This window comes from Zea mays, chromosome 4 (assembly GCF_902167145.1).
Source record: "Zea mays cultivar B73 chromosome 4, Zm-B73-REFERENCE-NAM-5.0, whole genome shotgun sequence".
Lineage (NCBI taxonomy): Eukaryota > Viridiplantae > Streptophyta > Magnoliopsida > Poales > Poaceae > Zea > Zea mays.
The window spans coordinates 145,587,519-145,659,607 of NC_050099.1; the positions used below are offsets into that span (position 1 = coordinate 145,587,519).

Sequence of the window (72,089 nt, forward strand, 5' to 3'; positions counted from 1 at the left end):
GCTCTCAAACTGGGATCTAGGTCACTGTCAATCTGAAGTTCAGACTGTATCAGCCTGACAGCCTGACTTCAGGCTTAATTATCTCCAATATCTTCTCAACAACTATGCTTACACTCTCAAGCAAAGTTGTTCTCCTTTGTTTGGTCTACAAGTTTGATGTGGTGACCTAGGGCAAATTCTTACTGGTTTGAAAGTTAATAAGCTCCAAAGTTGAGCTTATAACACTGAAATTTAGACTTAGCATAGAACTCAAATGAGGTCCATTTTGCAATTAAGTCCAAAATCCAATATTTGGGTTACAAGTCCACACATTTGTGAACCAAATGACCCAAGATGCTTTAACTTCATAGTTTTTGCACTTTAGTCCAAAAGTGGACTAATTTTGCACTTAACCCCCTAGGGTTTGGATTTAGGGTTTTCCAGGGTCTCAATTAGGGTTCCTGGTATCTTAGGGTGTAAATGTAATGTAGATCCATCTTTGGTAACATTCTATGATTGTTTTATTTAAACCTTAGGGTTTTCTCAATTTGGGTCATGTTTTACCCTTTTGGTCCCTATTTAGGGTTAAGTCCCCTATTCCAGGGTTCTATTAGCAAAATGCCATAACAATACAACTTGCTTGAAATTTTTGCCTAGTGAATGCACTCTAAGTGTATCAAACATATGCAATGCCAATGCTTATGATGTTATGCTCAAATTTTAGTTACAGTAACACCAGAGGTGTTACATCCTTCCCCCCATAAAAGAATCTCGTCCCGAGATTAAAAGTCCTAGGGTAAGTAATGGAAAAGGAAACGCATCACGTCTTTATTTCCTTATTCTTGGTACAAGGCAGGGGTGGTTTGGGAATTTACTCTTTTATTACAGCAGCTATACATGCTTTACAAATTACAAGAGGCTAAAAATCCTGGGAAATTCTTATCTAAAAAGTCTTGAGTTTCCCATGTAGCCTCATCTTCGGAATGTTGGTTCCACTGTATCTTATAAAACTTGAGAGTTTTTCTCCGGGTAATCCTATCCTTTTGATCCAAGACTCGAATGGGATGTTCGGAATATGTTAAGTCTGGTTCAAGGACAACATCTGTCACTTCAATGGTTCGATCGGGAACCCGAAGACACTTCTTCAATTGTGACACGTGGAACACATTGTGCACAGCAGACAAGGTTTCGGGTAGCTGAAGTTGGTATGCCACTGGTCCACATTGCTCAAGTATAGGGTAAGGACCAATGTACCGGGGTGCAAGCTTTCCTTTAACCCTGAAACATGATACCCCCTTCATCGGGGAGACCTTCAGATAAACATAATCTCCAATCAGAAAATACAAAGGCATTCGTCGTTTGTCCGCATAACCTTTTGACGAGCTTGAGCTTTCTTCAAATTATGAATTATTTTCTGAACCTTTTCTTCGGTCTCTTTCACCATATCAGGTCTGAAGAAGTACCTTTCACCAGGTTCAGACCAATTTAGTGGAGTACGACATCATCGTCCATATAAAGCTTCGAAGGGTGTCATCTTGATGCTTTCTTCATAGCTATTATTATATGAGAACTCCGCTAACGGCAAACATTCATCCCATTTTTGTGGGAATTCCAGAACACATGCCCGTAGCATATCTTCCAGTATCTGATTTACCCTCTCAGTCTGCCCACTAGTTTGAGGGTGATAGGCGGAGCTGTGGAGCAATTTAGTACCCAGGGATTTATGAAGTTCTTCCCAAAATTTGGACACGAATTGCGATCCACGATCTGACACTATCGTCTTCGGAATACCATGCAAACTGAGAATACGGGCCATGTATAATGCTGCATAAGTGGCCACTGTGTATTTTGCCCTGACGGGTAGGAAGTGGGCGATCTTTGTGAGTCGATCAACGATAACCCAGATAGAGTCATACCCTTTTGCGGTCCTGGGCAATCCCACAATAAAGTCCATACTTATATCTTCCCATTTCCATGTTGGGATAGGTAAAGATTGTAATGGACCGGCAGTCTTCATGTGTATGGCCTTGACACGTCTGCAAGTGTCACACCTAGCCACATAGCGTGCAATTTCAATTTTCATCTTCGTCCACCAATAATGTTGCTTTAGATCATGATACATCTTAGTGCCTCTAGGATGAATAGAATAGCGACTAAGATGTGCTTCATCTAAAATTTGCTGGCGGAGCTCTTCATTCTTCGGCACCACTATGCGGTTGTTGAACCATACAACACCTTGATCGTCTTCTTTGAAACATTTGGCTTTTCTAGCCCTTATCTTCTCACGTATGTGTTTAATACCCTCATCATCTTTATGTGCGTCAATTATCCTTTGTAAGATGACTGACTCCAGCTTCAAATGATTTGAAGTCCCATGCTGAATCATTCCCAGGTTTAACTTCTCCATCTCCTGGCATAATGTAATGTCAGAAGTCCTCATTGTTAGACAATGGCAGGAAGCCTTGCGACTGAGTGCATCTGCCACTACATTTGCTTTGCCTGGGTGATAATGGATTTCTAATTCATAATCCTTGATCAGCTCAAGCCATCGCCTTTGTCTCATGTTCAACTCTGACTGGGTGAAGATATACTTCAAACTTTTATGATCTGTATAAATGTGACAGATATTACCCAGTAGATAATGATGCCAGATCTTTAGGGCATGAACCACTGTAGCTAACTCCAGATCATGAGTAGGATAATGCTCCTCATGTCGGCGCAACTGCCTTGAAGCATACGCAATTACTCGGCCTTCTTGCATTAACACACAGCCGAGACCACTGCCTGATGCGTCACAATACACATCAAAGGGCTTATTGATATCCGATTGAGCCAATACCGGAGCAGTGGTTAATAATACCTTCAATTGTCCAAAAGCCTCATTACACTTTGAAGACCAATTGAATTTAGTATCATTCTTCAATAAACTTGTGATTGGCTTCACAAGCTTAGAAAAATCTGGTATAAATCAGCGATAATAACCAGCCAGTCCAAGGAAACTTCGGACTTGATGAACAGTGGTTGGGGGGTTCCACTCCAAAATGTCCTTGACTTTGCTGGGATCCACCGCAATCCCCCTGGCAGACAGTACATGTCCCAGAAATTGAATTTCTTCCAGCCAAAACGCGCATTTACTGAACTTGGCATATAACTGATGTTCTCTCAAGCGCGTTAACACGATCCGTAAGTGTTGGGCATGCTCCTCTTCATTCTTGGAATATATTAAAATATCATCTATGAAGACCACCACGAACTTGTCCAACTCGGGCATGAATACCGAGTTCATCAAATAAGTGAAGTGGGCAGGAGCATTTGTCAATCCGAAAGACATTACCAGATACTCAAATAACCCATACCGCGTAGTGAATGCGGTCTTTGGTATATCCTCGAGCCGAATACGGATCTGATGATAGCCCGATCTGAGATCAATCTTGGAGAATACCCTCGCTCCAGTCAGTTGATCAAATAGAATGTCAATCCGTGGAAGAGGGTACTTGTTCTTGATAGTGACCTCATTCAGGGGTCGATAATCCACACACATCCGTAAAGTTTGATCCTTCTTCTTGACGAATATGGCTAGACAACCCCATGGCGACGAGCTTGGCCGGATGAATCCTTTCTCAAGTAGATCTTGTAATTGAATCTTCAGCTCTGCCAGCTCATTTGGAGGCATTCAGTACGATCTTCTAGAAATAGGGGTCGTACCGGGCTTCAACTCAATTACAAACTCTACCTCCCTTTCAGGTGGCAATCCAGGCAAATCCTCTGGAAAGACATCGAGGAACTCGCATTCTACCGGAATATCCTTGATCTCCGGTATAATGGCTTCATAAACTCTGCCAGTAGTTTTGGTTGGAATGGGGATAGGCAAAAGAATTTCCTCTTGGTTATGACTCAACCTGATAATTCTCTGATCAGTGTTGAGAGTTGCTTTATGTTTGGCCAACCAATTCATGCCCAAAATCACATCTATGTCTTGGCCTTTCAGAACAATCATATTAGTAGTAAAGTCCCGTCCGGGCAATGTTATGGGCACCTGGAAAGCCACTTCTCTAGTAAATATTTGTCCCCCAGGTGAGTGAATTTTAAACCCTTCTTTTGATTCATGGTATGAAATGCAATGTTGCTCCACATTGCGGGATGATTGGCCACAAGGAACGTACCCATCATTACCGGCTCACTGTCCGGTGTGGTGGCCACTTGCGTATAATATATGTGTCCCGTCTTCTTTGTATTTTTGCCCATAATATTTCCCTTGGCTTGAGATGAATTCCCAGATCCTTGTGGATTGTTTGCTTGGTTCTGCTTCGGATAAGGGCAATCCTTGATAAAATGCCCAGACTTTCCACAATTGAAGCATCCCGTTGATGAACTGGGAAGGGCAGGGAATCGAGTGCCTAGGGCACCCGGCTGACTTGTTGCAGTGGGGGCAGTATTGGGACGGATAAATACTGGTTGCTTAAAAGGGAAGGAGGGTGGACGAGAGGAAGAGCAATTCTAGTTGAAAGGCCGGATGACTAACCGTTGCCTTTTCACCGGGCCCTGACTAGGCCTGTCACCTCCAAAACCCTTGGATTTTCCGGCGCCTGCATACTTTGCTTCAACTGCCAATGCTGTACTGACAGCTCTTCCATAAGTAAGATCGATGCAAGTTGTCATCTTTCTTTGCAGTCGATCATTTAAACCTCTCATAAAACAATTCTTCTTCTTCAAATCTGTGTTAACTTGATCGATTGCGTACTGGGATAAATGATTAAATTTATTGAGATACTGATTAACAGTATCCCCTCCTTGCTTCAGCTTCATAAATTCCTCATGTTTCAGGTGGAGGACTCCCTCAGGCACATAATGTTCTCTGAAGGCTAACTTGAATTCATCCCAGGTTACTTGATGACCAGCCGGTTGTACGACAACAAAATTTCCCCACCAGGTGCTGGCAGGGCCACGCAATTGTTGTGCCGCGAACAGAGGCTTCTGAGTTTCGGAACAACGAAGAAGTCCAAATTTCTGCTCGATGACGCGGACCCATTCGTCCGCTTCTAAAGGGTCTTCCGCCTTAACGAACAACGTTGGGCGCGTCTCGGAGAAGTCCAAGTAAGAGGTTTCACGGGGGCCCTATTGATAACCCCGCCCTCCTTGTTGTTGGAACTATTGACCCGCCATCTGTCACAGAAAACAGGTATTATCCGATGTCGCGTTTACCAAGGCGGCGATAGCCTCGGCAAGTGTGGGAGGGACTGGAGGTGGATTTGGCGTTGCCTCCCTCCCACGGGAGGTACTAGCTCCGTCCTGTGCACGAGTCCTGGAAGGCATCTGTGGCAACAACATTTGGAAACAATATGACATGCCAAAGAAAACCATCCATTTTACATTACTAAAAAGAGTAATGTTACAGACTCGAATTTTTACAACAGGATACACTACCTATTATACAATAGCACTACCTATTATACAATACACTACTTCTATTTCTACTATTACACCACTACTCCTGCTTTCGGTTGCTCCTGGTAGCCTCGTCGTCAGGTGTGGGAGACCATTCATCGACCAACCTCATAGAGGGAGGGGGCCTGAAAAGGTCCAACTCACCACCAAGCGCTTCTCCCGCTACATGTGAGGGTCCAGCTTCCGTCCCGACAGGATCCGCAATCACTGGGGTGCAGTTGCGAATATAGTACATGAACTTCTTCATGTAAAGTATTGCAATAAGTCAGCAGGTCATCAATGGCCGAGTTGAGCTCTGCTATTTGAGCTTGAGCTCGTGCCTCCTTGGCCCAGGAAAGCGAACGAGATTGAACTACCCAGTCGAGTGCTAAATCTCGGTCCGCGAGCTGATCTCGCAGGTGGCGGACGTCACTTCTCAACTCATTAATTCTGTCGCCATCTGCGACCCATATATCAGTCCTGCGGCAGAGTTCCGCTTGGAGCCGATTTACTTGTGCTTCAAGATCCCCTATCGGATCGTTACTTCCACTACTACTATCATCATGTCTTGGGGCCAGCTGATGACATGGCACACCAATCGGTCCAGTATGCTTGCGCGCAGTTCTCCTCGTGCGCGGCGGCATTTTTCTAAGGGGGAAAATTTTATTAGCATAATTCTTAGCATGATGCATGTGTAATTACAGAATCAACCTTAGTTGATTCACACCTTCTATATGTTGCACTCTTACTATCTGGTCTTTAAGATAAACTCTTCAGAAATACTTAGGTAAGAAGGGAAGAGATTTTCGAGATAAGTCTTTAGAAAATCCTTTTGAAGATGCCTCATAATATCTGCAGAGAAGGGCTTCGCTCCGATACCAGCTGTGACGGAACCTCCCAAGTAATTAGGCCCACCTACAGTTGTCCTTGTCCAACGGACCTCAGACAACCCTGTAGGTGCCCCTGAATCACTTGACAAGTTCGGTATCCGCTTTTCTTACTTTTCCCAAGAGCGTTTCACCCGTCACGCAGACATTACAAGCATCGGAGTTACGAGAATGCGGAAGCAATTACATATACTTACCTTTATTTAAAAGTAAGATAAAGTTGAATATTTACAGACCAAAATATATCCTAGGAGTGCAGAGTAATATTATTACATACCAAGGGAGGCAAAAACTCCTCCCGATAAGTTTTAAACAAAAGTTCTAATGGAGGATCTTTTCCTCCCGCACTTCATTCCTGGCGTTCTTCCTTTGGTACCACCTTAGAACAGAAGCAACAAAAGTTTGTCGCTTCCTCACCTAAAAACAATGGGGAATAAAACCCTGAGTATGGAATTACTCAGCAAGTCTTACTCGACTAAAGAAAAGACTCTCAAGGGTATGCTGGTTAAGGGAGTCAAGGTAAGGCTTCTCAATAATCAAAGACTCTGTTTTGCAGAAATGCTTACTAAAAGTGGATCCTTAAAAATCCAGTTTTATTTGTCAAGTTAAGTAAAATTACCTGCAACTAGAGTTCTTTCTACCCTAGTTCAATCACTTGACCTGCACTAGCCAATTTCTTAACAAACCTTTCATCTTTACTGGAGTTCTACGTATAGGGCAGTGACCAAGTCTTCATAACCGTGAAGGTACGGCGATCCGAATCGATTATACTCAGATGAGGATCTCCGATCACACGACATATGTAGCACTTAACCCTTGCATATGTCAACCCGCCACCGGGGTTCTTAAGACCAGATCAGGTTCACGCGAACCGAGAGCACAGATACACCACCGTCCAGCCTCTTGCCACGGAGGGTACACGCTACTCTCGCCACCGCTCCACGCCCATTCCGTGTTATCTTATTCTGGCATTAGTCTACCCGAGGCAAAGCTTACCCATGATGAGGCATGTGACCAGTTAAAGGGTCCTCGGTCAGCAAGCCTACATCGACACGGTCCTTAATCGACTCAGACGGAGACACTACACCGAGACTCTCTTCTCGTGCAAGTCACCCGCCCGGTCTCAGCTTAATCATTTAAAACCCAAAGCTTGGTACCTGGCAGAGGTACATCTTTTCCGATGTTGAACCCATCAAGGCCTTGATGGATCCACCATCAAATTTTATTTTTGAAAACATCCCACCCACTTTTGCCACATCATCTTTTGTAAAAACATTTTGTTTTCTAAAGCAAGGCTAAGCATCAAAATCTTTTTGTAAAACGGGTGATCAAGGAAGGTAATCAAATTCAAGGAAGGTAATGCAGGAATTGTTTTATCAATCAACTCCTATCACCTAATGCATCAAGCAAGTGAGAAAGATTTTAAAAACATCAAGGAGGGTGGCAAATGCACCGGGGCTTGCCTTCGTTTATAGGTGAGTCAGGCTCGGATCCGCAGATATCAAAGTAGAAACAATTTCCTGCCTGAGATTCCGAAGGTGGTGGTGGTGTCTTCTCTTCGGTTACTTCGACTTCTTCTTCGTTTTCTAAATATAACCATATAGGTACATATATAAGAATGAATGCCATGTAATGCTCATGAGAGTGCAAAGATATAATAGTTTATTATCAAAAGTCTTGAATACAACTTTCCTTCACGGAACTCCGAGAATTTAGGGTTTCCGGAGTCAGTAAAGGAATTCAAAGGGCAGGGGGTAAGGGTTTTGGGTTCTAGTATCAAACAAGGTTCAAATCAAACCAAAATCTACTCAAGGCTTCTAAATAATGTATAGAGCTCAAATAAAAAGTTTGGGCATTTTTGGAATTACCATTTATTTTCTAAAAATCCAAAACTAATGTTTTAAGCTACTTTAAATACCCCAAAATTCCCTATTTGCTCTAAAAATCAGTCAACTATTTTTATTAAATACTATAGAAAATAAGGAACCTAGTAAAATTGGTTTGACAATTTTAGGATTTTTCTACAATTTTCTAGGATTTGTTTATCTCTGGCAGAAAAAGAAAAAGAAAAACTTGCAATAGTTCTCGACCGATTCTAGCGTAGGCGGCCTAGGTCCACGAGGAAACGTGCGCGCGCCCGCGCCCGCGCTGGCGGTTTTATAGAAAGGCCCTTGGGGTTTTGATTAACTAGAACAGGGTTCGCTGCACTATTGCTATGAGTCACTGACAGTTTGCACTAAGGCCCTTGAAGTTCTATTCCTTTACACTGACTGATCCCTGACGGCGTCGAGCGTGGCCGAGCTCCAGCGAGCTCGTAGGCCGGCCGATTGGGGCAAGTACTGGCGCTCTACGTTGGTATAAACCAAATTCAGGCCTAGTGAAGGTTTTCCCTAAGTTAATTTCATAAACAACTATACCAATGTCTCTGACCACGGTGAGCGCGCGGATGAACTAACAATCTACACGTTCCCGGTGATTCATGGGATCTTAGCTCAATTGGGCGAGTTGGTGAGCATCACCAGCACACAGAGATGCTAAAACAAGAACAAGGATGGTATGATTAAACCTGTAGAGGACTGGCCACGGTGAGCTCGGTTCTGCGGTGGCGGAAACTTGATTTGGGGGAAAACTAAAATTCAAGCTCTCTGACGAACGATTGCTAGTGATTTTCGGTGGCTGGGTGTGTGATGACCTTGCGGGGCTGGCGAGGGCTTCAATTTATAGGGCTCAACAGCGGTGGCCGGGAATTTCAGTGGGGACGCGCGGCAGTCGGAGGAGGAAGAAGAGTACTGGCGCAGCGGCTTGGTGTCCAGCACCGTGGCAGTTACTCCGGCGAGCCACGAAGAGTCGCAAAGGTTCACGGTGACACGGTGGAAACACTCGGGTACGTGGCACAAGGCCGGAAGATGGCGGTTCACCGGCGAGCTTATCTGCTCAAGTCGCAAAGCAGGGGGGTACGACGGTGAGTCACCGGAGTGGCGTCCTGCGCACGGGGTGATGATCTTTTACCCCGCGATGCTATCCAGCAACTCCAGGCACGAATCCAGTCGCCAGTGACATGAATCGCGGAGAAGGATCGGTCGTCGGTGGTGGGGGACTGTCGCGCTGGCGTTCTAATCTTTATCAGGCACTATACCATGGGATGCTCCATTCAGTTAACCTGATAGCCATAGTTTAGGGCCAGATTTCTTTCAAATTTCTATGACAACACATCCAGATCTCTACAACAAAATTGTTCCTCTATAATAGCTCTACAACTTTGTTATAGCAACCCTAGGTAAATTCTCACTGGATCATAGTCGGAATGGCTCTCAAACTGGGATCTAGGTCACTGTCAATCTGAAGTTCAGACTGTATCAGCCTGACAGCCTGAATTCAGGCTTAATTATCTCCAATATCTTCTCAACAACTATGCTTACACTCTCAAGCAAAGTTGTTCTCCTTTGTTTGGTCTACAAGTTTGATGTGGTGACCTAGGGCAAATTCTTACTGGTTTGAAATTTAATAAGCTCCAAAGTTGAGCTTATAACACTGAAATTCAGACTTAGCATAGAACTCAAATGAGGTCCATTTTGCAATTAAGTCCAAAATCCAATATTTGGCTTACAAGTCCACACATTTGTGAACCAAATGACCCAAGATGCTTTAACTTCATAGTTTTTGCACTTTAGTCCAAAAGTGGACTAATTTTGCACTTAACCCCCTAGGGTTTGGATTTAGGGTTTTCCAGGGTCTCAATTAGGGTTCCTCGTATCTTAGGGTGTAAATGTAATGTAGATCCATCTTTGGTAACATTCTATGATTGTTTTATTTAAACCTTAGGGTTTTCTCAATTTGGGTCATGTTTTACCCTTTTGGTCCCTATTTAGGGTTAAGTCCCCTATTCCAGGGTTCTATTAGCAAAATGCCATAACAATACAACTTGCTTGAAATTTTTGCCTAGTGAATGCACTCTAAGTGTATCAAACATATGCAATGCCAATGCTTATGATGTTATGCTCAAGTTTTAGTTACAGTAACACCAGGGGTGTTACACCAACGGTCACCTACGGTGTCGGCCCAACGGCTAGGTGCACCAGACAGGGGGCACTAGACTGTCTGGTGTACTGCAGAGAAGGAGCAGCTTTTCTCTAACGGCTAGTTTTGTGTTGGGGGCTATAAATACACGCCAACCGGCCATTTCCTTGTGTGGGAGCCCAAGCAACATACTAAGGCATATAGTAGACATTTCTAAGTGCTCAAACACCCAAGTGCTTAATAGAATCACTCGGTGATTAGCGTATGTGCTTTGCGAAGTACTTAGGTTAGTTAGACCGCATTAGCGCTTGTTCTAGGTGAATCCTAGTTAGTTGAGTGAGTTTAGATAAACCACACAACCCCTCGGCTCTTGCACGAGCCGTTGTAATTTGTACCGAGTGGGGTGAGAGTTTTGCGAGACCGTGACAACCGCGTTTGTGTCACGGCCGCCACCGTGTATCGGAGGGAACGAGGCCCACGACGTTTTTAGCCGGAAGCTCGATAGTAGAGACGGTGGGGAGCGTCCGAGAGGAGCCGGAAACAGAGCACCACTTGCGCGTGGAGAAGGCCTGCGGCTCTCTACGGAGTTACTCGACCGAGGTGCTTGGCCCTCGCGTGGGCTTCCCTTTTCGTAGGGGCACCAACGAGGATTAGTCGGGACCTTGCAAGGTTCCGGATACCTCGGTAAAAATATCGGCGTCGTCCACGAGAATTTGCATCTCTACCTTGCTCTTTAAGTTTCCGCATTTATATTTTACATTTAAGTTTCAATCTTGTATTCATACTTATATAGTGTAGATTGAAACTTAGCCTTTGCGGTAGAAATAACAACATTTAGACGAAATCTAGTTTGCACACTATAGTTTGATCATATGCATATGTTTTGTTCTAGGGATTTATTTATGGCCTAGTTTAGTAAAAGTTTTGGAAGTCCTAATTCACCCCCTCTTAGACGTACATGTTTCTTTCATAGCTTAAAATAGTTGAGAGATAAATTGTTTGGTGGATTATATAATCTAGATATATAAATTATAATAATTCATAAGCAAGTCAATAGGTGCTTATATAATTTATAAACTGGATTATATAATCCCGGAAGGAAACAAACATATCCTCAATCATAGCTTTTAGTGGCTGCACCCTAGTGCTATTTCGGCATTTGTTTTTTTGTTTCTATACTAGCTAAAATTCTGTTTTTTTGTTGTGTGTCTGTAGTTAGAAACTGCAAGCAATCAAGGAAAAAGTTAGAAATGTTAGATCAAATCAAAATTGATTAGAGTAGGAGAAGTGAATCAAACTGATTTAAATCTAGGGAATATGAATATGTACACTAACATTACGGAGAGAAATCCAGAGACAAGCAAGGTCTAGGGAGGAGGAAAAACGCCGCCGGTACCAGTGTCCTGCTCAGTGCTTTCTAAGTTCACTATCCACTTTCTAATTCACTAGGTTTGGTGCATGAGGAACACAGGGCTGATGCTAGCCTGCACTGTGGGACACGAGCCTCTCTGATATCCCCGTGGATACATCAAACTAACTTAATTTTGCATTCGCCCATGCAGCATGAGCCTCCTATGTATAGTCAACCAAACATGAGCTCAAGTTCAATCAAAATATGTGATAGTTCAGGATGAGACGGTGCTGGGAACTAATCACATGGTATGACACTTGGTGAAGGCAGCGTTGAGTTGGGCAAGTGGCATTTCCCTAGGGAACAGAATGCCAGAGTTCTTCACTGTCTTCGAGGGATAGTAATGAGTTCTAAATTTTACACTATAATTTAAAAATCGGTTCGGATTGAAATCAGACTCTATTTCTATTTAATTTGAACTAAAATCAATTAATGATTCTAATTTATTATGAAGAAATATTTAGATGTGTGTCTTTGGGAAGTGGGATTCATGCTCGAACTGAGCAATTCTGTTGGCTTTTGTTAAACAGTACTCGTGTCTCATGGTAGGACCGTAGGAAGGAGGGAGAAGGTCTTGTTTTTGCTTGTGGGCGGGTCGCGTGCCAAATTTGCCTAGCAGGCCCAAAGACTGAATCCTAGAGCCTATAAACGTGGGGCTGAATCCCAGAGCCCATTAACACATCTTTCAGCCCATTAGGGTTTGAGAATCCAGCCTAACAAACCGCTGGGCAAACACCCACGGCGGCTATAAATTGCTGCCCCCTCTATTTCACTCTTGCGCCGCCGCCGTCGTCTTCTTCTGGTTTCTCCTCCTTTCCCGTCGCCAGACTTGATTTCGTGTAGCTGCGCTGCTCGTTTCTTCCGATTGATTTTGTTTTGATATATATATTTTGATACTTTTCCGTCGACACTTCAGTTGGCTTCGTCATCTGGTCGCTGGGATTTTCGGTCTCCGATCGGTTGGTTCCCAGTAGACTCGTTCCCTTGAAGCAACATCACCTGTTGTATCCTGAGTTCGCTCTCAACTTGTGCCCTCGGATTTTTCCGGCGCCGTAGGGCACGCGGCGACTCTTACATACATTATCAATCGAAAACCGAGTCAAACCATCGGCATCTTTGATTTTTTTTCAAAAAAGGAAGCATATTTTGTGGTTCGTGCTGGCAACGGTGATGAGTCCTACAGACCTGTAATGACTCCTGCGGAGATGATCGCATGGTCTATAAGAACATCTAAGGGACTGAGTTGTCTTTGAATTCCTAGTTTGCACTTTTTTGTAGTCAGCGAATGATTACGAATCCCTCTTGTTTTGTCTGTCTGGCTTCTCTTGATTTCGGTGTGCCTGCGAGCCTTGATGGTTTGTCGGCAGTGTCAAGAATGTGAAGCAAAAACAAGCGGTGTTCCTCTCGCTATCCGGCGCGGAATTCTCTGATGCGATTGGACGTCGAGGAACTACACTTAACTACTCTTTTATTTATATTTTTTCTTCGTGTTTTTATGTATTGTCAGAATTTTGTTTCATTAGTAAAACAGAATTGCATTTTCTTAATTGAACAGAGCAAACACTGAACACCGAACTGAATGGAGGAAATAGCATTCATACCTGATAAAAACCAGACTCTTGATTGTTTCTTTAGGACAAATGCTGCCGCCCATGGAGCAAACCTGATTTGTACTGTCTAAGTAGACCTAAGTATTTTAAGTGTATACTGAGACTAACCAGGTAACAAAAACTAACCAGGATAAATAAAAGTAATTAAGGATAAGTATAATAATTGTTTTCAAATAATTTTACAACCTAATGTAGTAAACATTTTAGGCAAATGGTGATTAAATTAATTATTTCAAACCGCATGAGTTTGATGTTGATGCTCACCTTTCTCAAAGGAACTTGGACCTTTGCTCAAAGGAACTTAGGTGGTGGTCAGGTTGAGTTTCTGACGTTCAACCTTATGTTCAACCTTCTTAGCGAAAATCTCCTACAGCTCTTTAGTACCTTCTACTGTTAGTTCCTCATTTAATGCAATATTCTACTGGCAATATCTTCTGGAATCCTATATGATTCTTATGTGCGATATGAGGGTAGATAGTACACGGTGCAGGAAATGCATGATTGTTTACCCTCACTTAATTACTCTCTTAATTACTCTACATTTAGCAAGGTTGGAGAAGTCCCACTTAGGTAAGGCTTATAAAACTTTCTAAACGAATTTACACCATAATTTATTTTCTGTTAGTTTCTAAAGTTTTTTTTTTCTGTTTTTAAATCATAACCCAAACTATTCCACAAAACTTGCACTTCATATCTCTTCCAAGATGACAAATAACATAAATAATGCATACAAAAATTCCCACAATATACTCATGTTGTTTACTATTTATTTCTATATTTCCAAGAAATCATCAACTTCACTTTCTAATTCCCAAAAGCCATTTCATCGATAGTACATACTCATAGTATATTTATCACATAAAGAATCTTATGAGAAATCTAACAAAATCGAAATTATATTTTTTTTGACAATTATTTTAATTACTATGAGTTTTGGAAGAAAACACATTTTCTTTATTTAAATGAAAACCCTATATAAAAGTGTATGGAAATCAACATGCAACATTTTTAACATATAGATCTATTCTCAAGACATCCAACAAAATTTGTTTCAACATTTTTGGAGTTCTAAAACTCAAGTTATTGTTTTCCAAAGCTTTTTTTGCATATAAAACCGAAAATAGAAAAAGAAAAGGAAAACGACTTTGCATGCTAGCCCCTAAACTTTACTCAAAAAAATTTCATAGATCCGCCCTTACTCCACTATTGACTTATGTCATTGACAATGCCAACCCCCTAGACTTCCCAGTCTTCTCACTCGCGGCCCTCTTCTCCTTCTCACATAGCACAGATAAAAAAATGCAGGCAGGTATGGAGCATGACAAATGTGGGCATGGAGAGCACAGAGGAGCCTTGAAACAGATCTTACTGGCAGCGAGCGACATGTTACAAGCTGGAGCAGGGACGCGGTGAACACAACGTTGAAGGACGACGACGAAAGGACGTGGTCGGCCTCGGGTCGAGGGAGCTCTGGCGCGGCGAGGTCACTTGAGGAACTTTGCGGTGGTAATGGAAGAAGGATGGCGACGAGGTCCGTGGAAGAAAGAAGGTGATAGAGGGCAAGGCCCGATCTTTCGTGACATAGGATAACTTGATTGGGTGGAGATCTCGATGTTGATGATTCAAGGCTCCGAACGAACGGATCCTGACAATCACTACACCTCTGCTCCGTTAGTTATCACCCGTGACACACGAGTGACCTCGCCACGAAGGTTTTATCCCTGCAAGCGCAATCAAGAACACAAGCAAGAATAGGAAGAACACAATCAAAACTGTATTGGTCAGGAGGTGGGGTCTCACAAACTGATGAACAACGATACTGTTCGATGACAGATATGATCTAAGAAAAATCCAAACCTAATGGTGGTGGTTGTTGCTGCTAATATAGAGTTTAGGGGCATGAAATCCTCTGGACTCGTCCTTAATGGGCTGCAACGCGATACACGACCATCAGCCCAACAGACGGTGTCACATCACCAAAAAAGAATCTAGACGCTCACATGTTTTTATGATTCCTGTTGACTCCAGATGAATTTTAGCTCAGGACTAGTTTGGTTGGTTAGCTTATCTCCTTAGTTTTCCAACCATAACAAGCCCAACCCAATCGGAGTTTAGATGTGTCATGGGCGTCCCTTTTAGTCCAGACTTGTCATGTAACCCGAGATGAAAGTGCAGTTCACTTGGACTTGATCTCGTCCCTGTTGTGGACGCCCTTGCCTCTCCTCCTTGAAACCTTGGCCTTTCCCAAGTACTTGCTGGTCCTCTCCAAGGTTCCTAATTAACAAAACATCCATGACTCCAAGTCTAAGCCCAAAAACACAATTGACTAAGTTAGAACGAACCTGGAGACTTAACTGTCGTGCATGTGAGCGTGTTATCGGTCCATGTATTGTATGTATTGAAGTGATGTCCTCATCAGAAGGGAGAGTGGGGAGTGAGGGAAATAGAGCAGTGGAGTGTGGAGAAGAGCTCGGCATGCTCCACAAGGGATTAAAGGCGAGTGGGCGCCGCACGGAGGCGTGCACGCGAGGAGAACAGTTGCACACGCCTAGAGCTCGATGACCACGTGTCCAGGTGCTTGACACTTGGTGGTGTTGTCAGGGATAATTTCAAATGGGAAATGACCACGAGATCGTGCGAGCTGGGTCATGTGCACCATAGCAAAGTTATTCTCCACACTTTTGGCTACAAGTTCTATACAACACTTAGGGCGATTAGGGGTGTTGGTCACTTGTTTTTTATTGCTGTGAATCAAGAACAAGGCAACACAATTATTAAATGTAAGGACCTTCGTCTCCGAAGCATTATCTCCTTTCAGGTATAATGAGCCTCAGATGAAGGTCTTGAAGAACGAGTCTTCATCATTCACAGATATAAAAACTTTATTACATATGTAATATTAAGCTATCTGATCATTTTCCATCATATATTAAACAATATTACAATCCATCTCCTATATTAACAAAATGATACAAAATGTACATTACATTTGTACCTTCGGCTTGCTCGAAGGTAGAAAGCGTGAGTACAATTCCAATCCAGCGTGAACAGTATGGGGTACTGTTCATCTATTTATAGGCATGGGACACAACCCAAACAAAAGTACATTTATGACCCCGATATCTACACATTATCCTAATACAAGCACCAAGGATTAACGGGTCTTTTCCTCTCTGGCTCAATGCCACGCCTGACCTTCGTAATCATCTTGAGACGAAGCTATAATCCTTCGGTACTTTGCGTATGTCTGTTGCAGCTTCGGTGCTCAGTCCCTTTGGTTGTAGATGATTTCTTCGTCCCGAGGACCTTCAGCAAAGAAGAAGACCCCCAACAGTAACCCTTCGCGGTGGTAGGTCGTTTTTTTTCATAACAAGCTCGATTCGTGAAACACACGAAGGCTTCTTAATGCCGAAGGTCCGAAAACACCTTCCCTGAGCTTGTTATTAAAAAACGAATAAAAAGTTACGGCCTATGTCAGTCCACCGATCAGTCAGTATGAGCAATGCGGCGGTTTGCCTTCTTCACCTGCAGGACTATATAAACAGATGAGCTAGTAAGAAGTTACCACAACATTCATTGCCATTGCATTGTTGTGCTGTTGAAATTTTTTACCGAAGCCAAAACTTTTTGTGCTTTGTGCATTTGCTGTCTAGTCTTCGAACAATCATCAAGCTAGTTGAAAGTTAGCTTCGTCTTAAGAAATAAAATGGCTCGAATCAGGTCTACTGCTAGGCTGACAAACGAGGGTGAAGAGACTGAGGCAACGAAGACAGCTCCAATTTCAGAAGTTATGAGGCGCTCTGGGTTGGTTGTTCAGGAAGGAGAAGCTTCTTTTGAGAAGAATACCCGTAATGTCGAAGCTGAGAATATTATTACCGAAGCTGGAAGTGATGACGAAGAGGACGATGGTATACTGAGTGAAAGTCGCCTAGAGGGGGGGGGGTGAATAGGGCGAATCTAAAATTTACAAACTTTAAGCACAACTACAAGCCGGGGTTAGCATTAGAATTAAATTCGAGTCCGAAAGAGAGGGCGAAAACAAATCACAAGTAAATAAGACAAATGACATGGTGATTTGTTTTACCGAGGTTCGGTTCTTGCAAACCTACTCCCCGTTGAGGTGGTCACAAAGACTGGGTCTCTTTCAACCCTTTCCCTCTATCAAACAGTCACTTAGACCGAGTGAGCTTCTCTTCTCAATCAAACGGGACACTAAGTCCCCACAAGGACCACCACACAATTGGTGTCTCTTGCCTTGGTTACAATTGAGTTGGAATCAAGAAAGAATGAAGAAGAAAAGCAATCCAAGCGCAAGAGCTCAAATGAACACAAGTCTCTCCCTCACGAGTCACTATTTGATTGGAATGATCTTTGGACTTGGGAGAGGATTTGATCTCTTTGATTGTGTCTTGTATTGAATGCTATAGCTCTTGTAAGGTGTTTGAAGGCTGAAAACTTGGATGCAATGAATGGTGGGTGGTTGGGGGTATTTATAGCCCCAACCACCAAACTAGCCGTTTGGTGGAGGCTGCTGTCGTATGGTACACCGGACAGTCCGGTACGCCACCGGACACTGTTCTATGCGCCAGCCACGTCACCCGACCGTTAGGGTTCGACCGTTGGAGCTTCTGTCTTCTGGGCCACCAGACAGTCTGGTGGTGCATCAGACAGGTCCTATAGACTGTCCGGTGCGCCTTCTGGCTCTGCTCTAACTTCTGCGCGCACTGTAGCACATTAACTTCCTCTGCAGACGACAATTGGTGCGAAGTAGCCGTTGCTCCGCTGGCACACCGGACAGTCCGGTGCTACACCGGACAGTCCGATGAATTATAGCGGAGTGACCACCAGAATTCCCGAAGGTGAGCAGTTTGGAGTTGAGTTCCCTGGTGCACCGGACACTGTCCGGTGGCACACCGGACAGTCCGGTGCGCCAGACCAGGGCACACTTCGGTTTCTTTTGCTCTCTTTGTTTGAACCCTTTCTTGGTCTTTTTATTGGTTTATTGTGAACCTTTGGCACCTGTAAAAACTTATAATCTAGAGCAAACTAGTTAGTCCAATTATTTGTGTTGGGCAATTCAACCACCAAAATCAATTAGGAAAAGGTGTAAGCCTATTTCCCTTTCAATCTCCCCCTTTTTGGTGATTGATGCCGACACAAACCAAAGCAGATATAAAAGTGCATAATTGAACTAGTTTGCATAATGTAAGTGCAAAGGTTGCTTGGAATGAAACCAATAATTATTTCTACTAGATATGCATGGATGGCTTTCTTCTAATTTAAAATTTTGGACCACACTTGCACCACTTGTTTTGTTTTTGCAATGTTTTGGAAATCCTTTTCAAAAATATTTTGCAAATAGTCAAAGGCATATGAATATGATTTTGAGAAGCATTTTCAAGATTTGAAATTTTCTTCCCCTGTGTCAAATGCTTTTCCTTTGACTAAACAAAACTCCCCCTTAATGAAATCCTCCTCTTAGTGTTCAAGAGGGTTTTAGATATAAATTTTGAAGAGGGTATACCAATTTGAAAAATCCATCAATAATAAGATACCAATTTGAAAACACTACTTTAAATATAAATTGAAAAACTAAAATTTTGAAATTGGTGGTGATGCGGTCCTTTTGCTTTGGGCTAATACTTTCTCCCCCTTTGGCATGAATCGCCAAAAACGGAGTCATTAGAGCCCCTTTTACTTTCTCCCCCTATGGTAAATAACATACGAGTGAAGATTATACCAAAGTTGGAGAGTGGTGTGGAGTGACGGTGAAAGATGAATAATTTGATGGAGTGGAGTGGAAGCCTTGTTTTCGCCAAAGTCTCCAATTTCCTTTCAATCTATGACTTAGCATGAAATGCACTTGAAACCACATTAGTCATAGCACATGAAAGAGATATGATCAAAGGTATGTAAATGAGCTATGTGTGCAAAATATCAATCAAAATTCCTAGAATCAAGAATATTTAGCTCATGCCTAAGTTTGGTAAAGGTTTGCTCATCTAATGGCTTGGTGAAGATATCGGCTAATTGTTCTTTGGTGTTAACATATGCAATCTCGATATCCCTCTTTTGTTGGTGATCCCTTAAAAAATGATACCGAATGGCTATGTGTTTAGTGCGGCTATGTTCAACCGGATTATCCGCCATGCGGATTGCACTCTCATTATCACATAGAAGAGGAACTTTGGATAATTTGTAACCATAGCCCCTGAGGGTTTGCCTCATCCAAAGCAATTGCGCGCAACAATGGCCTGCAGCAATATACTCGGCTTCGGCGGTAGAAAGAGCCACAGAATTTTGCTTCTTTGAAGCCCAAGACACCAGGGATCTTCCCAAGAACTGGCAAGTCCCTGATGTGCTCTTTCTATTAATTTTATACCCTGCCCAATCAGCATCGGAATAACCAATTAAATCAAATGTGGATCCCCTAGGGTACCAAAGGCCAAACTTAGGAGTATAAACTAAATATCTCAAGATTCGTTTCACGGCCCTAAGGTGAACTTCCTTAGGATCGGCTTGGAATCTTGCACACATGCATACGGAAAGCATAATGTCCGGTCGTGAAGCACACAAATAGAGTAAAGAACCTATCATCGACCGGTATACCTTTTGATCTACGGATTTACCTCCCGTGTCGAGGTCGAGATGCCCATTTGTTCCCATGGGTGTCTTGATGGGCTTGGCATCCTTCATCCCAAACTTTGTGAGTATGTCTTGAATGTACTTCGTTTGGCTAATGAAGGTGCCCTCTTGGAGTTGTTTGACTTGAAAGCCTAGAAAATACTTCAACTCCCCCATCATTGACATCTCGAATTTTTGAGTCATGATCCTACTAAACTCTTCACATGTAGATTCGTTAGTAGACCCAAATATGATATCATCAACATAAATTTGGCATACAAACAAATCATTTGCAAGTGTTTTAGTAAAGAGAGTAGGATTGACTTTTCCGACTTTGAAGCCATTAGCAATAAGAAAATCTCTTAGGCATTCATACCATGCTCTTGGGGCTTGCTTGAGCCCATAAAGCGCCTTAGAGAGTTTATAAACATGGTTAGGGTACTCACTATCTTCAAAGCCAGGAGGTTGCTCAACATAGACCTCCTCCTTGATTGGTCCATTGAGGAAGGCACTTTTCACGTCCATTTGATAAAGCTTGAAGCCATGGTAAGTAGCATAGGCAAGTAAAATGCGAATTGACTCAAGCCTAGCTACGGGTGCATAGGTTTCACCGAAATCCAAACCTTCGACTTGTGAATATCCCTTGGCCACAAGTCGGGCTTTGTTCCTTGTCACCACACCATGCTCATCTTGCTTGTTGCGGAAGACCCACTTGGTTCCTACAACATTTTGGTTAGGACGTGGAACTAAATGCCATATCTCATTCCTTGTGAAGTTGTTGAGCTCCTCTTGCATCGCCAGCACCCAATCCGAATCTTGAAGTGCTTCCTCTACCCTGTGTGGCTCAATAGAGGAAACAAAATAGTAATGTTCACAAAAATGAGCAACACGAGATTGAGTGGTTACCCCCTTATGAATATCGCCGAGGATGGTGTTCATGGGATGATCTCGTTGTACTGCTTGGTGGACTCTTGGGTGTGGCAGTCTTGGACCCTCATCATCTTTTTTGTCTTGATCATTAGCATCTCCCCCTTGATTATTGTCCTCCTCTTGAGGTGGCTCCTCTTGATCTTCATCATCATCATCTTCAGCTTGATCCTCATCTTGAGTTGGTGGAGATGCTTGCATTGAGGAAGATGGTTGATCTTGTGCTTGTGGAGGCTCTTCGGATTCCTTAGGACACACATCCCTAATGGACATGTTCCTTAGCGCGATGCACGGAGCCTCTTCATCATCTAGCCCATCAAGATCAACTTGCTCTACTTGAGAGCCGTTAGTCTCATCAAACACAATGTCACAAGAAACTTCAACTAGTCCAGTGGACTTGTTAAAGACTCTATATGCCCTTGTGTTTGAATCATATCCTAGTAAAAAGCCTTCTACAGCCTTAGGAGCAAATTTAGATTTTCTACCTCTTTTAACAAGAATAAAGCATTTGCTACCAAAGACTTTAAAATATGAAACATTGGGCTTTTTACCGGTGAGGAGTTCATATGATGTTTTCTTGAGGATTCGGTGAAGATACAACCGGTTGATGGCGTAGCAAGCGGTGTTAACCGCCTCGGCCCAAAACCGTCCGAAGTCTTGTACTCATCAAGCATGGTCCTTGCCATGTCCAATAGAGTTCTATTCTTCCTCTCCACTACTCCATTTTGTTGTGGCGTGTAGGGAGAAGAGAACTCATGCTTGATGCCTTCCTCCTCAAGAAAGCTTTTGATTTGTGAGTTCTTGAACTCCGTCCCGTTGTCGCTTCTTATTTTCTTGATCCTCAAGCCGAACTCATTTTGAGCCCGTCTCAAGAATCCCTTTAAGATCTATTGGGTTTGTGATTTATCCTACAAAAAGAACACCCAAGTGAAGCGAGAATAATCATCTACTATAACTAGACAGTACTTACTCCCGCCGATGCTTATGTAAGCTATCAGACCGAATAGATCCATGTGGAGTAGCTCCAGTGGCCTGTCAGTCGTCATGATGTTCTTGTGTGGATGATGGGCTCCAATTTGCTTCCCAGCTTGACATGCGCTACAAACCCTGTCTTTCTCAAAATGAACATTGGTTAGTCCCAAAATGTGCTCTCCCTTTAGAAGCTTATGAAGATTCTTCATCCCAACATGGGCTAGTCGGCGATGCCAGAGCCAACCCATGTTAGTCTTAGCAATTAAGCAAGTGTCGAGTTCAGCTCTATCAAAATCTACCAAGTATAGCTGACCCTCTAACACTCCCTTAAATGCTACTGAATCATCACTTCTTCTAAAGACAGTAACACCTATATTCATAAAAAGACAGTTGTAGCCCATTTTGCATAATTGAGAAACAGAAAGCAAATTGTAATCTAAAGAATCTACAAGAAAAACATTGGAAATAGAATGGCCAGGTGATATAGCAATTTTACCCAATCCTTTGACCAAACCTTGATTTCCATCCCCGAATGTGATGGCTCGTTGGGGATCATGGTTTTTCTCGTAGGAGGAGAACATCTTCTTCTCCCCTGTCATGTGGTTTGTGCACCCGCTATCGATGATCCAACTTGAGCCCCCGGATGCATAAACCTACAAAACAATTTTAGGCCTTGTTCTTAGGTACCCAAACGGTCTTGGGTCCTTTCACATTAGAAACAAGCACCTTGGGTACCCAAACACAAGTCTTTGACCCCTTGTGTTTGCCCCCAACATATTTGGCAACTACTTTGCCTGATTTGTTAGTAAGCACATAAGATGCATCAAAAGTCTTAAATGAAATGTTATGATCATTTGATGCAATAGGAGTTTTTTTTCTTAGGCAATTTAGCATGAGTGGATTGCCTAGAACTAGTTGCCTCACTCTTATACATAAAAGCATGATTAGAGCCAGAGTGAGACTTCCTAGAATGAGTTCTCCTAATTTTGTGCTCGGGATAACCGACAGGGTACAAAATGTAACCCTCGTTATCCTGAGGCATGGGAGCTTTGCCCTTAACAAAGTTAGATAATCTTTTAGGAGGGGCATTAAGCTTGACATTGTCTCCCTGTTGGAAGCCAATGCCATCCTTAATGCCAGAGCGTCTCCCACTATAGAGCATGCTTCTAGCAAATTTAAAATTTTCATTTTCTAAGTCATGCTCATCAATCTTAGCACTAAGTTGAGCTATGTGATCATTTTGTTTCTTAATTAAAGCTAGGTGATCATGAATAGCATCAACATTAATGTCTCTACATCTACTGCAAATAGTAACATGCTCAACGGTAGATGTAGATGGTTTGCAAGAATTTAATTCAACAATCTTAGCATGTAATATAGCATTCTCATCTCTAAGATTGGAAATGGAAACATTGCAAACATTTAATTCCTTAGCTTTAGCAATTAATTTTTCATTCTCATTTCTAAGGCTAGCAAGAGAGGCATTTAATTTTTCAATCTTAGCATTTGAACTAGCATTATCATTTCTAAGATTGTCAATTGAATCATTACAGACATTTGATTTCTCAACCTTAGCAATTAATTTGGCATTTCCATTTCTAAGGTTGGAAATAACATCATGGCAAGTGCTTAGCTCACTAGATAATTTTTCACATTTTTCTACCTCTAGAGCATAAGCATTTTTAACCTTAACATGCTTTTTGTTTTCTTTAATTAGGAAGTCCTCTTGGGTGTCCAAGAGTTCATCCTTCTCATGAATAGCACTAATCAACTCATTTAATTTCTCCTTTTGTTGCATGTTTAGTTTGGCAAAAATCGTTAATAAATTATCCTCATCATCACTAGAGCTAGCCTCATCACTAGATGTTGCATACTTAGTGGAGGATTTAGATTTTACCTTCTTCTTGCCGTCCTTTGCCATGAGGCACTTGTGGCCGACGTTGGGGAAGAGGAGGCCTTTGGTGACGGCGATGTTGGCGGCGTCCTCGTCGTCGGAGGAGTCGGTGGAGCTCTCGTCGGAGTCCTACTCCCGGCAAACATGGGCATCACCGCCCTTCTTCTTGTAGTACCTCTTCTTTTCTCTTCTCTTTCCCTTCTTGTCGTCGCCCCTGTCACTATCACTAGACAATGGACATTTTGCAATAAAATGACCGGGCTTACCACACTTGTAGCAAACTTTCTTGGAGCAGGGCTTGTAGTCCTTCCCCCTCCTTTGCTTGAGGATTTGGCGAAAGCTCTTGATGATGAGTGCCATTTCCTTGTTGTCAAGCTTGGAGGCGTCGATGGGGACCCTACTAGGTGTAGAGTCTTCTTTCTTCTCCCCCGTTGCCTTGAATGCCACGGGTTGCACATCGGGTGTGGAGGAGGCGCCTTGCTCGATGATTTTCTTGGAGCCTTTGATCATCAACTCAAAGCTCACAAATTTTCCTATTACTTCCTCGGGAGACATTAGTGTGTATCTAGGATCACCACGAATTAATTGAACTTGCGTAGGGTTAAGGAAAACGAGTGATCTAAGAATAACCTTGACCATTTCATGGTCATCCCATTTGGTGCTCCCGAGGTTGCGCACTTGGTTCACCAAGGTCTTAAGCCGGTTGTACATCGCTTGTGGCTCCTCTCCTTGGTGAAGCATGAAGCGATCGAGCTCCCCCTCAATCGTCTCCCGCTTGGTGATCTTGGTCACCTCGTCTCCTTCGTGCGCGGTCTTGAGCACGTCCCAAATTTCCTTTGCGCTCTTCAACCCTTGCACCTTATTATACTCCTCTCGACTTAGAGAGGCGAGGAGTATAGTAGTGGCTTGGGAGTTGAAGTGTTGGATTTGTTCAACCTCCTTCGAGTCGTAATCCTTGTCTCCCTTCTTTGGTACCTGCGCTCCATACTCAACAATATCCCATATGCTTTTGTGGAGTGAGGTTAGGTGATGCCTCATTTTATCACTCCACATAGAATAATCTTCACCTTCAAGCATAGGTGGTTTGCCTAATGGAATGGAAAGTAATGGAGTGCGTTTTGAAATACGAGGATAGCGAAGGGGCATCTTACTATACTTCTTGCGCTCATGGCGTTTAGAAGTTGCGGATGCCGATTCCGAGCTGGAGGTGGAGGGTGACGAAGAGTCGGTCTCGTAGTAGACCACCTTCTTCATCTTGTCACCCTTCCGTTGGGACTTGATGGAGGAAGAGGATTCTTCCTTGTGCTTGTGGGCGAACTCCCTTGAGTGCGTTCTCCCCGAGCTTGCGGACTTGTCGCTGGTCCCGATCTCCCTCTTGGTGGATGCTCCCGACATCACTTCGAGCGGTTAGGCTCTAATGAAGTACCGGGTTCTGATACCAATTGAAAGTCGCCTAGAGGGGGGGTGAATAGGGCGAATCTGAAATTTACAAACTTTAAGCACAACTACAAGCCAGGGTTAGCGTTAGAATTAAATTCGAGTCCGAAAGAGAGGGCGAAAACAAATCAAAAGTAAATAAGACAAATGACATGGTGATTTGTTTTACCGAGGTTCGGTTCTTGCAAACCTACTCCCCGTTGAGGTGGTCACAAAGACCGGGTCTCTTTCAACCCTTTCCCTCTCTCAAACGGTCACTTAGACCGAGTGAGCTTCTCTTCTCAATCAAACAGGACACTAAGTCCCCACAAGGACCACCACACAATTGGTGTCTCTTGTAGGGATGGCAATTTTACCCGCGGGTTCGGGTATCCACGGATATCCGACCCGTCGGTTTCGGGTTCGGGTACGAAATTTAACCCGCGGGTCTCACCCACACCCGACCCGTGATAAAATCGGGTCGGGTACGGGTTTTATCTTTTACCCGCGGGTCCTGGCGGATATCTGAAATTATTTTCAGTTTTCACTTTTCAGCCCACCAGAAACCGGCCGGCCCAATGTCCATCTTTATTCAATAATCCAGAACCCTAGTCTCTCTCACCTCACGTAGTCACGCACGGAGTCACCACTCACCAAGTCACCGGTCGCGGTCTCTCACCGTCTCTCTCTCAGCCTCTCATCCAAGCCTCCACCAGCCGCCAGAAAGGCAGAAATCGAGCGCCCCTGGCTCGCCCAGCCCGTTCTGCGTCCCTGGCTCCCTGCCCAGTGCGGCAGTGCCCCTGCAGCCCAGGTGAGTGCTGTTTTTTCTTTGCTGCCCAACAGTTCAAGTTCATGTAATCATGTCCAAGACCTTTGTTGTTTTGTTGAATTGAATACTTTGAAGTTTGGTTCAAGTGTAAACGCTATGTACTCATATATTGCTTGCTTTTGTAACACTAATCAGATTTATTATGTCTTTTTTGTTCTATCTTGTCATTTGTCAACCATGTGTTTTATTTGTGTGGAGTGTAATTATACCCGCGGGTATCCGATACCCGCCCGATACCCGATGGGTACGGGCACGGGTTCAAAATCCTACCCGCGGGTATAGTCACGGGTGGGTATGAGTAATACCCGCGGGTATTGTCGCGGGCGGATATTTACCATACCCGATCCGAACCCGACCCATTGCCATCCCTAGTCTCTTGCCTTGGTTACAATTGAGTTGGAATCAAGAAAGAATGAAGAAGAAAAGCAATCCAAGCGCAAGAGCTCAAATGAACACAAGTCTCTCTCTCACGAGTCACTATTTGATTGGAATGATCTTTGGACTTGGGAGAGGATTTGATCTCTTTGATTGTGTCTTGTATTGAATGCTATAGCTCTTGTAAGGTGTTTGAAGGCTGAAAACTTGGATGCAATGAATGGTGGGTGGTTGGGGGTATTTATAGCCCCAACCACCAAACTAGCCGTTTGGTGGAGGCTGCTGTCGTATGGCGCACCGGACACTGTCCGGTGCGCCAGCCACGTCACCCGACTGTTAGGGTTCGACCGTTGGAGCTTCTGTCTTCTGGGCCACCGGATAGTCCGGTGGTGCACCGGACAGGTCCTGTAGACTATCCGGTGCGCCTTCTGGCTCTGCTCTGACTTCTGCGCGTACTGTAGCGCATTAACTGCCTCTGCAGACGACCGTTGGCGCGAAGTAGCCTTTGCTCCGCTGGCACACCGGACAGTCCGGTGAATTATAGCGGAGCGGCCACCAGAATTCCCGAAGGTGAGAAGTTTGGAGTTGAGTTCCCTGGTGCACCGGACACTGTTCGGTGGCACACTGGACAGTCCGGTGCGCCAGACCAGGGCACACTTCGGTTGCTTTTGCTCTCTTTGTTTGAACCCTTTCTTGGTCTTTTTATTGGTTTATTGTGAACCTTAGGCACCTGTAAAAACTTATAATCTAGAGCAAACTAGTTAGTCCAATTATTTGTGTTGGGCAATTCAACCACCAAAATCAATTAGGAAAAGGTGTAAGCCTATTTCCCTTTCACTGAGTCCAAGCAAGCCTAGCCATATCGAGTTTGGTAGATCCACTGTGAAACCTGAGGACTTAGTTTTGATGAAAAAACTTGGTTATTTTGGAAAAATGATGATAATTTGGTGAGGTTCATGGGTGAAGAGATAATTCTAGAGCCAAAGGATGATGAGGTGATGGTTTTTAAAAGCTTCTTCCGTGTTGGGCTTCGATTCCCGTTGTACAAGATGATTGGTGAAGTATTAAAGAAGTTTGAGATACATCTTCATCAGCTTACACAGAACACTATAGTCAGGTTCAGTGTCTACATATGGGCTCTCCGAAGCCAAGGAAAGAGTGCCAATGCGGAAGGATTATGCAGAGTCCATGAACTTCATTACCAGACCAAGGCGAGAGCAGATGGTCTGCACAGAAACTTCAGATACTATAATTTTGCACATCAAAAAGATACAAAGGCTCGTGTGATTAGATACCGCACCAAATGGACTACTAGCTGGATAAATGAATGGTTTTATGTGAAAGCTGACGAGAAGAGAAGGGAGAAGCTTATGATTATGGTGACAAGTCTCTTGAAATTAAGCTTCGACATGACAAGACCATTATGCAACATGCAACTCGGCTCTCCATGTCAACTAGCCGAAGTAGAGTTCAGGGTTGTGGCCGAGCACATCAGTACTTGGGACTTAATGCAAGAATACATGGCCTACAAAACTTTTCCCACATCAGGTGGTTGGGGAATGCCGAAGAAGAAAGATGAAGGAAAAAAGTTTGAACTTGTGAGGCTTCCGTACCGCTTTAAGTTTCAGAAAACCTTCAGCGGCCCCTGTGCCGAATGGTTGGAGGTCATTGAAACAATGTGCAATGAAATCCTTGGAAATTACACTAAGAAAGAGGACCAGCTGATGACCGCTGCCTTCGGCACACGAGAGAAGCGAAGGCTAAACCGAGTGATGGATGCCCTTGGCTTCGAGTATCCTGATTATGATAGACTTGACGAAGAGGCCGGGGGAGTGAAGAAGAAAAGAGTTGTGAGCATTCTCAAAAGACAAGCATAGAGATCTATCGAGAAGGACAAATAAAAGGAACTATCAAAAAGACTGAAGTTCACGCTAGAACCTTCGACATCTAAGAAACGGAGGATTGTAGAATCGAGCCGTGAAGAAGAGAAATCTTCTCCGCCGAAGCACTCTACCGAGACCCCTTCGGCAACTTCTATTGGCATAACAGAAATTTTAGAGGTAATGACTGAATCCTTGCCTTTCATCATGCTAAGCCCTCTAGGATGAGATCTAACAAGCTTATTACAGCCAAAAAAGAAAAATGCTAGAGAAACTGCTGAACCAGGGACAGAAAAGGGGCCTTCGGCACCCGATGGGGAAAATGCGCTGAAGAAGCGCCGTATGATGACTGTGTTGAGGGTCGTTCTTGATACGCCCCCACCGATAATTCAAAAGAGGACTGCCCCATCTACCGCTGACGAAGCTACTAAAGCACCTCAATAGGCCAAAAGTAGTGGCGGTCCCCTCGGGACAACTTTATTAGAGACTGATAGATTTTTGCTGACGTGGTGCCTGAGAAAAATACTGAGGGGACGATTGCTCCTGAGTCTTCAGCATCAAAAGGGAAGAAGACTGAAGAAGCTTCGACTTATGACACCTGGAAGGCTAACAACTTTCCAAAGAGGATATATCAGAATTGAAAGAATTTGCTGTGTCTGGTGGTTACCAGCCTGGATTCGTTCTCTTTGGCGGCATAGACGAAGAGATCTTGGGATGCATTCCTGACCGCACTGGAGCAAAAATTGTGAATACCCTAGCTAAGAGTATCAGATTCCCGAAGCTTGAGAGGGACATTAGCAACTATAGACGACAACATATTACCGGCAGCTTGTTTTATTCAAAATTTAAGGTACAATTTTCTGTTGTTTCTCCTTCGTCCAATTGACTTTAGTGTTTTTAAGAATGAAGAGCTAATAGAGCTTCGTCTTTTGTCAGAGAGTCTACGTTTGAGCAAAGCTTTGAAATTACAACAAATAATGAAGACAAAAAGACTGAATTTTATCATCAGTGGTTTAGGGGAAAAGATTGAGAACCTTGAAAATTCTTTAAAGGAAAAAAGACTCTTTGCTTAGTATAGACGAAGGCTCTCTTGCTGAAGCTCGTCTCCAAAACAAGAATCAAGGTATTCAAATTTCAAATCAAAACACAAGAATTTAAAATCTTGGTAAAGAACTAAAAGAAGCAAAAACAACATTGGAAGAAAACACGAGCCGATTCAACCATGAATCCGAAGCCTTAAATATGAAGGTGAAAGCCGAAGCCGACAAAAACTTTAAGCTTAGCTAAACGCTAAAAACTCTTTGAGATAGATGCTTCGGCTTCGCAACGCAATGTTTCGCTCGGTTGAAGAATATTTTTAATTCTGTCGGAGCTACATCCTAGGAAGCCAGTCATTCTGCCGAAGACATTCCAAAGGCACTCAGGTGGATTGAAAAAGTTGAAGATCTTGACGAAGTTATAGTCGGCCGCGGTGACTTATGTGCACTAGTGGCTGCCCATGGAATAGCCGTTGTTTTCGCCAATGCTGGATGCAACCATCTGAAAACCGTCAATAAACCAATTTTCGGCCTTTCAGCATCAGATTTGGACAACATCCCGGCCGATGCTAGAAGTGTGGGCAATAGGTTTATCACTCAAATCTGGACGAAGGGTAGCCGAGAAGTTGCTGGTGACGAAGCTTGGTCTTTAATTAATAAGGTATGAAAATTTTCCCGCTTTTCATGCTTCTGATTTATCAAATTGTGTTCCATAACGTCTTTTTGCTATTTCTAGGGCGGGACTGATGAAGATTGAGAAGCCAAAGCTTATCTAATAATCCTAAAGAATGCTTCTGAAGCTATCTTGCAATTTCACCAGTAGTCCTGAAAGATGCTCTTAGAGCTCTTTTTTTAAATGAAAAACATTATATCCGATAAAAAATTATCGAAGGATGTAATATCTTTACAAGCATTTATGAGTACCTTGTAATAGTACCTTTCTTCTGCTATTACTTGCTTTGCTGTGGACGAAACCAGTGTTACCATTTTTTGAGCCGAAGGAGAAATACACCTTTCCTTCTTTTCGTTCACAACAAAGCATTCTTGAGCCGAAGGCGAAAAACACTTTCCCTTCTTTTTCATTAATGTCTCATGCAATGCGCCATGGTGCAATGAAGTTAAAGATGTCTAATGAATGTTTGTATGAATGCAAAGTATGATGTAATGAAGTATGCAAGTGCATGCCAAAAATAATAAAACCCCCACAAACACGCCCACAGACTCTGCATCCCCTTAGAAACGACTTTGGAGTCTCTTCACCTTCATTTGGTGGTATTTTAGCTCTGTATCCCCTTAGAAACGACTTTGGAGCTAATCTCTGCATCTCCTTAGGAACGACTTTGGAGCTAAGCTCTGCATCCCCTTAGGAACGACTTTGGAGCTTCTTCACCTTTTACTTTGGTGGTATTTTAGCTCTGCATCCCCTTAGCAACGACTTTGGAGCTTTTTTATATTTTTACACTCGATGGTGTAATATTAGATCTTTAAATTTTACAAATGGGTTACATTTTACAAATGGGGAAATTTGCCCTTATATTGGTCACGACAGCGAAAAGAAAATGAAAATTACAACCTATGGGCCCATTAAAAACCTTTCTCTCCTCTTGAAAGGAAAATGGTGTCATAGGAAAAAGAAAACTATATGATTGTTACACATAGTATCTCTGAAGCTCGTCTGTGTTCTAGGATCTTAGAATATCATTCCCATCCATATCCCTTAACCTGTACGATCCTGGCCTTGACGAAGATACTTCCAAGAAGGGGCCCTCCCACTTGAGCTGTAGCTTCCCCACTGTGTTTGGTTTGGATATTCTTCGAAGCACCAAATGCCCTGACTTAATATTCTTTAATCTAACTTTCCTGTCCTGCCACTTTACTGTTTCGGCTTGATATTTATTAATATGATCTATTGCCTGAATTCTGATCCATTCTATAGTCTTTTGATATTTTGTATGTGTCTTCGTCCTCTGCCGAAGCTAGAGTCTTTATTGATCCTGTCTTTGCTTCTTTCGGTGTTATTGCTTCATCACCGAACAAAAGCTTAAACAGGGTGAACCCTGTTGATCTTGAGACGACAAAATTATGGTTCCATAGTACCTTTACTAGTTCGTCTAGCCATTTTCCCTTTGGCAGATTAAAGATTGATCTCATTATTCCTGTGATAATGATTCCATTTGCCCGCTCTACTAAGCCGTTGGATTCTGGATGTCTTACTGATGCGAAGTGTATTTTTGTTCCAATCTGATCACATAAAGTTTTGAACACTTCAGAGTCAAATTGTGCTCTATTGTCAACTGTGATAGCCTTCGGCACGCCGAAGCGACAAATGATATTTTGCCAGAAAAACTTTTGGACTGTGGCCGAAGTTATCGTGGCTAGTGGTTTGGCTTTGATCCATTTTGAGAAATATTCCACTGCTACTACAACATATTTCAAATTCCCTTAGGCTGGTGGAAGTAGTCACAGCAAATTTAGTCCCCATCTCTTCAATGGGCAAGTGGGCTGAATCAGTTATGTTAGAGATGAAGGTTGTTTCTGGTCCCTGGCACACTTCTAGCAATTTTCACATTTTTGCACTAGGTCTGCTGCATCCGAAGCAACCTTTGTCTAGTAAAACCCTTTTCTAAAAACCTTGCCAAGGAGTGGCCTGAATCCAATGTGGGCTCCACATATTCCTAAGTGTATTTACTTCATTAGTTCTTGACCTTCGACTCTGGATAGGCATTTGGGCAATGGGGATCATACTCCTTGCTTGAACAATTCCCCTTCTATAGTCATATATGGCCTTGTTCTGGCATGTATCCTTTTTATGTAAGCTTTATCATCCGAAAGGTAATTGCCTTGGAGAAAGGATACAATTTATGTTCTCCAATCTTCGCTATGCACAGGCGAAATTGTAAGGACCACCCTTTCCATGAGTTCAACCGAAAGTGCTTTGGGAGTTTCAAAGAATACTTCTGGGGGGAGTGGAAGCCCCTGTACCGCTAATTTGGCTAGCAAGTCTGCTTGTCCATTGTTCCCTGTTGGGATATTTTTCACTGAGAATCCTTCGAAGGAGGCTTCCATTCTCCAGACTGTGTCAAGATATTTTTAAATCTTTGGATCCCTTGCCTTACTGCTTTTGTCAACTTGGCCTATGATTACTTGAGAGTCAGATTTAAGTACTGCTCTTCTTATTCCCATGGCCTTAAGATTTTGAAGCCTCAAGAGAACCGCTTTGTATTCTGCAATGTTGTTTGTGCAATAAGATTCCAGCCGAGCTGCATAGCAGGTTTTGATTTTTGATGGTGAAATTAAAATAGCTATTGCACCTATGCCAAAGGTTCCCCAGGAGCCATCATAGAATACTATCCATGCTTCGTCATCTATCAAATATCCTTCTTCATGAGCCCCTGGCGTCCAATCGACAATGAAGTCTACCAGTGCTTGAGATTGGATTGAGGATCTATGAACAAAGTCAATGATGAATTAGTTCAACTCTACAACCCACTTGCCAACCCTTCCTGTAGCTTCTCTGTTTCTTATGATGTCCTTTAAATGTTGAGACGAAGGTACTATTATATGGTAAGACTGAAAATAATGCCGAAGCTTCCTGGAAGTCATCAATACAGCATACAATACCTTCTCCAACTCTGTGTAATTTCTTTTTGATGGACTTAATACTTAGGAGACGAAGTAAACTGACACTTGTTTCTTTGTTTGTTCATCCTACTTTCCTTGAACCACCGCTGCACTGACTGCAGCGTGGGAAGCATCTACATAAAATAGCAGTGGAGCTCTTGATGAAGGTGGAGTTAGGGTTGTTAACTATATAAGATATTGTTTCAAATCTTCAAAGGCCTTTTGCTAAAACGGTCCCCATTGAAAGACTTTGACTGACTTTAATACTTCAAAGAATGTTAGATTCCTTTCTGTTGATCTTGAAATAAATCTATTTAATGATGCCAGCCTTCCTGTCAATCTCTGAGCACCTTTTCTTGACTTTGGTGGCTCTATCCGAAGTATAGCTTCTATTTTGCTTGGGTTAGCTTTAATCCCCTTTGTTGATATTAGACAACCAAGGATTTTCTTTTCTTCATCCCGAAGACTCATTTTTCCGGGTTTAACTTGAGGCTAGCCTTTCTGAAGTTGGCAAATATTTCTTGCAAATCAGCAATGTGATTTTCTTGCTTCGTGCTCTTGACTATGATATCATCAACATATGTTAAAACATTCATGCCAATCTGAGTACAAAGAACCTTGGAAGTCTCCAACATTCTTGAGCCTCTCAGGCATCCGAAGATAGCAATAAGTTCCAGTGGGGGTTATGAAGCTTGTCTTGGGCTCATCTTCCTTTTTCATCCAAATCTGATGATAGCTAGCATCAGTAACAGTCCAGTAGACTCATGAGCTCCGAAGTGGCTGCCACATCTATAAGGGAGTCTATTCTTAGCAAAGGAAACTCATCCTTCGGGTATGCCTTGTTGAGATCCATGAAATCAATACACATTCTCCACTTTTTGTTGGCCTTTTTCACCATCACAGTATTGGCTAGCCATTCTGGATATGTCACTTCTCTGATTACTCCGACACTCAGAAGTCTTTTGACTTCATTTCTTGCACCTTCGGCTTTGTCATCTGACATCTTCTGAAGCTTCTGCTTCCTTGGTCTGATGGTTGGATCCACATTGAGAGAGTGCTCGATGACATCTCCGTTGACACCACATAGATCGTTGGCTGACCAAGCAAAGACATCCCTGTTGTTGAATAAGAACTTTGATAAAACCTTTTCTTGTTCCTCACATAATTGGGATCCAAACAATGCTTTCTGTTCAGCTACGTCTTCACACCAAAGCATACACTTTGGTTGATCCACCGAAGCAGCTTTATCTCTTATGTATTTCTGCTGCTAGTGAGTTTAAGCTTCGTCTATGTTGTGAATAGCCCTAGAGTCTGTCCAGTTCTCTTCAGCCCTTCTAGCAGCCTCCTGGCTTCCATGCACAGCAATAGGGCCCTGGTCTAATGGTATTTTCATACACAAATATGCTGGATGAAGTATTACTTTGAAAGCATTCAATGTTCCTCGTCCTCCCCCTGCCCTTTAAATCTAAATATAAGAAAAATGATCTTAATATAAAAAGAGTTAATTGTAAAACTAAAGCTAAAAGGACTTCCTTCTGAAGTTGCAAAGAAGATGACATTCGAAGAGCAGTTTACTAAAAGAACCTTGATAAATGAACCACCAAAATTCAAGCAAGCCTTAACCTTCGCTTCACCTCGGGAGGACTCTGTCCCGAATCTCGGGACGAGATTCCTTTAAGGGGGGAAGGCTGTAACACCCCAGTAATTCTCAAAGTCCCTCTCAGTGCTAACTCAAGAACCATTATTTCATGTGAACCAAATTGGGCAAAAGACACCAATCAACTTGAGAATAAAAGTTCCACTAAGTATTTTATCTTAAGGATCATGCCTAAACCATATGGCGCATTCAAAAAGGGAAAGAATTTGCTAAAACCCTAGAACAACCCTAATTGAGCCACTTAAGTAGAAAGGAAGAAATGGGTTAAAAGACCATGAAAAACATGGAATGATGGCTTAGGCCAATTATTAAAGTTGAAATACACTAACTGAACTACAACAATTGTTATAAAAGTGTGGCCAAAATAGTTTATTAAAAACCCCAAAAGGCCCTCCAAGTGAAAGCTCCCTAGGGGGAATCTGAAATTCAGATATCTGAATTTCAGCCTTCACCTAGAACTTGAGCGCGTTCACCTTGATCCCTAGCTCAAATCCTTAAGTCCCCATTGACAATTTTGTTATAAACTAACCCCTCTGCAATGTGTGTGAAGATGGCATCGAGATGCATGCCCTAGACACGTCAAACCCAGGATTTTCTCTCGGAGTTCAGCAGTGAGACAAACCCAACTTCACCCCTCCATATCTCTTGATCCAGTCAGCGAAACCCATAAGCCTCCACACACAAACAACAAAGGAATGTCAAGGGAAGAGATCTCTCAACGGGATCATGGCCATAATCTCAAAGATGTGGGGCCAATCTGCGCTTGAACATGACCTCTCTCTACGCTGCCTCATGCTCGTCGCCGTGCCCAGACGCCAGAGCGCGCACTGGCGCTCGCCGCACACACCCCGAGCGCGTGTCAGAGCCACCCCTCGGCCGTGCTTGCCCGCACCTTTAAGACCACCCCCAGACGCGCCTCACCTCACTCCGCACTCACCCTCGCTGGCCAGACACCACCCTTAGCTCCGACGAGCTCTGCGCCACCCGCCCGAGCCACCCGAGCTCCGGCCACCGTGGCCAACCATTTCCAGTGACCTTCAGCCTCAACCGAGCCCTTGGATAGCATCCCCGAGAGCCTGTCACCCTCGCCGGACTTCGGTCACCCGCCACCTCACGTGAACCGAGCTATCTGGTGAGCCATTTTCCAATTCCTCGCACTTATGTCTTCCCTGACCTCTGGTGAAGCTCTCTGACCACTTCAATTGAACTCTATCGCCCTGGTTAGGCTGGAGTCCTCGCCGCCGATGAGCTCGCCCGCCTGCGCGCGTGGACCGACCTACTCCGACCGTCACCGGAGACGATCCGCACATCGGCGTGACCGTCAAGACCTCTCCTACACCCTCGACCACTTCGCCAAAAATCTTGCCGCCGGTAAGCCCCTCCACCCTTTCCTCTGTCGCGGTTACTGTTTCATTAGGGGAAGGACCGCGGGTTTGATTTAGCAGAACCCTAGGGGGTTTTCTGCGTAGTCATATACTCATGTGAATAGTAACCCAAGGACCCGTCTGCAATGAAACCTAGAAACTTTCGCCAAGGACCCCAATGCAAAACCTTTTTCCTTTAACCATTTCTGTTTATTCTTTTTAAATAGGCAGAGAACTTAAGAAATTCATATCTTGAGAAATGTTTGACCAAATTTAGTCAAACCAATTTTACTGGATTCAGAATATTGTGAACTATTAAATAAAAATACTAAACCCTATGATTTCTGTAATAATTTTTAGAGTTTAGAATTAAATAATGAAATTACCCAAACCTTATTAAAATAAGGAAAAATAGTTATGCTTTTGTGCTGGACTTAAGAAAATTTGTAGAAGTCCAAACCCAGCTTAGGCACTGTTTAAAAATACTAAGCACCCCAGTATACAAGATTAACACAGGGTTATCTATTAAAAACTATATCATCCCAAAACTTAGGAAAATAAGAAAGACAATAGAAATTAATGAACAGTAGATGAACATATTTTTCGTAATGAAAAACCTAGGAAAAATAAAAAGAACCTTAGTCCAGAACAAACCCAAGGTGAAATAATTTATTAGGCACAAATAAATCCAGAAAAGCCGTAATTAAAAATATAAGGACCATTTCAAAATTGGTAAGAAAAATTCAGTAGACTCCTAACTACTAGAACACCCCTACAAAAATAATAAACACCCCAGCCCATCATCATAAGTATGTTGAACAATTAAAACTTGATTTTTAGCCATGTTTCAATTTAATCATAAGAAAGCCAAAAATTGTGCAACAATGGGCAAATAAATTTTTACCAAATTATTGATGAAGTAGACGACCAGAGAAAAATGCAAAACCTATTAAAAACTACAAAATAACACCCATTACCCCTACCTCATGAAAAAGGCCATTTAATTCAAGAAATTCCTACCACCCTTTCCCTTAAGCAAAAAGTTGCCAAATTCTAGAATGCTTGCTCTAGCGCAAAGAAGAAGCTAGGAAAATTTAAAAATTCGTTGTTTGATATTTTTCAAGTATAGTGGTAGTAGAAAGCACCCCATTGGCTAGAAACTTTAGAAAATCATAGTAAAACAATTAATAAGTACTAGTGGCTGAAAATTGGTACAAAGTCATGTTATTACACCTAAATGCCAGCAAAAATAAGCCTTAGAAAATAACCTACTGTCAAAGGAAGGTTGTAGTTCAAAGCACCCCCTCTGCCCTAACATTTGATAATTTTGTACAGTGAGAACCGCTCACTTTTTAAGCCCCAAATTTTGAGACAGAGGGTTATAAACCAGTGATAAGACACTGTAAAGTTTACAGAATATTTGGAAATTTATAACACTGACTTGTAGTTCAAACCCACCTGAAGGACCTAAAATAAAAAGGAAAAGAGGAGATAGATTAGAAAGAATAATAAGTCTCACCCCGTTAATATGCAGCTAAGAATCTATTAAAATATCACTAAGACATAAGAAGGAAAATCAGTGGAACACTAAAAGTAGTCTAACCATTCAGTAATCAAACTTGACCCTAATTTACTAAGTATACCCCAGAAATCTCTAATAGCAAGACTTAACTCTATTTCCTTTTAATTAATCTTTCACCATACAATTTTAGTTGCTAAATTGCATATCATACCATACATATATCTTATCCATTACATTCATTAGATTGCAACCTCGTTGACGGAGAGTACGTGCTCATCCCTGAGCAAGGAGCTGTCCACGAGGAAGATCAGGAGCCAACTCCCGAGCCTGCCATCGAGGATCTCCCCGGAGCCCCAGCAATTGAAGGCAAGCCCCGGTTTTATGCATAAGCAATTTATATATGCTACTTTACTACACTTAATGTTTGTAGGCTTGTAATGTGCACTTAAGTGTAGGAGTTGCTTGAAACCCTTAGTTGCATGAATTCAGGATTCCTTTTTGAGATGGATACTAGTATGCCAGGTCGAGTAGCTGCTTTGTTAATTAGGATCTCGGTAGAAGTCGAGTGATTTTTACAGCACTCGCGCGAGATCAGGAATTGATTGTATTCATCTTAATCACGGGATCTATGATGGTCTATGGACTTGGCTCCAGGGGGGATGCCTTGCCCATGAGACGGAAAAAGGAATTAAGGATTAATGTGTGGATACCTGAGTCAAGCGTTTGAATGTACTAAACACATGTCGGGAAATATGGTAACCGGTCAACCTAGTACCTGAGTGAAGCCGGGCGCGGACTTTACCCCTCACGCGTCCTGAGACTGGGTCTCCCATGCTAGCTATGGTGGGCACAAGTGCGGTCACTGCACGACGGCAGCCGGGGTCAGTGGAGCATTGTATGCCAAGGCGGTGAGTCCTGGCCGCGAACGGGGAATCGATGGGGACGATTGATATGTGTGGGGACAGAGTGCCCCTAAATGTCGTGTGTTTAGGTTTACCTTGCAAGGTTAAAACTCGATTCGAATCGTCTGCTTCTCGCAGCTAATGAGACTGCTTGACCCCTTGTACTACATTGAGTAAGAAGTGAAATGAGGTTTTACTTGAGGTAACATGTTGTTTGTACTAAGTGATTGATACCATGAATGCTTAGAAAGGAGAAAACCTAGCTAAATTAATTATGCTAAGAATTGGAAAAGCTAAAAATTGATTTTAGACTCAGCTAGTGCTTTTGGCAAACCAAACCCCTTAGCTAAACAACTGCATGGTCGAGAGGTAGAAGAGTAGATTCCTCACACCGGGTAAGTCTAGCTGAGTATTAGTATACTCAGCCTTGCTTGTGGCATAATTTTTGTAGGTACGCTTCAGGATACGGTTGATGGTGTGACTTGGCATACCACCCTGACACCGGGTTGGACGGTCGAGTGAGATGCTGTTCTAGCAGGAGAGGAGCAGGAGGAGTAGCGGGCTAGGCCTTGCCCTATTCCTCACCTTTCGACGATATCGATTATCCGCTGCAGTTTACCTTATGAACTTATTTCAGTTTACTTGAAAAACTCCGATTTATGTAATAACTCTAGTACTTTAATTTGAGGTTTCCTATTTTATTGTATTTCTTCTGTGACTCACCTTCAAGTGAGCTTGTGGTATTTGATCCTGGATAAGTGGCTTTATCAGACTAGATCTGAGCGACTGACGGGTTATTCCGATTTAAGTGTGTTGCGACCTCTGAGGCGTGACTTGGGCACTTAAGCTGGAATAATTTGGGCGGTTCTGCCACAGCTGGTATCGGAGCAAATACCACCACAGAGAAAGCAATAAACCATGAATACCAACTTTCAAAAAATCTAAAACTTGCTTAGAAACCAGTATTTGAATCGTCAGGACTAGAACACTAGACCTAGGACGAAAGGCCTTAGGAATAGTGGGAGAAATAGGTGGCTAATTAAGTAGGCCTTGTGGGCTAGTCTTTGGATTTTTAAAGGATGCCCTAAAAAGCACCCTTCTGATTCGGAGAGGAGATGTTATTTTCAGCATGCATGCATTATAAAACTAAAAGGATTAAAAAATTAAAGAAGTGAAAATTTGATCTAACCCGCTTCCTTTTAAACCACCCAGGCTCTTTTATTTTTTTCTTTCGTCCACCATAACCTTTACATACGATACTCTTCCATAGATGACTTCACCCACCCCCACCAATGGAGGACAGTTCCGATTTCCTTTCTCACGATTGTTTTCCTTCCATCTTGTGGGAAGTGCTCAACTCCGCCGGTTACCCTACACCCCCTTTGTACACAGTCCAGCTGTACGAGGAGCATCGGGTGCCATGTTGCCGAGTCTGGATGACTCTGGAGGCTCATCCCCTTCAGCCGGGTTGGCGTTCCCTTGACTCCGAGACTGTTGGATTCAGGGCGGATGACACCACCGAGGCAGCAGCTATGAAGACCCTGATGACTTTCTGTGGCTACCATCCCCTGGAGATGGTGATGCACCCCTTAGGACTCTTCCCTACTGAGAAGAGGGACAACCCCATGTGGTGCAACCGTATGAGCCATGTGAAGGACGTATGGGCCATGTATCCTAACTTGGTTGGAAGGATCATTGTTCAGTGCATGAGCGCACTGTACCGTCTTCAGGCCCTGCAGAGCGACGCTATGGCACATCTTGCTAACCTCGCTCAGACCACCAAGCTCACCCTTGACAGCCAAGAGGACTTCGTGGTCGACTTGTCCTCAGAGTTGGTGGAGAAGGACTTATAGGTGGAACGATTGAGCCAGCGCATCACCACCTTGGAGCAGCAGGTGGAGATCCGGGACAACACCATCGATGCCTTGGAAAACTAGCTCCACGATGTGTAGCAGGAGCTCGAGGAAGCTAATGACCACCTGGATATGCACCACCTGGAGATGGAGGCTAATGAGGCCGGAAGCGAGGGAGAAGAGGCTCCCGAGGAGATAGGACCAGCCCCTGGTACCAATGCGACTGCCTCCGAGATGCTCCCTTCACCCGTATCCAGTGTCACTTCCACTACTCAGGGTTGATGAGTCATTTTGACGCTTTAGGAGGATAGAAACCCACATGAGCTTAGTTAACGATAGATTTTAGACTAGGCTTACAGGTACTTTCCCCTAATTGATGTAACCCATGAGAGCTTTAGGGATCAGTGGAATGTTTGTAACCATGTTATCCTCGTTCAAATTAATGTTATGTTATAACATTTTCATTTCGTATGATATTGAAAGTCGCCTAGAGGGGGGGGGGGGTGGATAGGCGGAAACTGAAATTTACAATTTTAAACACACTACAAGCTGGGGTTAGCGTTAGAATAAATTTTGAGTCTGGGAGAGAGGGGAAAACAAATCAACCAAGAATATAAAGTGGATGACACGATGATTTGTTTTACTGAGGTTCGGTTCCAAAGAACCTAGTCCCCGTTGAGGTGGTCACAAAGACCGGGTCTCTTTCAACCCTTTCCCTCTCTCAAACGGTCACTTAGACCGAGTGAGCTTTTCTCCTTAATTAAACGGGTCACTTAGACCCCGCAAGGATCAGTACAAACTTTGTTTGGAGCCTTTGATCATCAACTCAAAGCTCACAAACTTCCCTATAACCTACTTGGGAGACAATAGCTTATATTTAGGATCACCACGAATTAATTGAACTTGTGTAGGATTACGAAAAACTAGTGATCTTAGAATAACCTTGACCATTTCATGGTCATCCCATTTTGTGCTCTCGAGGTTGCACACTTGATTCACCAAGGTCTTGAGCCGGTTGTACATGGCCTGTGGCTCCTCTCCTTGGTTGAGGACGAATCGACCGAGCTCCCCCTCGATCGTCTCCCATTTGGTGATCTTGGTCACCTCGTCCCCTTCGTGCGCCGTTTTCAGGACGTCCCAAATTTCTTTGGCCGTCTTTAACCCTTGCACCTTGTTATACTCCTCTCGACATAGAGAGGCGAGGAGTATAGTAGTGGCTTGGGAGTTAAAGTGCCGGATTTGGGCAACCTCGTCCGAATCATATCCTTCATCCCCCACGGATGGTACCTGCGCTCCAAACTCAACAATATCCCATATGCTTGCGTGGAGTGAGGTTAGGTGATGCCTCATTTTATCACTCCACATACAATAATCTTCACTATCAAAAACCGGTGGTTTGCTGTAACACCCTGAATTTGGGGGTATAAAATTTCTTTCTTATGATCATCCAAATTTAGGTGTTACTCTTCTCTATCTCACTTTAGTTTCTCTCTCTAGTTTTCTCTCTCTCTCTCTTAATTAGAGTTAGTTGTATTAGTGAGGGATTATTTATTTTATTTTGCCCAAAACATGAGTCATGGAATGTTGCATCATATTGAGCCTAAATATTCTTTGAATTGTTGCACATATTTGATTTGGTTTGAATTTGAAACTTGATTTGAATTTGAATTGAAAACCCTAGAGAAAATAAATAGAAAAGCAATTAGAAATTCCCTGGAAAATGGAAAACTGAATTTGGCCCAAGTCAGCCCATTTAGTCCAGCCCGCGCGCCCCTCTGCCTGACAGGCAGGTCCCGCCTGTCGGCGCAACCCTGAGTTCCCCCTCTCTCCCTCTCTATCTGTTCCGTGGGCCAACCCTGTCGACGTCGTTGTTCTCGGCCGCGCCCGCTCTCTCCCTCTCTCTGTCCCATCGTCCCCACCTGTCAGCCGTCCTCAACCTCCCGCCCACGATCTCCCTGCCGTGGACGCGCCCACGATCGCGCGTTCTCCGGCCACGACCGAGCCCCTTTTGAGCCCCGCGCCCTGCTCGCCCACCTCCCCTCTCCCATTTGCACCCTCTGCCCAGCTCTCTCGCCCTCTCTCTCGCTCTGCCCGCGCGAACCGAGAGCTCTACCACCACCCGCCGACGTCCACCGCCTGTTCCGTGGCCGTCGTTGCGCCTGTGCCCCGTCTAGTGCCACGGTAAGCTTCGCCTTGCCGTCAGCTACTCGAGACACCCTTCGGTGTGCCCTTCCTCTCTCTGGTCTGTCCGGTCCACGCTCACCGGAGTGGTTCTTGTGCAGCCTAAGCTCTGCCACCGTCGCCCCGTCGCGTCCCTGTGCCTCCGCCGTTGCCCCGTGCCTACAACGCTTTCCCTCAAGGTGAGCAACCTCCCCGCGCCCCTATTTTCCTGTGTACTGCACTGGTTAACACGCAATTGCTCGCCGGAGTTGCCCCGCGCCGCCGTTGGCCCGCCTCGCCGTGTGCAGCGCCCTCTGGTGCTCCCGCGCTGGCGTGGTACCCTCGGCTGAGTCCGCTAGATCCCCCTGTGCGCGCCTAGGCCAACCCCAAGCCTCTGGTGCCCCGCCGTGGCCGGTCTGCTCGTCTCCGGCGAGTTCCCGCCGTGGGACCGAGCGGTGCCACCGCGCCCATGTCCGCCCCCTACTGTTAGAACTCGACCGTTCGCCTGAGATCGGACAGTGTAGAGCTAACCCGAGCGGAGCTAATCGTAGCCGTCCGATCCAGATCCAACCGTCTCTCCTCTCTCCCCCTCACCCGCGTCTCTGCCCCTGGGCCCGGCTGGTCAGCCCGCCCTGGCTCGCTGATGCCCTGGCCCTGCTTGCCAGTCGCGTCCGCGCGCCCACACGATCTATCTGGGTCATCGGTTTCTGATCTGATGCCTGAGATTAACCCGTACCCCTTCACGTGGTCGTTTTGCTTAAGAACCCCCTAGTTTTAGGAAATCAACTCGTCGTCCCCTGTTTTAGCGCATAGGTCCCTGGTTTCTTTAGAATAGCCTCTGGACTCTTATTTAATTACAGATTTAGCCTTAATTTCATATTTCAAACTTCAAAACTTGTTTATTTCATATCTTTTTCATAGGAACTCCAAATTTAGTGGTTCAAATTGCAAAATGTTCACAAGATTATTCTCTGTTCAAATAAAATATAGTCAACTGTAATCTGCATACTTTAATTTTTACACTTGGAATATAGAAGTAAAGTATATATTTATTTATTTAATGAAATAAATAAAAGAAGAACCCTAGGAATAAAGTACATTCAATCTTGTGAGATTAGTGTTATGCATCACTTGGATTTATTTTTGGACTTAACCTTTAGGCCTTAATAACATAAACAGAATTAGGAATGTAATTATGGATAATACATAAAAGGTAGTCAAATTCCTAAATGAGAGTAGTTTATATTATAATTTTAGCTTTCCTTTGTTTTAATCACTACCTAACCTTTTTGAGCTATGTCCCAAACATTTAGAGAGTAATCAGTTCCCCAATTAGGATTACTCCATTTTCTTTGGTAACTTGATATCATTCCCCTACACTTAATATTATACCGTTTTGAGTTATGTGTCAATGATTGTAAATGTTTGATGTGCTGTTCATTTATACTTTTCCAAATGTATTGAATGTATGCTCGCTTTACTTTGACAACGAGCAGTCCGAGGTTCCTGAGTGTGTTGATGGAGACCTCCCTGAGCAACAACCTGGTGAAGGCAAGTGTCCTCAGACCTACTATGTCCTACTATACATTATAATTCACTGTCCCGCATTACATTACTGAAACTTAAGGATTGACTAGTTTGTATTTCCCTTACCCTTGCTTACCTTTTTGGGTTAATCATGGTTAGCTTATGCTATTGCTTAAACTTAATCAATGAACATGATGTGATCTTTAATGATACGATGATGTTATCCCAATGGGGTCCTTGTGATTACTTTAGGGGGCTCAGGCTCTTTCCTGAGTGCCTCTCCGTAAGGACCTGTTTGGGGAGTGCCAACCCGGGATAACAGTGCAACCATGAGGGTGGAATGGGACGCCCTTAGCTGATTAATTAGAGGAACCAGAGGAGTAGTTGGCTTCGCCGTAGGGCCGTCAATGGGGTCCGGGCATAGTACTTGCTCTGCCAAGGCTGGTTGCAGAGGTTCTTTGATTTGGTTGTGTTAGTCACCCTTCCTTTGGGGAGATGTACTGTGTTTATCAAACTGGAGAAACCTAACGAGCAGCTATGTCCTCTGGGAAATCTTTGTAAAGGCTACGTAGTGAGACCCTGCTAGGTCACCTTGGTAGTGATCAATGGGGAGGCTAGAACCCCGGGCAGAATGGGAATCACGGCTTGTGGGTAAAGTGTGCAACCTCTGCAGAGTGTTAGAAACTGGTATATCAGGTGTGCTCGCGGTTATGAGCAGCCTTGGGATCTTCTTCGATTAGAAGAACTTTGGTTACTTTTATGATGATGATTAGCAATGATGATTGTAATTCTGATCTCTGGTATTTCCTCTTGGAGGGAGTGCCTTTGGGTAATAACTGGGTTATTACTAAAATTTGGCTCTACTTATAGTAATAAAACTCGACCAACTAAAAGCAAATGCTTAACCTTAACTCCACATACAACTAGTCCACTTTAGCCAAACGGGACATTTGCTGACTACGTTGATGTGTACTCACCCTTGCTTTACAAACCACCCACCCCAGGTTGTCCCCACTGTTCTCAGTGCTCAGGAGGTGAAGCTGGCAAAATGGATGACTTTGAGGAGCTTCAGGAATACGATGAGTTCTAGTTTATCTTAGTGGCAAACCCCGAGTCTGCTGCCTGTGTAGGCTTACATTCTACGTTTCGTTACTCCGCACTTTGATGTTATTGTTAAACACTATGTTTATGTAATAGACTCTACGGATGTCTTAGACATCTTGATGTAACTAAGTACCTTTCCACTATTTAATTCAAGCATTGTATGATGATGTCCAATTATGTAATCGCTATGTACGTGAGTTCTGATCCTGGCACGTACATGGTTCGCATTCGGTTTACCTTCCAAAACCGGGTGTGACATAAGTGGTATCAAAGCCCTTGCTGACTGTAGGACCGCTAACCTAGACTAGAATGGTCGACCTAAGGACTATAGACCCTTACTCTTACCTTGACCTTAGTGTCTTCTCAAAAGTTGGTCATCTTGACCAACTCTATATTATTACTCATCTCAAAAAGTTTTGTCTCACTTTTCTTTCTGTTTACTTTCTGGTCTCATAGTTCTACTCTTACTCTTGTGCTTGCGATGTCTTTTGTAGATGGCCCGTATCAGGTGCACTGCACGTAAGTCTGTGATCCCCTTTTTGCCTTCTCGCCTGGCAGAGCATGCACTGCGTCGCACGGTGTTAGGTCAGTCCAGCCAGTTGGAGAGACTGCATCGTCGCCTGCACGAGGAGCAGGAGCACCGACACCAGGAGCAGGAGCAGCAGGACTCTTCCCCCTCGCCTCAGCGGGAGGTGGAGTCTGAGAGGCCGCCTTCCCCTGCACCTCAGCCAGAGATGCCCCTGCACCACCATAGGGCATCCTGGCTACTGGAGGAGACCCTGACAAAGACGGAGACGACGATGACGACGCCGGTGGCAGTTCGAGCCATGGTACGGAGCGCTCGGAGGAGCTAGAGCCGGAGGGGTGGATCGTGAGACCCATCACTCGCGACGCTGGTCGCGGGTGTCACTTCCACGATGCTCTCGATACCCTGTTGCGTTGGGCCTTCGAACGACACACTTGGTCTATCGAGCACCATTGTGTAGTCTACCAGCATCATCGCGGGTTATACCCGGACCAGTGAGGCTACTTGCTTGGTGCGCCGTCCGGACGATGATTTCTGGGGTGCAGAGGCCTTCTCAGAGCACTATTCTATCACTGAGAGGGACACTACCGAGGCAGCCATGCAATATGCAGCACGACAGGCACTTTCTCAGTATTGCTCGTTGTTCAGCGGGGTAGCCGATGGCCTTGACCTAAAGTACTACCCTCGCCATTCGATCGACAGTGCTGGAGGTGTTATTGTCTCGCCAGTTGGTGAGGGCAATCCCAGGCTGAGCAGCATGGTCAACTTGGTCACCGTGCTCAACACAGAGTTGGACCACACCCTTAACGAGTTGGACAATGTTTGGGTGGAAGTTGTGGAATTGCATGTTGAATGCGCGGCATGCCACTATCTTGATGGTGGTTCTCCCGCCCCTGTTGGGATTCAGCACCCTTACCGTTCACCGCCCTGTGGTCGCTTCGACTATGGTACCCCAGACTGTAGGACCCACATAGATTTAGATCCATAGACCGATGGAGTCGGAGTCTGTAATAATGCTTACTTCAGTGTCTTAGTCTAGTCAGTCTTAGTTAGAGTTAGTTTGGTTATCTTTTGTTGGATGCTTGTCATGATGAACATGTAATGAAGTTGGATATTTGTAATGATTGTCACCAAGGTGTGGGTATCTCCTGCAACTTGGTGTAGTTATTAATAAAGTCAGTTATTTAGTTGGGTAATCCATTTATTTCCACTTTCCTCTTTATCTGAGAAGTTGTCAGTGAAGATGATCAATTGTTCAGTGCTGTGAAGATTTCTGTATATCTTTTCTTATGCTGAAAGACTGCAGAGTTAGATCTGATATATGTGTGATTTCTACAGATGTCTGAGAACATGCGGAGAGGTGCGAGGCGTGCTCAGCCAGAGCAGCAGGCACCCCAAGAGGAGGCAGCTCCGCAGCAGCATTTGCCACCGCCACCCCCGATGACCATTGAGCGGATGTTTTTGATGCAGACCCAGGCAGTTCAGGCAATTGGTCAGACATTAGCAGCGATGCAGCAGGTTCAGCAGCAGCCACCACCACCTCAGCCTCCAGTGCAAGTCCAGATGCCACAAGTGCCTAGAGACAAGCGGGCATAATTCATGAGGGGCCATCCCCCTGTCTTTGCCCACTCCGCTGACCCCATGGACGCGGAAGATTGGCTGCGTACTGTGGAGCATGAGTTGCACACTACTCAGAGCAACGACCGTGAGAAGGTGTTGTATGGTCCCCGACAGTTGAGGGGAGCAGCACAGCCTTGGTGGGAGTCTTACCTCGCCACCCATGCCAACCCTGAAGCCATCACGTTGGAGGAGTTCAGGGACAACTTCCGTGGCTACCATGTGCCCGAGGGACTGATGATAATGAGGAAGGAGGAGTTTCTCGCCCTGAAGCAAGGTCCCCTGTCCATCAGTGAGTACAGGGATAAGTTTTTGCAGTTGTCACGTTATGCCCCAGAAGATGTCAACACAGATGCCAAGAGGCAGTACCGCTTTTCGAGAGGATTGGTTGATCCTTTCCATTACCAGCTCATTAACCACACTTTCCCCACCTTCCAGCATTGGATAGATAGAGCAATCATGACTGAAAGGAAGCGTCAGGAGATGGAGGACAGGAAGCGCAAGATTGGTGGACCTCAGGCTAGGAGCAGTAGTCGTCCCCGCTACTCAGACAACTCGCCACAACAATTCAAGCAAGGCCACCAGCACCAGCATCAGCGTCAGCACCAGCACCAGTACTAGAGGTAGTTTCCTCAGTAGCAGCAGCAACAGTACCGACAGAACACTCAGCCGGGAGGAAATCAGTACCAACGTCAGAACAACCAGGTAGCTCGCCTTCTTGCCCCAGCAACCAACCAGAATGGCCAAGCAGCCCCAGCACAAGTAGGAGGTCGTGCATGCTTCTACTGTGGAGAACAAAATCACTGGGTGAAGAACTGTCCAAAGAAAGCAGCCCAGCAGCCGCCAATAGTCAATGCCCCAACAAGATAAGGAGTGCCACAACAAGCACCAGGAGTCCGTGGTCAGGCCTACAACCGTGGAAAGGTGAACCACCTGGAGGCTAAAGCAATCCAGGATGCTCAGGACATGGCAGTAGGTATGTTTCCAGTCGAATCCTACCCAGCAAAAGTATTATTTGATACTGGTGCCACACATTCTTTTGTTTCTGCATCTTGGGTAGAATCGCATAACATCCCCATAGAACCAATGATCCCACCTTTGAGAGTTAATTCAGTTGGGGGAAAAGTTCAGTCCGATAGGATTTGTTCGAATCTAAGGATCGAAATAAGGGGGATAGCCTTCCCGCTAGCCTAGTAGTAATGGGAACTCAAGGGTTAGATGTCATCCTAGGGATGAATTGGCTACATAGAAATCAAGCCACTGTCAGTTGTGACAAGAGGACAATTAAGTTGGTGTCCCCATCTGGAAAGGAGGTAGTAACCAAGCTATACTTACCTAAACTAGAAGGAGGAGCCTATCACCATTTATCAGTAGATGACAAGGAGTCCAATCCAATTGAAACAATTAGGATTGTGTCAGAATTCCCTGATGTATTCCCTGAAGAGTTACTAGGCATGCCACCTAAAAGGAAAGTTGAATTTGCCATAGAGCTTATCCCAGGCACCACCCCTATTACTAAGAGAGCTTATCGAGTGTCCGGACCAGAGTTGGTGGAACTCAAGAAGCAAATTGATGAGTTGTTAGAGAAAGGTTACATCAGGCCATGTACCTCACCTTGGGCAGCCCCGGTGTTATTTGTGGAGAAGAAGGATGGCACGAAGAGGATGTGCATCGATTACAGAGCTTTGAATGAAGTTACTGTCAAGAATAAGTACCCCCTGCCCCGAATTGAAGACTTATTCGATCAGTTGAGAGGAGCCAGTGTGTTCTCAAAGATAGATCTGAGGTCAGGTTACCATCAGCTGAGAATCCAACCCTCAGACATACCGAAGACATCATTCATCACCAAGTATGGACTATATGAGTTCATGGTTATGTCATTTGGATTGACGAATGTGCCAGCTTACTTCATGTATCTGATGAACAGTGTGTTCATGGACTACCTCGGCAAGTTCGTAGTGGTGTTCATTGATGATATTCTCATATATTCCCAGAATGAGCAAGAGCATGAGGAACATTTGAGGAAGGTACTTCAGAGGCTACGAGATTGCTAGTTGTATGCCAAGCTTAGCAAGTGTGAGTTCTAGATCAGTGAAGTTCTATTCTTGGGTCATATTATAAACCGAGATGGACTAGCTGTGGATCCAAAGAAAGTAGCAGCGATTCTAGACTAGAAAGCACCAAAAGATGTTCGTGGAATCAAGAGTTTCATTGGAATGGCCGGTTATTATCGGCGTTTCATTGAAGGTTTCTCCAAGATTGCCAGACCAATGACAAGCCTGCTAGCAAAGAAGGTTGAGTTCAAGTGGACCCCAGCATGCCAAGAATCATTTGAGATGTTGAAACAAAAGTTGACAACAACACCGGTGTTGGTTCTGCCAGATGTTCACAAGCCATTCTCAGTATACTATGATGCTTCGTACACCGGACTGGGATGTGTGTTAATGCAGGAAAGGAAAGTAGTGGCATACTTGTCCCGACAATTGAAAGTTCATGAGAAGAACTATCCTACTCATGACCTGGAACTAGCAGCAGTGGTTCATGCACTGAAAACCTGGAGACATTATCTTTATGGGCAGAAGTGTGATATCTACATAGACCACAAGAGCCTTAAGTACATATTCACTCAGTCAGAGTTAAACATGAGGCAGCAAAGATGGCTGGAATTGATCAAAGACTATGAGCTGGAGATTCATTACCACCCAGACAAAGCAAATGTGGTTACAGATGCTCTGAGCAGGAAGAGTCAAGTCAATATGTTGGCCGCTCACCCGATGTCGTTTGAGCTAGCAAAGGAATTCGACAGGTTGAGTCTCGGATTTCTGAACAACACTCAAGGAGTGACAATTGAGCTAGAGCCCACTCTAGAGCAAGACATCAGAAAAGGTCAGAAGGATGATGATAAGATCAACGAGATCCGACAGCTGATCATCGATGGGAAAGGTCTAGATTTCCGTGAAGATGCAGAGGGAGTGGTATGGTTCAAGGATAGGTTGTGCGTTCCCAACATCAAATCGATCCGGGAACTAATTCTCAAGGAAGCTCATGAGACAGCATATTCTATACACCCTGGTAGCGAGAAAATGTACCAAGACCTAAAGAAAAGATTCTGGTGGTACGATATGAAAAGAGAGATAGAAGAATATGTGGCTAGATGTGACAGTTGTCAGAGGATCAAGGCAGAACATCAGAGACCCGCAGGATTGTTGCAGCCGTTGCAGATTCCGCGGTGGAAATGGGATGAGATTGGGATGGACTTTATAGTTGGTCTGCCCCACACTCGAGCTAGTTATGACTCCATCTGGGTAGTAGTGGACCATTTGACAAAGGCGGCCCATTTCATACCAGTCAAGACCACCTATAACAGTGCAGTGTTGGCAGAGTTATACATGTCTCGGATTGTGTGCTTGCATGGTATTCCAAAGAAGATAATATTGGATAGAAGCACCAAGTTTACTTCTCACTTTTGGCAGCAGCTACACCAAGCTTTGGGTACACACTTGAAATTCAGTTCAGCTTATCACCCGCAGACAGATGGCCAGACTGAGAGAACCAACTAGAATCTTGAGGATATGTTGAGAGCTTGTGCTTTGCAAGACCAGTTAGGTTGGGACAAGAGGCTACCGTATGCAGAATTCTCCTACAACAACAGCTACCAAGCCAGTCTGAAGATGTGACCATTCGAAGCACTTTATGGGAGGAATTGCAGAACTCCATTGCATTGGGACCAACCCGGCGAAAGACAGGTATTCGGCCCAGAGATTTTGCTTGAAGCTGAAGAGAATATCAGGATGGTTCGGGAAAATCTGAAGGCAGCGCAGTCCAGGCAGCGAAGCTATGCCAATAACAGAAGAAGAGAACTCAGTTTTGAAGTGGGAGACTATGTCTACTTGAAAGTGTCGCCCATCAGAGGAACCAAGAGGTTTGGAGTCAAAGGAAAGTTAGCACCTCGCTATATCGGCTCGTATCAGATTCAAGCCAGACGTGGAGAAGTGGCTTATCAACTCAGCTTACCAGAGAACCTGTCCGTAGTGCATGATGTGTTCCACGTGTCTCAGTTAAAGAAATGCTTGCGAGTACCAGAAGAGCAATTGCCAATGGAAGACCTTGAAGTTCAAGAGGATCTGACATACGTTGAGAAGCCAACGCAAATTCTGGAGACAACAGATTGAGTCACTCAGAGGAACACCATCAGAATGTGCAAAGTCAAATGGGGCCATCACTAAGAAGAAGAAGCAACCTGGGAAAGAGAAGATCATCTGAGAGCCAAGTACCCTGAAATCTTTGCTAGCCAACCTTGAATCTTGAGGGTGAGATTCTTTTAAGGGGAATAGGTCTGTAACACCCTAAATTTGGGGGTATAAAATTTCTTTCTTATGATCATCCAAATTCAGATGTTACTCTTCTCTATCTCACTTTAGTTTCTCTCTCTCTCTCTTTTAATTAGAATTAGTTGTATTAGTGAGGGATTATTTATCTTATTTTGCCCAAAACATATGAGTCATGGAATGTTGCATCATATTGATCCTAAATATTCTTTGAATTGTTGCACATATTTGATTTGGTTTGAATTTGAAACTTGATTTGAATTTGAATTGAAAACCCTAGAAAAGCAATTAGAAATTCTCTGGAAAATGGAAAACTAAATTCGGCCCAAGTTAGCCCATTTAGCCCAGCCCGCGCACGCGCCCGCGCCCGCGCGCCCCCTCTGCCTGACAGGCGGGTCCCGCCTGTCGGCGCAACCCTGAGCGCCCCCTCTCTCCCTCTCTCTCTGTTCCGTGGGCCAACCCTGTCGGCGCCGTTGTTCTCGGCCACGCCCGCTCTCTCCCTCTCTCTGTCCCACCGTCCCCACCTGTCAGCCGTCCTCAACCTCCGGTCCACGATCTCCCCGTCGTGGACGCGCCCACGACCGCGCGTTCTCCGGCCACGACCGAGCCCCCGCGCCCCTTTTGAGCCCCGCGCCCTGCTCGCCCACCTCCCTCTCCCATTTGCGCCCTCTGCTTAGCTCTCTCGCCCTCTCTCTCGCTCTGCCCGCACGAACCAAGAGCTCTGCCACCACCCACCGACGTCCACCGCCTGTTCCATGGCCGCCGTTGCGCCCGTGCCCCATCCAGTGCCACGGTAAGCTTCGCCTTGCCGTCAGCTACTCGGGACACCCTTTAGTGTGCCCTCCCCCTCTCTGGTCTGTCCGGTCTGCGCTCACTGGAGTGGTTCTTGCGTAGCCGGAGCTCCGCCACCGTCGCCCCGTCGTGTCCCTGTGCCTCCAGCGCTTTCCCTCAAGGTGAGCAACCTCCCCGCGCCCCTATTTTCCTGTGTACTGCATTGGTTAACACGCAATTGCTCGCCAGAGTTGCCCCATGCCGTCGTTGGCCCGCCTTGCCGTGTGCAGCGCCCTCTGGGGCTCCCGCGCCGGCGTGGTGCCCTTGGCTGAGTCCGCCAGATCCCCCTATGCGCGCCTAGGCCAACCCCCAAGCCTCTGGTGGCCCGCCGTGGCCGGTCTGCTTGTCTTCGGCGAGTTCCTGCCTCGGGACCGAGCGGCGCCACCACGCCCATGTCCACCCCCTACCGTTAGATCTCGGTCGTTCGCCCGAGATCGGACATTGTAGAGCTAACCCGAGCGGAGCTAATCGTAGCCATCCGATCCAGATCCAACTGTCTCTCCTCTCTCCCCCTCACCCGCATCTCTGCCCCTGGGCCCGGCTGTCAGCCCGCCCTGGCTCGCTGAAGCCCTGGCCCCGCTTGTAAGTCATGTCCGTGCGCCCGCGCCCGCGCGATCTAATCTGGGTCGTCGGTTTCTGATTCGATGGTTGAGATTAACCCGTACCCCTTTCGCGTGGTCGTTTTGCTTAAGAACCCCCTAGTTTTAGGAAATCAACCCGCCGTCCCCTGTTTTAGCGCATAGGTCCCTGGTTTCTTTAGAATAGCCCCTGTACTTTTATTTAATTACAGATTTAGCCTTAATTTCATATTTCAAACTTCAAAACTTTTTTATTTCATATCTTTTTCATAGGAACTCCAAATTTAGTGGTTCAAATTGCAAAATGTTCACAAGATTATTCTATGTTCAAATAAAATATAGTCAACTGTAATCTGCATACTTTAATTTTTACACTTGGAATATAGAATTAAAGTATATATTTATTTATTTAATGAAATAAATAAAATAAGAACCCTAGGAATAAAGTACATTCAATCTTGTGAGATTAGTGTTATGCATCACTTGGATTTATTTTTGGACTTAACCTTTAGGCCTTAATAACATAAACAGAATTAGGAATGTAATTATGGATAATACATAAAAGGTAGTCAAATTCCTAAATGAGAGTAGTTTATATTATAATTTTAGCTTTCCTTTGTTTTAATCACTACTTAACCTTTTTGAGCTATGTCCCAAACATTTAGAGAGTAATCAATTCCCCAATTAGGATTACTCCATTTTCTTTGGTAACTTGATATCATTCCCCTACACTTAATATTATACCTTTTTGAGTTATGTGTCAATGATTGTAAATGTTTGATGTGCTGTTCATTTATACTTTTCCAAATGTATTGAATGTATGCTCGCTTTACTTAGACAACGAGTAGTCCGAGGTTCCTAAGTGTGATGTTGGAGACCTCCCTGAGCAACAACCTGGTGAAGGCAAGTGTCCTCAGACCTACTATGTGCTACTATACTTTATAATTCATTGTCCCGCATTACATTACTGAAACTTAAGGATTGACTAGTTTGTATTTCCCTTACCCTTGTTTACCTGTTTGGGTTAATCATGGTTAGATTATGCTATTACTTAAACTTAATCAATGAACATGATGTGATCTTTAATGATACGATGTTGTTATCCTGATGGGGTCCTTGTGATTACTTTAGGGGCTCAGGCTCTTTCTTGAGTGCCTCTCCGTAAGGACCTGTTTGGGGAGTGACAACCCGGGATAACAGTGCAACCTTGAGGGTGGAATGGGACGCCCTTATTAGCTGATTATTTAGAGGAACCAGAGGAGTAGTTGGCTTCGCCGTAGGGCCGTCAATGGGGTCCGGGCACAGTACTTGCTCTGCCGAGGCTGGTTGCAGAGGTTCTTTGATTTGGTTTTGTTAGTCACCCTTCCTTTGGGGAGATGTAATGTGTTTATCAAACTAGAGAAACCTAACGGGTGGCTATGTCCTCTGGGAAATCTTTGTAAAGGCTACATAGTGAGACCCTGCTAGGTCACCTTGGTAGTGATCAATGGGGAGGCTAGAACCCCGGGCAGAATGGGAATCACGGCTTGTGGGTAAACTGTGCAACCTCTGCAGTGTTAGTAACTGGTATATCAGCCGTGCTCGCGGTTATGAGCAGCCTTGGGATCTTCTTCGATTAGAAGAACTTTGGTTACTTTTATGATGATGATTAGCAATGATGATTGTAATTCTGATCTCTGGTATTTCCTCTTGGAGGGAGTGCCTTTGGGTAATAACTGGGTTATTACTAAAATTTGGCTCTACTTATAGTAATAAAACTCGACCAACTAAAAGCAACTGCCTAACCTTAACTCCACATATGGCTAGTCCACTTTAGCCAAATGGGACATTTGCTGAGTACGTTGATGTGTACTCACCCTTGCTTTACAAACCACCCCACCCCAGGTTGTTCCCACTGTTCTCAGTGCTCAGGAGGTGAAGCTGGCAATATGGATGACTTCAAGGAGTTTCAAGAATACGATGAGTTCTAGTTTATCTTAGTGGCAAACCCCCAGTCAGCTGCCTGTGTAGGCTTACATTCTACGTTTTGTCACTCGACACTTTGATGTTATTGTTAAACACTATGTTTATGTAATAGACTCTGCGAATGTCTCAGACATCTTGATGTAACTAAGTACCTTTCCGCTATTTAATTTGAGCATTGTGTGATGATGTCCAATTATGTAATCGCTGTGTACGTGAGTTCTGATCCTGGCACGTACATGGTTCGCATTTGGTTTACCTTCCAAAACTGGGTGTGACATTTGCTTAATGGGACGGAAAGCAAAGGAGTGCGTTTGGAAATGCGGGGATAGCATAGGGGAATCTTACTAAACTTCTTGCGCTCATGGCGCTTAGAAGTGATGGATGGCGTGTCGGAGCCGGAGGTGGATGGCGACGAAGAATCGATCTCGTAGTAGACCACTTTCTCCATCTTCTTCTTCTTGTCGCCACTACGATGCGACTTGACGCGGGGCGGTGATTCCTCCCTTCCTTTGGCGCCGGACTCCCTTGATGGAGCCTTCCCGTGGCTTGTGCTCGTTTCCATTTCCCTCTTGGTGGATCCTCCCGACATCACTTCGAGTGGTTAGACTCTAATGAAGTACCGGGCTCGGATACCAATTGAAAGTCGCCTAGAGGGGGTGGATAGGCGGAAACTGAAATTTACAATTTTAAACACACTACAAGTCGGGGTTAGCGTTAGAATAAATATTGAGTCCGGGAGAGAGGGGAAAACAAATCAACCAAGAATATAAAGCGGATGACACGGTGATTTGTTTAACCGAGGTTCAGTTCCAAAGAACCTAGTCCCCGTTGAGGTGGTCACAAAGACCGTGTCTCTTTCAACCCTTTCCATCTCTCAAACGGTCACTTAGACCGAGTGAGCTTTTCTCCTTAATCAAACAGGTCACTTAGACCCTGGAAGGACCACTACAAACTTAGTGTCTCTTGCTTTGATTACAAGTGTCTTGAGAACAAGAATGAGGAAGAATAAAGCCCGCCAAAGAAAACAAGAGCACAAGAAAACACAAATAGTCCTCTCACAAGTCTAAATGCGCTAGAGTGAATTTTGAGACTTGGAGCGGATCGATCTCTTGAATTGTATCTTTGGAGTGGTGTCTATTGCTCTTGTATTGAATGAGAAGTAGTGAATGCTTGGATGGTTGGAGTGGAGGTGGTTGGAGGGTATTTATAGCCCCCAACCACCAATTCAACCGTTGGGGCAGGGTGCTGTCGATGGGCGTACCGGACAGTCCGGTGCACCACCGGACAATGTCCGGTGCGCCAGCCACGTCACCCAACCGTTAGAGTTCTAACAGTTTCGACCATTGGATCTTTGTCTTCATGTGGCATCGGACAGTCCGGTGCCGCACCGGACAGTCCCTGTTCATTGTCTGGTGCGCCTTCTAGCGGCTGCTCTGACTCTGCCCGAACTGTCCGCACACTGTTCACGTTGCAGGCAACCGTTGGAGTCGACCGTTGCGCTGGCTAGCAGTTGCTCCGGTGGCACACTGGATAGTCTGGTGAATTATAGTGGAGCGCGGCCTCAGAAACCCGAAGGTGAAGAGTTGGAGTCGTTCGACCCTGGTGCACCGGACACTGTCCGGTGGCACACCGGACAGTCCAGTGCGCCAGACCAGGGTTCTCTTCGGTTTATTTTGCTCCTTTCTTTTGAACCCTAACTTGATCTTTTTATTGGTTTGTGTTGAACCTTTAGCACCTGTAGAATATATAATCTAGAGCAAACTAGTTAGTTCAATTATTTGTGTTGGGCATTCAACCACCAAAATTATTTATGGGAAAAGGTTAAACCCTATTTCCCTTTCAATCTCCCCCTTTTTGGTGATTGATGCCAACACAAACCAAAGCAAATATATAAGTGCAAAATTGAACTAGTTTGCATAAGGTAAGTGTAAAGGTTGCTTGGATTTAAACCAATTTATACTTTTACTAGATATGCATGGTTTGCTTTCTTTTATTTAACATTTTGGACCACATTTGCACCACTTGTTTTGTTTTTGCAAATCTTTTTGGAAAATCTTTTCAAAGTCTTTTGCAAGAAGTCAAAGGTATATGAATAAGATTGCAAGAAGCATTTTCAAGATTTGAAATTTCTCCACCTATTTCAAATGCTTTTTCTTTGACTTAAACAAAACTCCCCCTGAATGAAATTCTCCTCTGAGCTTTCAAGAGGGTTTTAATAGATATCGATTGGAACTTACACTTAGATAATAGTTTTGAAATTTCATCTTTTGAAATATACCAATTGAAAATATCATATCAATTGAAGAAATTTCTATCATAAGATACCAATTGAAAAGACATATTTGAAATATATCAATTAAAAATGATTACAAGATACCAATTTAAAACTTTATTTCGAAAATTTTGAAATTAGGTGGTGGTGCGGTCCTTTTGCTTTGGGCTAATACTCTCCCCCCCTTTGGCATGAATCGCCAAAAACGGAGACTTTGTGAGCCCTAGTTACTCTCTCCCCCATTGGTGCAAATAAATATGAGTGAAAGATCATACCAATTTGAGAGTGAGGTGGAGTGATGGCGAAGGGTAAATGATACCGATAGAGTGGAGTGGAAGCCTTGTCTTCACTGAATACTCCATTTCCCTTTCAATCTACGACTTACCATAGAAATACACTTGAAAACACATTAGTCATAGACATAAAAGAGATATGATCAAAGGTATATAAATGAGCTATGTGTGCAAAGTGTCAATCAAAGTTCCAAGAATCAAGAATGTTTAGCTCATTCCTGAGTTTGGTAAAGGTTTTCTCATCTAATGGTTTGGTGAAGATATCGGCTAATTGTTTTTTGGTGCTAACATAAGCTATCTCGATATCCCCCCTTTGTTGGTGATCCCTCAAAAAGTGATACCGAATGTCTATGTGCTTAGTGCAGCTGTGTTCAACGGGATTATCCGCCATGCGGATTGCACTCTCATTGTCACATAAGAGAGGGACTTTGCTCAATTTGTAGCCATAGTCCCTGAGGTTTGCCTCATCCAAAGTAATTGCGCACAACAATGACCTGCGACAATGTACTCGGCTTCGGCGGTAGAAAGAGCTACTGACTTTTGTTTCTTTGAAGCCCAAGACACCAGAGATCTTCCCAGAAACTGACAAGTCCCTGATGTGCTCTTCCTATCAATTTTACACCCTGCCCAATCAGCATCTGAATATCCTATTAATTCAAAAGTGGATCCCTTCGGGTACCAAAGACCAAACTTAAGAGTATAAACTAAGTATCTCATGATTCTTTTCACAGCCCTAAGGTGAACTTCCTTAGGATTGGCTTGGAACCTTGCACACATGTATACAGAAAGCATAATATCTGGTCGAGATGCACATAAATAGAGTAAAGATCCTATCATCGACCGGTATACCTTTTGATCTACGGATTTACCTCCCGTGTCGAGGTCGAGATGCCCATTGGTTCCCATGGGTGTCTTGATGGGCTTGACATCCTTCATTCCAAACTTGTTGAGTATGTCTTAAATATACTTGGTTTGGCTGATGAAGGTGCCTTCTTGGAGTTGCTTGACTTGAAATCCTAGGAAATACTTCAACTCCCCCATCATAGACATCTCGAATTTTTGAATCATTATCCTACTAAACTCTTCACAAGTAGATTTGTTAGTAGACCCAAATATGATATCATCAACATAAATTTGGCATACAAACAAATCTTTTGCAATGGTTTTAGTACCGACTTTGAAGCCATTAGTGAGAAGGAAATCTCTTAGGCATTCATACCATGCTCTTGGGGCTTGCTTGAGCCCGTAAAGCGCCTTTGAGAGCTTGTAAACATGGTTAGGGTACTCACTATCTTTAAAGCCGGAAGGTTGCTCAACATAGACCTCTTCTTTGATTGGTCCATTGAGGAAGGCACTGTTGGGGACTTGTTCTTAACTGTTATGAATTAAGAACAAGGCAACACAGAATTTGTTAAACGTTAAAGTCCCTTCGTCCTTCGAAGCATTATCTCCCTTGGGATATAATGAATTCCGGACGAAGGTTATGAAGGACATACCTTCATAAGCACAACAAATAATGAAGAAGGATTTACATAAAATATGAAAAATAATATGAAAAATAATATAAGTATCTGATTATTATTATTAACTCATTTCTATTTTATTATTATAGAAATGATAACAAATTACAAATGTACCTTCGGCTTGAAGGAAAGCAAAAGTACCAGCGTGGCGCAAAAGCAAATGTCCAATGCGTGATTACAGGAGCGTGTCCCCAGTCCCGGGACACTGTTCACCTATTTATAGGCATAGGATGCAATCTGCGCAAAATTACATTTATGCCCTTCTCAATCGACTACAATAATGACACAAAACAACATGGGTCTTTAAGTCAATTCATCTCTAAGTCGGTTCGACCCTTCATCTTGAGATTTGTCTTTATGCCGAAGCTTCATAAATAATAGCTTCGGCGCTTGCTTCTGAGAAGACCTTTCGAAGGTGTTCTTTTTTAGGATCTTCGGCTACAAAGCATACCCCCAACAGTAACCCCTTCGTGGTGCTAGATCGTTTTTCGTAACGAGCTTGATCCGTGAAAAATCTTCTAGGCTTCGGGATGCCGAAGATCCAAAAAACACCTTCCCTGAGCTCGTTGGCGAGAAACGATTAAAATAATCGTTGCGCGCACCATCTTGCACCAATTACGCGTGCGCCAGCGATTCACCTTCTCGGACCCTGTGGCCCACCGTTCAGTGAGTGCGGGTGACTGTTTGTTCGGTGCTGGAGACCTTGCCGATTCACCTTCCCACCTGCAGCACTATATAAACAGACGGGTAGGTGTGAAGTTACCACACCATTCATTGCTATTGTACTGTTTTGCTGCCAAATTTTTAGTCATAGCCGAAGCTTGATCATCGTGCTCAGACGAAACCTCGCTTGTGAATCTGCTTCGGCGCAAGAGTAAGAGCTTCAGAAAAGACAAAAAAGCCAACACCAAAAATTTCAAGTAAATAATAATCAAATGGCTAGAGTTCGCTCTACTGCAAGGGTCGATCGTGAGGGAGATGAGACCGAAGCTGTTGAGACTGTTCCTATTTCGGAAGCAATGAAGCGACTTGGGTTGGTAACACCGGAAGACGTCCCTGCTGCTGAAGCAGAGCAAGCTGGTATTGAAGAGACCGATTCTGAAGATGATTACAGAAGCGCAGTGCCGAGCAAGCCTAGCCACCTGGACTTCGGAAAGTCCACCATCTCCGAAGCTGATTTTCCTAAGATGGTGAAGTTGGGCTATTTTAGCGAAGATAAGAAAGAGCTGATTCGCTTCGGTGGAGAAGAAACTACTCCGAAGCCAGAAAAAGATGAAATAGTAGTTTTCAAGAGTTTCCTCAAAGCTGGTTTGAGATTCCCTTTAAATAAGATGATTGCCGATGTGCTAAAGAAGTTTGGGATCCACTTTCATCAACTAACTCCTAACGCTATTGTTAGGCTTAGTGTTTATATTTGGGCTCTCCTAAGCCAGGGGGTGAAACCGTTTGCCGAAGGTTTCTGCCGGGTGCACGAGCTACATTACCAAACCAAGGCTAGAAAGGATGGATTACATGAAAATTTTGGTTGTTACAATTTTGCTTACCGGAAGACTACAAAATTTCCTGTGATCAGCTACCGAAGCAAGTGGCCGGTAGGCTAGAAATCGGAATGGTTCTACGTCAAAGTTGACGATGACAAGGAGAAGCTGATCCAGAGCCCGCTAGAACTGATCTTCGGAGAGACCAGACCCCAATGCAATATGACACCAGAGGGTCCAACCCAAACTGCGCTGGCTGAATTCAGGATTATCGCAGAGCAAATTGGCACTAGGGACTTAGTGCAGGAATTTTTGGCTTTCAAAATATTTCCAACTATGAAGAATGGGCTATGCCGAAGCTTGAAGGAGAGAAGAAAGAGGGGGAACTTGTCCGACTGCCCTACCACTACAAGTTCAAGAAACATTTCAAAGCACTCTGCCAAGAATGGCTGGAAACAATCGAAGTAATGTGCACTGAAATTCTTGGGAATTATTCTAAAAAAGAAGATCAATTGATGACAGCAGCCTTCGGCACCCGTCCGAAACGAAGGCTAAACAGAGTGCTGGATGCTATAGGCTTTGAATATCCTGATTATGAGCGACTGGACAAGGGTGCCGAAGGGCAGAAAAGAAAAAGAGTAGCTAGCACCTTGAACAAAGACGACGAAGATCAATCAAAGAAGAAGAAACAAAAGTCTGAAGCGAAAGTATTAGCTTCGAAGAAAAGAAAGGACTCGATCCCAGAGCAAAAATCAATTGAAGAAGAGAAGACTTCTGCGACATCTTCTGATGCTGAAATAGAGGAAATTCTAAAGGTAATGACTGAAACTTTGCCTGTCAAACTAAGTCCATTGGGGCTTCATCTGACGAAGCTTTTTCATAATGAAAAGGAGCCCACAAAAACAAAGGCATCTAGGCCAAAAAGGCAAAGGATTGTTACTGTGACAGAAGTGATTGAAACAACACCACCAAGGGCTCTAGCTCCGAAGGTGCCGGCAATTGAAAGCACGACAGCTACTGAAGCTGTACCTTCGAAGGTTGCCGCAGAAGAAGCCAGAGCCGAAGATGCCAACTCCGAAGATATTAATTTAGAGAGCATAGCTGCTGATATAGATAAAATGCTGCTAAACATGGCCGCTGAAGAAACTGCTGCAACCACCAAAGAGACCACGGCCGCAAAACCCGAGAGAGAAGGAATAACCAAAGATACTTCAGAAGATGAAACTTTTGACTTCCGAAACTTAGTTGGCCAGGAGCTGACAGAAGCTGAAAAAGAGGAATTAAAAGAGTATGCTATATCTTGCGGGTACCGGCCGGGGGCGCTTCTCTTCGGTGGCATTGATGATGAAGGGTTAGGCTGCATACGAGACCAAACCGGTGCGAAGGTTGTCGGTACTCTATCAAAGAGTATCGGCTTCTCGAAGCTTGAAGCGGATATTAGCCGCTACCGACGACAACACATTGTCGGCAGTTTGTTCTATTCTAATTTTAAGGTAAACATCTTGTGTCTAACTCTTATTATTTGTGGTAACGGAAATATTTTCTAACAAAGGTTATTTGTCCACAGAGTATACTTTTGAGCAAGGCATTAAAAATGCGGCAAGACTTAGAGGATAAAAGGCACAAAGTTATAATTGAAAACTTAGAAAACAAAATAAAAGAGCAATCTACTGCCATCGAGAAGAAAGACTTCGAGCTACAAACAGCCGAAGACTTATTAGTGGATGCTGAAGCAAAAATAACAGAATTAAATTCGAAGCTTCTTTCCCAATCAGAAAATTTTGAACAAGAAAAGCTGAAGCTTGATGCAAAGCTTGAAGCCGAAGCTCAAAGAAATTCGAAACTGAAAGAATCTTTGAAAAATCTTTAGAATAAGTGCTTGGAGTTCAGCACTCGATGCATTCATCAGTTAAAGAAAGTGTTCCATTTTGTTGGAGCCAGTAGTGAAGAGTTTACTCCTTCGGCTGAAGACCTGCCTAGTGCCTTCGAGCACATTGAAGGTGAAATTAATGATCTTGACGAAGTTATAACTGGGCATAGCGACTTCTGTGCCCTGGCAGCTTCTCGGGGCACAGCTGTTGCCTTTTTGAAGTCTGGCTGTGAACATGGCAAGATTGTTAATAGACCCAACTTCAGCTTGTCACCAGCAGACCTAGATAATACTCCCAATCTGGCTCGGAGTATTGCAAATATATTTATAAAGTTAGTATGGACAAAGGGTGGTCGGAGCAAAGCTGGTGACGAAGCTCGGAGCCACCTCAAGCTGGTAACAAAATCATACCTTATGCTTACCTTTTCCTTTGAATTTTGAATTTAGCTTATAATACTTCCGTACAGATTGACCAAGCCGAAGCTGAAGCTGCAGAGTAGAAGGACGAAGCTCCAGAGATGCTGTCGAAGCTTGAATAATATGTAAAAATAGCTCAAAAAACTCCTATAATAACTTGTATAAAGTATGATGTAATTGAGTTTCACTTTGTAATATAATCTTACTTTTCCGTCCATGTATGAAATGCTTTGGTGTGGACGAAATTAATACTTTTGAGCCATAAGCGAAAAACACCTTCCCTTCTTTGCATACACAGCGAAGCATAAAATTGCCTTTCTTTCGGAACCGAAGCAAGTTTGTATGTTATGCTGATGATGATCCTATGTATGTCTAAGTGAATGTTTATGAATGCAAATGTATGATGTAATGTATCGTGCAAATGAATGTTTGAAGACACATATGAAATCATAATATCAAATCTTTGTCGTTTATTTTTCGGCTTCACCGCTTATTTTTCGGTGTATCAGCGCTGACTTTTCGCTGTAAGCCTCCCTTAGGAGCTTCTTCGCCTTTTACTTCGGCGGAATCAACATTGACTTTTCGCTGTAAGCCTCCCTTAGGAGCTTCTTCGCCTTTTACTTCGGCGGAATCAGCGTTGACTTTTCGCTGTAAGCTCTACATTCCCTTAGGAACGACTTTTGAACAGAAAACTTACACTGCGCTCTCTTAGGAACGGCTTTTTTGTAGCTTCGTCGTGCTCTGCATCCCCTTAGGGACGACTTTTGAGCTTCTCCCTGTTTTCTTTTCTTTTTTCTTTGCACTCGATGGTGCATTCTCAGCTTTTACATTTACATCTTTGGGGGATATTGCTCTTATAGAGCTGAAATAAGAAAAAACAGAAATTACATGCTATAGCCCCATTAAAAACCTTTCTCCCCCTTTGGAAAGGAAAAGGGTGCCATAGGAAAGAATAGAAAAAATTACATCAATCTAGACATAATATCGCCGAAGCTCATCCGCATTCCATGATCTAGGAATGTCGTTGCCATCTATATCCTTCAATCTGTAGGAACCGGGTCTTGACGAAGATACTACCAGAAAAGGTCCTTCCCACTTCAGCTGTAGCTTGCCTACTATGTCTGGGTTGGCGACTCTCCGAAGTACCAAGTGTCCTGGCTTAATATTTTTTAGCCGAACCTTTCTATCACGCCATTTTATTGTTTCGGCTTGATATTTGTTGATATTCTCTACAGCTTGAAGCCTGATCCCTTCTATAGCATCTTTTGCCACAGAATAATCAGCTTCGTCTTTTGCCGAAGCCATTGTTCTTATTGATCCCGCTTTAGCTTCTTCTGGGGTTATTGCTTCGTCACCAAACAGCAATTTGAATGGTGTAAAACCTGTTGACCTTGATATTGTTGTGTTGTGGCTCCATACCACTTTAATTAATTCGTCCGACCACTTCCCCCTGGGCTGGTTGAAGATTAACTTCATTATTCCTGTCATTATGATGCCATTAGCCCTTTCAACAAGTCCATTTGACTCTGGATGCCGAACTGATGCAAAATGGATCTTCGTGCCAATTTGTTCACAAAATTCTTTGAAAGCTTCGGAATCAAACTGCGTTCCATTGTCCACAGTAATGGCCTTCGACACTCCGAAGCGACAGACAATACTTTGCCAGAAAAACTTTTGAACAGTAACCAAAGTTATTGTGGCTAAAGGCTTTGCCTCAATCCATTTAGAAAAATATTCCACTGCCACTACAACATATCTTAAGTTCCCTTGTGCTGGTGGAAGTGGGCCTAGCAAATCAAGGCCCCATCTTTGCAATGGCCAAGTGGGCTGTATTAATTGAGTTAGAGACGAAGGTTGTTTTTTATCTCTTGCACATTTTTTACAACCTTCGCATTTTGGACTAATTCTGCTGCATCCAAAGCTGCCTTCGGCCAATAGAATCCTTGACGAAAAACCTTACCCAATAAAGGCCTGGATCCGATGTGAGATCCACACAGGCCTGCATGTATTTCTTTCATCAGCTCTATACCTTCGGTTCTGGATAGACATTTGAGCAATGGAGAACAGACTCCATGCTTGTATAACTCCCCTTCTATTATTACATATGGACGAGCTCTTGCCATTATTCACTTTTGATAAGCTTCGTCATCTGAAAGGAAATTGCCCTGAAGAAAAGACATGATCTCCGTTCTCCAATCTTCGCTATAAACAAGAGATATATTGAGCACTGCTCTTTCAAGAAGATCAACCAAAGGTGCTTTTATTGTTTCAAAGAAAACTTCTGAAGGTAATGGCAGCCCCTGTGCCGCTGACTTGGCTAGCAGATCAGCATGTTCATTTTCTCCTCGTGGAATATTCTTAACAGAGAACCCTTCGAAGGAGGCTTCAAGTCTTCAAACTGTATCCAGGTATTTTTCAAGCTTCGGATCTCTTGCTTTGCAACTTTTGTCAACATGGCCAGAAATAACTTGGGAATCGGTTTTGAGGACCACCCTTCTTATCCCCATTGCTTTCAACTTTCGAAGACCCAAAAGCAAAGCCTCGTATTCAACGATATTATTTGTACAACTAAAATCAAGTTTCACTGCGTAGCATGTTCTAGCTTTTGAAGGTGCAATTAAAACGGCAGCTGCACCTGCCCCGAAGGTTCCCCAAGAACCATCGGAGAATACTGTCCAAGCTTCGGCATCTTTACTCGCTTCTTCTTCCTGAGCCCCTGGCGTCCAGTCAGCAATGAAGTCTGCTAACGCCTGGGACTGAATCGAAGATCTATACACATAATCAATGCAAAACTCATTGAGTTCCGCAGCCCATTTTCCAACCCTTCCAGTAGCTTCTCTATTTCTCATAATATCCTTCAATGGTTGTGAGGAAGGGACAATTATATTGTATGCTTGAAAATAATGCCGAAGCTTCCTGGAAGCCATCAAAACAACATACAACACCTTCTCCAATTCTGTATAATTTTTCTTTGATAAATTAAGAACTTCGGAGACGAAGTATATTGGGGCTTGCTTTTTGACTTGCCCTTCAAGCTTCTCTTGGACAAGTGCCGCACTTACCGCTGAGTGCGAAGCTGCCACATATAACAACAGAGGAGCCCCTGGCGTTGGTGGAGTTAATGTCGTTAGGTCTATCAAATACTGCTTCATCTCGTCGAAGGCTTTCTGCTGAACTGGTCCCCATTGAAAAACTTCGGCTAACTTCAGCACTTCAAAAAATGGTAGATTTCTCTCTGCTGATCTAGATATGAATCGGTTTAGAGATGCAAGTCTTCCCGTCAGTCGCTGAGCCTCCTTCTTTGTGCTTGGTGGTTCCATTCGAAGAATAGCTTCGATTTTATTTGGATTAGCCTCAATCCCTTTTGTTGAAACTAGGCAACCAAGGAATTTCCCCTTCTTTACTCCGAAAACACACTTTTCTGGATTCAGCTTTAGACCGGCCTGTCTAAAATTAGCGAAAGTCTCCTGTAGATCAGCAATGTGATTTTCTTGCTTCGTGCTTTTCACAATGATATCATCAACATAAGTTAGCACATTTCTGCCTATCTGAGAATGAAGAACCTTCGCTGTCATTCTGCTGAAGCTTCCTCCAGCATTCTTGAGCCCCTGAGGCATCCGAAGGTAACAATATGTTTCGCTAGGGGTTATGAAACTGGTTTTTGGCTCATCCTCCTCCTTCATCCAAATTTGATGATAGTCCGAATAACAATCCAGCAGACTCATAAGCTCTGATGAAGCTGCTGCATCAACTAGGGAATCTATCCTTGGAAATGGAAACTCATCTTTCGGACAAGCCTTGTTGAGATCAGTAAAATCAATACACATCCTCCATTTGCCATTGGCCTTTTTTACCATAACAGTGTTGGCTAGCCATTCTGGATATTTTACTTCTCTGATGACTCCGGCGCTGAGGAGTCTTTTCACTTCATTCCGAGCACCTTCAGCCTTGTCATCAGACATCTTCCGAAGCCTCTGCTTTCTGGGTCTGAAGGATGGATCAACATTGAGCGAGTGTTCAATGACATCCCTGTTGACTCCGCAAAGATCATTAGCTGACCATGCAAAAACATCTTTGTTGTTGAACAGAAACCTTATCAAGGTTTTCTCCTGTTCCTCGGACAGTTGAGATCCCAATAGCACCTTCTGCTCTGCTATGTCATCACATAAGAGCATGGGCTTCAGCTGATCGGCCGAAGCAGCTTTCTCCCTTCTGTACTTGTATTGCTCACAAGCTTCAGCTCCATCTATGTTATGGATTGCTTTTGAGTCTGTCCAGTTTCCTTCGGCCCTTCTGGCAGCTTCCTGACTTCCATGAATAGCAATGGGCCCTTGGTCCGAAGGTATCTTCATGCAAAGATATGCTGGATGAAGAATTGCTTCAAAAGCATTGAGAGTACCACGACCAATGATTGCATTGTAAGGGTATTCCGTGTCAACAATATCAAACACAACTTGTTCAGTCGTTGTGTTGTTGATAAATCCGAAGGTTACTGGCATTGTGATCTTGCCAAGTGCTACAATTTGCCTTCCTCCGAAGCCACAAAGGGGATGTGTGCCATCATGGATCTTGTCTTCGGGCTCTTGCATCTGTCTGAAGGCCTCAGCAAATATAATATCCGCTGCACTGCTTGTATCAACCAAAACATTGTGGACCAGAAATCCTTTGATCACACAAGAGATAACCATAGCATCATTGTGTGGGTAATCCTTGAGCTGAAGATCCTCTTGAGAGAAGGTAATCGGGATGTGAGACCATCTTGACTTGATGAAGGGTCCTTGTACCCCTACATGTTGTACTCTTCTCTGTGCCTCCTTCTTCTGTTTCTTGTTAGCCGGCTCTGAGCATGAACCGCCTGTTATCAGGAGCACAAGCTTCGGAGCCGAAGCAACTCCAGCTTTGAACGAAGCCATCAGCTCAGCAAGTGGATGTGAGTTCACCGGAGGTGGGCGCCAATGTTGGGGACTTGTTCTTAACTGTTATGAATTAAGAACAAGGCAACACAGAATTTGTTAAATGTTAAAGTCCCTTCGTCCTTCGAAGCATTATCTCCCTTGGGATATAATGAATTCCAGACGAAGGTTATGAAGGACATACCTTCATAAGCACAACAAATAATGAAGAAGGATTTACATAAAATATGAAAAATAATATAAGCATCTGATTATTATTATTAACTCATTTCTATTTTATTATTATAGAAATGATAACAAATTACAAATGTACCTTCGGCTTGAAGGAAAGCAAAAGTACCAGCGTGGCGCAAAAGCAAATGCCCAATGCGTGATTACAGGAGCGTGTCCCCAGTGTCGGGACACTGTTCACCTATTATAGGCACATGATGCAATCTGCGCAAAATTAAATTTATGCCCTTCTCAATCGACTACAATAATGACACAAAACAACATGGGTCTTTAAGTCAATTCATCTCTAAGTCGGTTCGACCCTTCATCTTGAGATTTGTCTTTATGCCGAAGCTTCATAAATAATAGCTTCGGCGCTTGCTTCTGAGAAGACCTTCCGAAGGTGTTCTTTTTTAGGATCTTCTGCTACGAAGCATACCCCCAACAGGCACTTTTCATGTCCATTTGATAAAGCTTGAAGCCATGGTAAGTAGCATAGGCAAGTAATATACGAATTGACTCAAGCCTAGATATGGGTGCGTAGGTTTCACTGAAATCCAAACCTTTGACTTGTGAATAACCCTTGGCCACAAGTCGGGCTTTGTTCCTTATCACCACACCATGCTCATCTTGCTTGTTGCCGAATACCCACTTGGTACCTACAACATTTTGATTAGGACGTGGAACTAAATTCCATACCTCATTCCTCATGAAGTTGTTTAGCTCCTCTTGCATTGCCAACACCCAATCCGAATCTCTTAATGCATCTTCCACCCTGTATGGCTCAATAGAAGACACAAAAGAGTAATGTTCACAGAAATGAGCGACTCGAGATCGAGTGGTTACCCCCTTATGAATATTGCCGGGGATGGAGTTCACGGGGTGATCTCTTTGAATCGCTTGGTGGACTCTTGGGTGTGGTGGTCTTTGACCCTGTTCTTCTTGATCATCTTCCTTATCAACTTCATCTCTCCTTTGATCATTGTCCTCCTCTTGAGGTGGCTCATCCTCTTGATCTTCATCTTCATTGTCTTGAGCCCGATCCTCATCTTGAGTTGGTGGAGATGCTTGATTGGAAGATGTTGGTTGATCTTGAACTTGTGTGGGCTCTCCGAATTCCTTAGGAGACACATCCCCAATGGACATGTTCCTTAGCGCGACGCATGGAGCCTCTTCATCATCTAGCTCATCAAGATTAACTTGCTCCACTTGGGAGCCATTAGTCTCATCAAACACAATGTCACAAGAATCCTCAACTAATCCAGTGGATTTGTTGAAGACTCTATATGCCCTTGTGGTTGAGTCATATCCTAGTAAAAAGCCTTCTACAGCCTTAGGAGCAAATTGTCACACCCGGTTTTAAGGAAAAAAGCCGGGTGCATCTCATATATGCGCCAGAGAAGACAACACATATAATAACAAAGTGCATAGAGATAAATGTCATAAATATCATAAATGTACTTATTACATAGCGGAAGTCTTACATAAATAAATGATAAAATAAAGCGAACTATATATTATTCTCTGGCGCCACAAAGCTGACTGGGAGACGCCACCTAGATCAAGTCGAAAGCCTCAGTGTTAGGCGACTCCTCTTCGACCACCTGTTCTTCTCTTGTGGAGGGCTGTGAGACAGCAAGAGTGAGCTCACATACGTTCATAGCTCAACAAGTTGTGGGGAATAATGTGCATGAACTCACCAAAGGTGGGAGTTCATGAAGTGTAAGGCTGATCAATGAAATAAAGGTTGAAGCTGAGCATTGCTTTTATAAGTTGGTCAAAATTTATTAGCAGTTACTAAGTGTAAGTAAATACCAAACCTTAGGAATAATAAATAAAAGTAATAATAAAATAATCCCAGATGCAATGAAATGACAAATTGAGTTTAAGTCCCATAAATTAATCATGTGAGTGTCCGAGCCGCTCATGACCGTGAGCACGGCTAGTATACCAGTTTTACACTCTGCAGAGGTTGCGCATCTTTACCCACAAGTCGTGTTACCCATTTGCCACGGAGTTGATCAGACCCCATAGACCTCTACCAAGGAAGCGATGCAGGGTACCACTACAAGGCCTTTACAAAGATCCACTAGCTTCAGAAAACCCGCTACAGTTTATAGGAAGCTCCAGTGCAGGAATCCCTCGCCTGACCGCCATCGCAGCAAAATCAACCCAAGGACCTCCCTACACTGACCACTCCCCAACTGCCCTTGCCCCTTTTGGGTAAGGTAGTCATCCACTAGCTTTTCTAGTTAATCAGCCAAGGGCGTCCCATTAAACCCTTGTGGTAGCACTGTTTTCCCGGGTGGTTCTCCATGTTCCCATTAACATAATGATCTTATCATGAACAGTAAATAATAAACAGATAATAAAAGTATAACAATGAGTGATGAATATCTCTATACCCAAAGCCACATAAAGCAATAGCATGTACTACCCAAAAATTTAGTAGTAAAACCAGTGGTGAAACAAGGTATAAAGATAGTCAAAATCTAGGGTAACCTATTGGGTCCCATCAAAATTAACCTATGTAGATCATTATGATTAATAAGAACATGAATGGGAAAAAGGAAGTGATCAAGGGCACAACTTGCCTTCAATGAGCTCCTGCTCAGCAGTCTCTATCAGTTGAACCTCAGGATCCTCTGTAGCTTGCTCGTCTACTCGCATCAATACAATACATACATAGTATAGCGAAAATTAACATCACACCAAACATGTAAATAAAATACATAACAATAATCTAGACATTAAAATAAGATCATAGGAACTGGAATCATTAAATTTGGAGTTATATATTTTAAGATATGAATTTTCTAATGTTTTATGCGCTTAATACAAGATTAAGTAATAGATAAATTTTAATATGTCTTTAATGCCAAAACAGTGACACTAATGGATAGACAACAATATTACCAAAATTTAGGAACTAGAATGGATCAATTTGGATTAAAAATGCTTAGATATGAATTTTCCAAGTTCCTAGAATTTATTTTGTACTAAAAACCCATTTCCATATTTATTTATCGGTTTTTATTATCCTCAGGACTGGGACTCAAATTCCAGAAAGTGCAGGGTCTTTCACACTAAATTCCCACAGACTCGGGGAGAGACCCGAGTGTACTGTGGGTTGAATATCTAATTTTGCAGGGTCTCTTTAGATATTATGCCACACGAAGGGGTATCCTGTGTTTTCAGCCGTTGGATTAGAAACCAACCGCCCAGATTGACTCACCACTCATGCGAACCGGTATTCTACAGGAGTCCTTTGATCTGGATCCTACGGCCCAAAGTCGATCTGCAGGTTGGAATGCATAGCCAGATCCAACCGTCCATCCCCAGACTGACAGTCCCGATTCAAAGAAATCTGTTCAACGCCATAACCCAATCGTAGCCGCACATCCAGAGACTGACGGTGCCCAATCTACCACTAACCTGCGACGACCTTAATCGAATAGGGGGGCGGCGCCGCCCGCAAACACGGCGGCGACCATGGCCGTGAACGGCCAACTCGACATCCAAGCCGAAATCCTTCAATCTAAGATCCTCTACGTGGTAAGTGGATGAAGGCGGATTCCAAGGGTTCAGTACTTTACCGAGACAAGGTCGTGCGTGGTCGGTTCACGGTGAAGCACGGCGCAGCGGAAAACCCCGACTCCGGCGTGAAATCCCCACGGGTCCAGCGAGCTTCACCCCGATTGCTCCCTTCTCCGGCTTCTAGATGATCAATCCGATTCTCGCGTGACTACAATGGGGACCCAACCCTCGCGGGGTGGTTGTCCACAGTGGCGGCGGGTTATCACCGTGCGGAACACGGCGACGCGATGGTGATTGTGGTGTAGCGGCAGGGGCAAAGGCACGAGAGGGCGGTCTCTGCGGCGCGGTCGGGTCTTTATCTCCCAGATGAGCTCAACAACCCGCGCGACAGATACGACGAAGGTGGCGCGGCCGCGGCGGCTGTTCTGCTGCGCCAGCGCGCGAAGTCCACGGAGAGGATGTACCTGATCGGTGGTCATGTGGTGGGCGCGAGGCAGCGGCGTATGACGCGCGTGGCCCGCGGAGTAGTGAGTCTTTGGTAAATTATCCTCAAATTTACAGTACATTGTGAACATACTAGTCTTACTTTTATTTGTAATATTTATTTTGTATATATTTTCCTTTTTAGTAATTCTTTTCCTCCCCCTCCATATTTCTTTGGAGTTTTGTTTTCCAAAATAGAATTTAAATTCCATGTGTCTATTAACATATTAATAATACCTTTATTTTATTAGCCATA

At 44.0% G+C, this 72,089-nt stretch overlaps 3 long non-coding RNA genes across 3 annotated transcripts; all 3 read left to right on the forward strand.

Annotated features, from left to right (window-relative positions):
- Positions 1–12,517: 12,517 nt before the first annotated feature.
- LOC103653779 (uncharacterized) lies at positions 12,518–13,849 on the forward strand. Its single transcript, NR_157435.1, has one exon. It is a non-coding gene; the product is annotated as an uncharacterized lncRNA (long non-coding RNA).
- Positions 12,880–12,968, forward strand: LOC111591498 (small nucleolar RNA SNORD25). Its single transcript, NR_157411.1, has one exon. It is a non-coding gene; the product is annotated as a small nucleolar RNA SNORD25 (long non-coding RNA).
- Positions 13,035–13,176, forward strand: LOC111591459 (small nucleolar RNA snoR136). Its single transcript, NR_157412.1, has one exon. It is a non-coding gene; the product is annotated as a small nucleolar RNA snoR136 (long non-coding RNA).
- Positions 13,850–72,089: the final 58,240 nt, after the last annotated feature.